The 68,172-nt window shown below is 38.3% G+C and overlaps 12 protein-coding genes, 1 non-coding gene and 3 pseudogenes across 15 annotated transcripts in view; 7 read left to right on the forward strand and 9 right to left on the reverse strand.

Annotated features, from left to right (window-relative positions):
• Positions 1-2,200: 2,200 nt before the first annotated feature.
• Positions 2,201-4,402, forward strand: LOC137736601 (pentatricopeptide repeat-containing protein At2g03380, mitochondrial-like; annotated as a pseudogene).
• On the reverse strand, positions 4,140-7,996 carry LOC137736610 (clp protease adapter protein ClpF, chloroplastic-like; annotated as a pseudogene).
• A 3,790-nt stretch (positions 7,997-11,786) lies between these two features.
• On the reverse strand, positions 11,787-17,070 carry LOC137736602 (uncharacterized). Its single transcript, XM_068475840.1, has 16 exons — positions 16,950-17,070; positions 16,594-16,770; positions 16,005-16,459; positions 15,815-15,892; positions 15,522-15,577; positions 15,294-15,413; positions 15,105-15,175; positions 14,504-14,597; positions 14,163-14,366; positions 13,640-13,891; positions 13,101-13,209; positions 12,924-12,991; positions 12,557-12,626; positions 12,408-12,482; positions 12,219-12,310; positions 11,787-12,082 (listed from the first exon to the last, which is right to left on the reverse strand). The coding sequence occupies exons 3-16, from the start codon at positions 16,326-16,328 to the stop codon at positions 12,007-12,009; spliced, it is 1,689 nt and encodes a 562-aa protein (XP_068331941.1). The 5' UTR covers positions 16,329-16,459; positions 16,594-16,770; positions 16,950-17,070; the 3' UTR covers positions 11,787-12,006.
• Positions 17,071-17,999: 929 nt separating this feature from the next.
• Positions 18,000-19,566, reverse strand: LOC137736608 (uncharacterized). The gene is made up of 4 exons (XM_068475846.1): positions 19,317-19,566; positions 18,745-18,834; positions 18,550-18,646; positions 18,000-18,303 (listed from the first exon to the last, which is right to left on the reverse strand). Exons 1-4 carry the CDS (start codon positions 19,519-19,521, stop codon positions 18,162-18,164), a joined length of 534 nt encoding a protein of 177 aa, XP_068331947.1. The 5' UTR covers positions 19,522-19,566; the 3' UTR covers positions 18,000-18,161.
• A 771-nt stretch (positions 19,567-20,337) lies between these two features.
• Positions 20,338-22,831, reverse strand: LOC137736609 (uncharacterized). The gene is made up of 5 exons (XM_068475848.1): positions 22,602-22,831; positions 22,251-22,383; positions 21,843-21,967; positions 21,542-21,688; positions 20,338-20,674 (listed from the first exon to the last, which is right to left on the reverse strand). The coding sequence occupies exons 1-5, from the start codon at positions 22,788-22,790 to the stop codon at positions 20,540-20,542; spliced, it is 729 nt and encodes a 242-aa protein (XP_068331949.1). The 5' UTR covers positions 22,791-22,831; the 3' UTR covers positions 20,338-20,539.
• Positions 22,832-25,159: 2,328 nt separating this feature from the next.
• Positions 25,160-26,329, forward strand: LOC137736319 (uncharacterized). The gene has a single exon (XM_068475606.1). It carries the CDS (start codon positions 25,160-25,162, stop codon positions 26,327-26,329), a length of 1,170 nt encoding a protein of 389 aa, XP_068331707.1.
• A 610-nt stretch (positions 26,330-26,939) lies between these two features.
• On the forward strand, positions 26,940-27,401 carry LOC137736320 (nodulin-related protein 1-like). Its single transcript, XM_068475607.1, has one exon. It carries the CDS (start codon positions 26,940-26,942, stop codon positions 27,399-27,401), a length of 462 nt encoding a protein of 153 aa, XP_068331708.1.
• Positions 27,402-28,132: 731 nt separating this feature from the next.
• Positions 28,133-30,355, forward strand: LOC137736607 (uncharacterized). The gene is made up of 2 exons (XM_068475845.1): positions 28,133-28,288; positions 29,173-30,355. The coding sequence occupies exon 2, from the start codon at positions 29,286-29,288 to the stop codon at positions 30,072-30,074; it is 789 nt and encodes a 262-aa protein (XP_068331946.1). The 5' UTR covers positions 28,133-28,288; positions 29,173-29,285; the 3' UTR covers positions 30,075-30,355.
• Positions 30,356-30,422: 67 nt separating this feature from the next.
• On the reverse strand, positions 30,423-32,111 carry LOC137736606 (remorin 1.4-like). 2 transcript variants are annotated; one of them, XM_068475844.1, is made up of 6 exons: positions 31,963-32,111; positions 31,796-31,890; positions 31,439-31,705; positions 31,022-31,340; positions 30,851-30,932; positions 30,423-30,775 (listed from the first exon to the last, which is right to left on the reverse strand). In XM_068475844.1, exons 1-6 carry the CDS (start codon positions 31,980-31,982, stop codon positions 30,584-30,586), a joined length of 975 nt encoding a protein of 324 aa, XP_068331945.1. In that variant the 5' UTR covers positions 31,983-32,111; the 3' UTR covers positions 30,423-30,583. The 2 variants fall into 2 exon arrangements, with proteins under 2 accessions (XP_068331945.1, XP_068331944.1); XM_068475843.1 differs by having other exon boundaries at positions 31,022-31,346.
• Positions 32,112-32,804: 693 nt separating this feature from the next.
• TRNAT-AGU (transfer RNA threonine (anticodon AGU)) lies at positions 32,805-32,878 on the reverse strand. The gene has a single exon. It is a non-coding gene; the product is annotated as a tRNA-Thr (tRNA).
• An 84-nt stretch (positions 32,879-32,962) lies between these two features.
• LOC137736603 (pentatricopeptide repeat-containing protein At5g66520-like) lies at positions 32,963-34,626 on the forward strand. The gene has a single exon (XM_068475841.1). The coding sequence runs from the start codon at positions 33,016-33,018 to the stop codon at positions 34,624-34,626; it is 1,611 nt and encodes a 536-aa protein (XP_068331942.1). The 5' UTR covers positions 32,963-33,015.
• Positions 34,627-34,727: 101 nt separating this feature from the next.
• LOC137736604 (probable leucine-rich repeat receptor-like protein kinase At1g35710) lies at positions 34,728-37,324 on the reverse strand. Its single transcript, XM_068475842.1, has 11 exons — positions 37,114-37,324; positions 36,892-37,039; positions 36,712-36,783; positions 36,432-36,503; positions 36,258-36,329; positions 36,002-36,145; positions 35,826-35,906; positions 35,657-35,728; positions 35,386-35,457; positions 35,028-35,099; positions 34,728-34,940 (listed from the first exon to the last, which is right to left on the reverse strand). The coding sequence occupies exons 1-11, from the start codon at positions 37,220-37,222 to the stop codon at positions 34,850-34,852; spliced, it is 1,005 nt and encodes a 334-aa protein (XP_068331943.1). The 5' UTR covers positions 37,223-37,324; the 3' UTR covers positions 34,728-34,849.
• Positions 37,325-40,025: 2,701 nt separating this feature from the next.
• LOC137738373 (probable pre-mRNA-splicing factor ATP-dependent RNA helicase DEAH3) lies at positions 40,026-41,685 on the reverse strand (annotated as a pseudogene).
• Positions 41,686-51,201: 9,516 nt separating this feature from the next.
• Positions 51,202-53,820, forward strand: LOC137737054 (probable inactive purple acid phosphatase 2). Its single transcript, XM_068476405.1, has 2 exons — positions 51,202-51,963; positions 52,215-53,820. The coding sequence occupies exons 1-2, from the start codon at positions 51,265-51,267 to the stop codon at positions 53,487-53,489; spliced, it is 1,974 nt and encodes a 657-aa protein (XP_068332506.1). The 5' UTR covers positions 51,202-51,264; the 3' UTR covers positions 53,490-53,820.
• LOC137737055 (putative SNAP25 homologous protein SNAP30) lies at positions 53,819-55,253 on the reverse strand. The gene is made up of 5 exons (XM_068476406.1): positions 54,640-55,253; positions 54,416-54,509; positions 54,212-54,330; positions 54,040-54,137; positions 53,819-53,951 (listed from the first exon to the last, which is right to left on the reverse strand). Exons 1-5 carry the CDS (start codon positions 55,006-55,008, stop codon positions 53,855-53,857), a joined length of 777 nt encoding a protein of 258 aa, XP_068332507.1. The 5' UTR covers positions 55,009-55,253; the 3' UTR covers positions 53,819-53,854.
• A 12,506-nt stretch (positions 55,254-67,759) lies between these two features.
• LOC137737723 (probable WRKY transcription factor 57) overlaps positions 67,760-68,172 on the forward strand; it is a 6,145-nt gene continuing 5,732 nt past the window's right edge. Inside the window, exon 1 of one of the 2 annotated variants that reach the window (XM_068477272.1) lies at positions 67,760-68,172. This exon is cut by the window's right edge and continues 98 nt beyond it. In XM_068477272.1, the coding sequence (XP_068333373.1) occupies positions 67,855-68,172 (318 nt within the window). In that variant the 5' untranslated portion in view covers positions 67,760-67,854. The other variant, XM_068477273.1, reaches the window with a different exon arrangement.

Genomic DNA, 68,172 nt, shown 5'->3' on the forward strand with positions numbered 1-68,172 from the left:
GAAAACGTAAGAAAAAGAAGCACGCGAAATGAGGCGCGTGGGGAGGACATGTTTCATGGACTGACAGAGAGCGAGCGTGTGAGGAAGGGAGAAGATCTTTCGGGCTGTACGACGCGCTGCAGCAATGAGAGAGAGAGAGAGAGTGAGGTGCAACGTGGGATGAATGATTGAATCATTGAATGGGACTGTCGTCTGTCGGCATCTGAGACTGAGAGTGGATTTGATTCGCTGGTACAGTGACTACTACCTCAATCTCTACACTCTCTTTGTCCCAATCATCCTAGTCAAGATCTTGCGTGTCAACCAAACAAAATCCCACCACCCTCCCTCCATCATGCCCACCCTCGTGATTCAGCTTATAAAACCGGATTTCAACCTGCGTCGTTATACAAAGTCACAATACATTTTTCACCATTATGATAATAAAATAAGTTGATGTCAAACTTGTCATCCTTCTTAAACTTATTATTTAGAAAGTTTAAAAAAATAAAATTGTAATATTAAGTAATATTATTTTCTTTCACTATCTACACCCTTGTTATTTTGGTTTTTTCTCTATAAATTTTATTAAGTTAAAATAGAAATATTTACATCTTAAACAAGCATATTAAAATATAGATATTCTTTCCAACTCCCCACCAATCACATTCCTTCCCTCACTCCCTTCTCTTTTTATTTGAGAATATTTTTGTTCATCACTCTCAAACAATGCTCACTATATTATTTATTATTATTCGATGAGTTTAAATTTTATAATTTGTGAAATGAATAGATATAAATTTCAAAATTTAAATTTTCTAGTAATAATAATGCTAAAGAAACCCACTCGACCCCCCACAAACTCAAAATCACGCTTCAAGAATTCAACCATTCAACAATTGACAATTTGAATTGTTTATATACTCAGCATGGTACATGTTTATATTATTTTATTATCCTTTTATACGACCTAATAAACAATTGAAAATGAAACGGTCATTATGTGAGAATCGTGATTGCTAACCAACTAACGTTTAGTCTGGTCGTAATCTTGTTCACAATATTTAAATATATTTTAGACTCAAATTCTCCCGATTGCGGTCGTTTTATTATTTTTTATCGTTGTGTTCTTTCTATAAAATTGTTCTGGATAACACCTTTTGTTGGCGTACAAGAATATATTCTAAAGTTTCAACTCCTCCGTTATTTTCATTGAATTTCAAAATTTAACATTTTCGTAAACCCACCCAAAAAGTAAAAGGTTTTATGATTAAATTTGACTACCAACAGGTTTGTTTAAGAAAAAAATTGGATAATCATTGGTCTCTTCAAGATACCATGGTCTCATTCAACTGGGTTTTGTTAATTTCTTTTAATATATATTTTTTGTCTTAAATTACTGATTACCTGTCTGTGATTATGAAACGAGGATGTTGGGAAATCATTTTCAGGCAGCAGATATGTTTGAATATGTTTCCAATTATTTTATTCAGAAATGATTAACTTTCCCTTTCTTAAATCTTATTTTGTTTGTTGGTAAATCTTATTAGTATTAATTAAATTTAAAAAGCAACTATTTAGATGAATGACATATAAAATCAATTTTCGATGGAGATCTCAAAAATTCAACACGGACTGTTTTGATAAGTAAAAAGGTGGTTTTTTTAGCTTCAAAGGAGATGCCAAAATTCTACATCAATTGACATTTTACACTTTGCTGCCAAATTTGAAGGCAACGTCAAGTTTTTAATTGTTTTATTTTAATGTTCGGCCCACATATTTCTTTATTTTTCTTCGCTTATTGACTATTTTATTATTAAATTTTAACCTACTTGATTTTATAAAAATAAAAAAACATTTTAATTTGACATCGATGCTGGAATAGGAGAGTTTACAAAATGTTATTTTGTTTCATCAGCTATGAAAATAAAATTTGACAGCTTCATTGGAGACGGTCTAACCCCAAAAAATGACAAAATCCAAACTAATCGCGTTACTATGTCATAATCCCAACTAATTGTTAGTTAAGATTTTATAAAAAGAATATGTTAATCACAACATGATTATTGATGAAATGGAATGGACCTTGAGCTTCAGAACCAGCCCAGAAATTTTGGGCCGACCAATTTCTCAAGGCCCATAATGTAACACAAAAAAAAAGATCAGGGCGCGCCAAAATAAACCGTATGGGTGGTTTAACGGCATCAGCCGCCATGAATCAACGGCTTTTCAAACACTGAACAATTTTCCGAGAATATTAAAACAAAAGGAAATTTGATGAGGACGACGATGAAGAAATTCATCTCCACCTTACATCTGCAAATACAGAAAACGCCCTTACTTCAATGGCGGACTCTGATGCATGCCATCTACCAATCACCACCGTCGGAGCCTCCCGACTTTTCGCAAACCATTGCGTCGACGCTCGCGGTGTTTTCGAACCCATGTTTTAAGCTTCTCGTTTTGTGCAGGAACATCGATTCCCTGAAGAAAGTCCACAGCTTGCTCGTCCTCCACGGCCTCGCCGACGATCTCTTGTGTCGGACAAAATTGATCAAGTTTATATGGGTCATTTGGGTACATCAAGTATGCCCGGTATCTGTTCGATAAAATGCCAAGCCCAGATTTTTTTATTCGTGGAAAGTGATGCTGAGGTGGTACTTTATGCACAATTTGTATGAAGAGGTTATAGGGTTTTATAATCGTGTGAGAATGTGCGCAAGAGAGCATGATAACATTGTTTTCTCGATTGTGTTAAAGGCCTGTAGTGAGTTGCGAGATTTAGATGAAGGGAGGAAGGTGCACTGCCGGATTGTTAAGGTGGCGAGTCCTGATAGTTTCGTGTTGACAGGTTTGGTGGATGCATGTGCGAAGTGTGGACGGATTGAGTGTTCTTGGGCTGTTTTTGATGGGATTGTTGATAGAAATGTGGTTTGTTGGACTTCAATGATAGTTGGGTATGTGCAAAATGATTGTCCAGAAGATGGGTTGGTCTTGTTTAATAGGATGAGAGAGGGGTTGGTCGAAGGAAATCAGTTCACGTTAGGAAGCATACTTACGGCGTGTACAAAGTTAAGATCTTTACATCAGGGAAAGTGGATCATGGACATTTGATTAAGAATGGTATTGGACTTAAGTCTTTTCTGGTGACATCGCTTCTGGACTTGTATGTCAAGTGCGGGGACATTGGAGATGCTCGTTCCTTATTCGATGAGTTTTGTGGGATCGATCTTGTTTCGTGGACAGCAATGATTGTAGGGTACACTCAATGTGGGTATCCCGACTAGGCCTTGGAGTTGTTTATGGATAGGAAATGGGTTGGTCTCTTGCCCAATTCCATAACAACTGCAAGTGTGCTTTCGTCTTGTGCACAGTCGGGTAATTTGAATTTGGGAAGGTCAATCCATGGTCTTGGGATAAAACTTGTGTTGAAGGAATCTACTGTGAGAAATGCTCTGGTGGAGATGTATGCAAAATGCCGTATGATTAGTGATTCTCGTTATATCTTTGAAAGAATCTCCTACTAGAATGTGATTGCTTGGAATTCAATTATATCTGGGTATTCCCAAAACGGGTCTTCATACAAAGCCCTCCAACTGTTTCATCAAATGAGATCAGAATCTTTCTCACATGATGCGTTCACATTGTCAAGTGTCCTCTCAGCTTGTGCTTCTCTTGGTTTTCTTCCAGTTGGTTCATCGCTTCATGCTCACTCGATAAAGGATGGCCTATTAACTGCAAATATCCATGTTGGCACTGCACTTTTAAACTTCTACTCCAAGTGCGGGATGCTGAATCTGCTGGTCTAGTTTTTGATGCAATGGGAGAGAAGAACACCATCAAGTGGAGTGCAATGATTAGCAGTTATGGAATTCAGGGTGACATTACAGGTTCCCTTGCACTTTTCAGTGACATGTTAAAGAAGCATCTAGAGCACAACGAAGTAATCTTCACGACCTTATTATCAGCTTGTAGCCATACAGGAGTGATTGCAGAAGGGTGGAACTATTTCAATTCACTCTGCAAGGACTATAACTTCAAGCCCTCGATGAAGCATTATGCATGCATGGTCGATCTACTGGCTTGTGCTGGCAAACTTGAAGAGGCCTTGGAATTCATTGAGAGAATGCTGATTCAGCCAGATGTTGGTTTGTTTGGGGCTTTTCTCCATGGATGCGGACTCTATTCAAGGTTTGACCTTGGCCAAGTGGCGATAAGAAGAATGCTAGAGTTGCATCCCGATGAAGCTTGCTACTATGTGCTAATGCGTAACCTGTATGCTTCAGATGGCAGATGGAGCCAAGTTAATCAGGTTAGAGAGCTAATGAAGCAGAGAGGATTGAGCAAGTCCCTTGCATATAGCCAAGTAGAGATGGGCATCAGAAATCACATTGCACCTGTTAGGGTGGCATGTGTTGCTTAGGATGTAAAGAGTCGATTTTCGGACGAGGAGATGCAGCAATACCAAGATTCAAATTGCACTGGTGCCCTGCTCTAGATGCTTAAAAGTTTTAACACATCTCTGAGCTGATTACCAGTTCTTGCATAGGAACTGCATCCAAGATCTGGATGAATGGATAAAAATTTCGAATCCCCAAGAGCAAGGCACTTTCTGCGACCTCAATACTGTTCTACTTGATGGAACGTTCACGGGCATGCTTCTTCAAACAAACTAATGAAGAAAAGTGACAGCATGGGATGCTGCACGGCTACCCTGGATGACTTAACAGCATTCGATAAACAGATCATCCATGACGATTGTTGATGCAAGACTTGGAAGGCACAACGCAGAAGAAGGCATGCGGGTCGAGCAAACAGATTTGAACTTGGATGTGAATGGTGGGGCTATATTTGTGGATATACAAATACCGTGCTTTGAAGGGTTTAAGTTAACTTGTAAATGTTAACGTTACTCTGAATACATCTGAAAAAAGCAGCGAAGGACGCTAACCGGAATGCTATTTTTGATTAAGAGTTCGTAACCCTTGTATTTGTGCATATTTCCTCAAAGTTATGACAAAATGCCGTCATTTAAGGCAGAAGAAACGAATATATTGACGGGCTCTATGTAAACCAGTATCTTATACAAGGTCAGTTTCCGGGATTTGTCTAAACATCACTTCCTTGCCCCTCATCCAGTGGATCATAGGGGATTTCGTGTCGTGGCCTATTGTACTTCTCTCGCAATTGCCTGATGGGGATGAAATCGCCAGCTGCGTCCATCCCGTAGAACAAAAATGAAATGTAGGGTTGATCAAATCGATCCTGCACAAGGTTAACAGCAGACCCGATTAATAGGGAAGCTTCTTCTGTTGCTCAAGTGCAGACACCACTCAACAAGCGGAAACCAAACGTTGAGGATGGAAAGAAACAAAAGAAGGGGAGAATTCTACTCACCACATCTGGTTCTTCAGGGGCTAAAAGATTCTCCTCAGAAACTGCAGAAAGAGACGCTGATTGCAGTGCCTAAAAATGCAGCTTTATGGGGTTCCTAAGATGCAGCTTCATGGACAACAAAGCGGGAAAAGAAAACTTAAATCTGATAAGGAATTGGGCCGGAAAGTCGAGTATTACCATATGCCACCAGAAGGTTGGGGTCAGCATGTACATCGATCAAAATCTGAGGAAAGATAATGCAGAGATCATTCAAAATCATATTGCATTGCACGCGATGCTTGATCACCGGCCCAATCAGAAATAGCAGCAATCAAACAGAAGGGCTATAGATAAGGTCTCAAACCTGATAAAATGGCTGATTAGAACCGCGTGTCAGCTTTTCAACCTGTGCAGTTTCCATCCATGAACTTGACTCAGAACACACCGGATCCATTCCACAAACCACGGCTCGATAGCCTGAAAAAGTACATAAGAATTATCAATTATGTAACAGATTCTTTCAGGCTGTACTGGTTAAACAGATTCTTCCAAGTTTTTGTAATGAATTTCACAGAAATTGTTGCAGATTTATAAAATTCAACCACCCAAATATGCACCCAACATGACTACAGAATCGAGAAGCATACATGTTCAGACTACTTGACACCACAACTTACAAAAAAAATAAAAACAAACATTCAGTGGAAGATGAAAATTTTCAGCAAAAGGCATGGATATAACGTACCAAAAATTTTATGGCTCACTCTCTGTCCCAAACGAAATGAATAATTAGCATTTTCATGTGCCAAAGCTTTGGCGGATGCATCCAGTGACACTGCCTCCAGTTTAGAAATCGCATCTCATAGCTTGGCTGCCACGGCATAATTCTCACTCTCAATTGCATTCTGCAGGTCCGCACTGTAAGAAAAGACAGAAAAGCAGGATACTTTAATGTATAGTTGACCCCATATGCCAAAAGAATCTAAGAGTCAAAAGAAAGTAGAAAGAAGCAACACAGAATTTCACCTTTCTTACTGAATTAAACCCTTAACTAGATATGGCAAGGTTTGGGGCATACCGTAGACAAATGATACTTATCGCCTTATCTTGAGCTTCACTCTTTGGAGACGATCCCCTTTTTGCCTCCTGCTGCTTAATAACCTCAGCTTCAACCTTCCAAGAAGAACACTTAATTAGGAAGGCCGCAATTATTTGTTTCTCCACTCACCAGGAAGCTTATGCATATTGATATGGGGCACACCAAAAGATTACATGCCAACGGTCCTTTTCAAAGACGAAAAAATCAGCTACAACCTATCATAGATCTTGGTTACGGCACTTTTTGGTTTTTGTAATGTTATTAAAACTTTAAAAGTAATCCAAAGTTTCGTCGCTGTGGCTCATAGAAAAGCTAGGAACACCAAACCTCCATTAACAATTGCACTGTTTCTCAAGATATTGCTAAGAAACTCGCAATTACGCATCCACTGCAGAAGCCTAAAAGGTCTTCCTTCGTATTCTTTGCCTTTTGTAATTCGACCTCAATTTTTGTCAGATTAAAAGAAATAAAAATTATAATCTGGAAGAGAGATCTAACCTCAGTCAGCTTGTTTCTTAGTTGTTGTGCAACATCATACTGTTCCGTGTTCAAAGCATACTGCAAATGCATCCCCAAAAGGAAAATGCTAGTCAGAATATCAAAACCGAGAGAAACCAATACCACTTCACCTAATACAAAATTTCAACTATCAAATGAGCCCCAACGAACCTGTACTCGAGTTGCCAGGTCTAGCTGGAAAAAGAACATCAAAATATCCTCATTAGCACTCTCGCTCCGCTCCGAGCTTGCATTCAACCCCTGATCACCCCCTTTAAACAGCCACCCAGCTTCCACCCTCACATTCCTTTGTCTTACCACATCGGTGTTACCTCGTACAAATAAGCTTTGACGGCCCACATGCCAGATACCACACCTTTCGACACCAGAACTTATCGGGGTTTTGCTCATTAGTTTGAATTGCTTCCTCCACGAAGGCATCGACCCACATAGCCCACCATAGAAAAACGCAGTCAGAGTGCTCAGTGACAGACCTTGCACCATTTTTTTCTGATCAAACTCGATACCCTTTACAGAATACTACCCTTCCTCAGTTCTTCTTCCACACTTGTGAATTGAAGTATCAGCATCTATACACACAGTAAATCCCATTACATTTCAATTCATGCAGATAAACATCCAATCAAGAAATAAACTACTGATATACTGATATGTACAAAAACAAAGGCAAGAAATCAACTTCCAGGTGTGAAAAAATGGGAAAGTAAAAATAATCACATAAACACAGTTGAAATTCACATAAACCCACTTGAAAACTCCTATCAAAATCTTATCTTTCTAAATTATCACATTAAATACTCCCTATTTGTGTTCTAAATTTTAGCAGAGCAATCCGAAAAGCAAACCAAATCGATTAGCTTGAGTGTTTACTTGCTCACCGGAGAGTGGCCGGAGAAAGCAGAGAAGAAGCAAACTGTAGCTGCCTGGTTTTTCGATTCGTCTTCGTCTTCAAGAGTTTTATGAAAATTAATTTGCAGAAAATGTTGAAAGTAGTGTGTGGAACCGGAAAGGTTTCAAGCTGAGTCACAATCTGTTGGACGTGTGAAGTCATTCAGCCTGGCAAAATGTATTTTTTAACTATCAGAAAATAGTTCGAGAAAAAAAAAATGTACATTAAAAAAAAAAAAAAAAAAAAAAAGGATTAACACTCACGATTTTCAATTTGTTTTGCAAATTCGTAGGTAAATCACTGTTCAATCTATTTATTTTCACTTTCGCCTCATTGTGAAGTTTTGAAAATTAAGGTGAGATTTTCCGTTGAGATTCTTGAGTGTAGAACCTCATTTGATAATGTTCGAGGCTTCATTACCATATCTTCCACTTTTTTTTTTTAGTTTTTGGCTTAAATATTCTGTTAAATATACATTTGTTACTCAATAAACCATAAAACTGCTTCCAAATTCCTTAAAAAGTTTAATCTAATGCTCAGGAAAAATATTTTGCGAAAATAAAATATTCACATTTTTGTCAGAAAACATGGGTGTTAGGCGGGCTCAATGCACATAAAACGAGGTAGACTCAGATCATGCAAAATGAGGCGAACCATGGCACACAAAATTCCGCTCAAGAAAACGGGGCGGTCTTCTAGCATGCAAAATGAGTCGAGCTTCGTGCACAAAAATCGAGGTGAGATACGTCGCACAAATTGAGACCAACCTTGTGCACAAAAAACAAGGCAGGCTCTGTGCACGCCAAAACAACACGGGCTCCATGGACACAAAAAGGTGCGAGCTTCTGGCATGCAAAATGATGCATAAACCTCACATGCAGAACGAGGCGAACCAGGCACACAAGATGTGGTGAGCTTAGTGGACGCAAAACGAGGCGAATTCCCAAGTGCTCAGAAAAAGAGTTAGGCTCCATGCACGAAAAAATATATTTTAAAGAACATGAATATGATAGTTTGTTGTAGTGGTAAGATAAATAAAAGAAAAATTAACAAAAATGATTCAAATTCTTGGGGTGCCTTTCTTTTATTTCTCATACCACTACAACAAACTATTATACCCATGTTCATCAAAATATATTTTTTCGTCCAAAATCTATTATAATTCGTATTTAAACACTTGTAATCAATGATCTAAAATCTAAATCTAAAGATATTTGAACATTTAAAAAAAAAATCTTCTATCTAAATCTAAATTACATATGAATAGAACATTTTTTTCAATCAAAAGAGGGTGAAAGACTAATTAACAAAACAAAATTTTGCTATTTTTTATATAAGCATCACTTACAGGTGATTTTAACATCTCAGATTTAGCAAAAAATATTAAAAGATATGCACCAAATATACATGTGACATCCCACATCGCCCAGGGGAGTGATCCTTAAATGTATATTCCCATCCCCACCTAGCACGAGGCCTTTTGGGAGCTCACTGGCTTCGGGTTCCGTAGGAACTCCGAAGTTAAGCGAGAAGGGGGCTAGAGCAATCCCATGATGGGTGACCCATTGGGAATGTGCTTGTGAGTTCCCAAAAACAAAACCGTGAGGGTGTGGTCGGGGCCCAAAGCGGACAATATCGTGCTACGGTGGTGGAGCGGGCCCGGGAAGTGATCCGCCCCGGGCCGGGATGTGACAAATTGGTATCAGAGCCTAACCCTGGTCGCGTGTGTGCCGACGAGGACGTCGGGCCCCTAAGGGGGGTGGATTGTGACATCCCACATCGCCCAGGGGAGTGATCCTTAAATGTATATTCTCATCCCCACCTAGCACGAGGCCTTTTGGGAGCTCACTGGCTTCGGGTTCCGTAGGAACTCCGAAGTTAAGCGAGAAGGGGGCTAGAGCAATCTCATGATGGGTGACCCATTGGGAAGTTGCTTGTGAGTTCCCAAAAACAAAACCTTGAGGGTGTGGTCGGGGCCCAAAGCGGACAATATCGTGCTACGGTGGTGGAGCGGGCCCGGGAAGTGATCCGCCCCGGGCCGGGATGTGACATACATGTTAACATCTCTATATTTTTCACTTGTTCTTTTTTTTTTTTATATAACTTTTTGGCTTAAATGTACACTTGTTGCTCAATTAATCGTAAATCCACTTCCAAATGCATTATAAAGATTTCCTTAATGCTCAGGAAAAATATTTTGAAAAAATAAAAAGTTTTCATTTTTTACAAAAAAAAAAAAAAAAAAAAAGTGGATTAACACCCACAGGTTTTAGACAGTTTTGCAATTTAATACATAAATCACCGTTCAATCTATTTATTTTCACATTCGCCGCACTATGAAGTTTTGAGTTAAGGTGAGATTTTCCATTGAGATTCTTGAGTGTAGAACCCCATTTGACAATGTTCTAAGCCTCACTACTATACTTTTCACTTATTTTTTTAGTTTTTGACTTAAATATTCTACAAAATATACATTTGTTGCTTAATAAACCGTAACAACGCTTCCAAATTTCTTAAAAAGTTTAACTTAATGCTCAGGAAAAATATTTTACAAAAATAAAATATTTGCATTTTTGTCAAAAAACATGCATGTTAGGCGGGCTCGACACATGCAAAATGAGGCAGACTCAGATCACGCAGAACAAGTCGAACTATGGCATGCAAAACAAAATGAGCTCCATTCACAAAAAATGGTGTGGACTTTTGGCACGCAAAACGAGGTGAGCTCCACACACAAAAATCGAGGAGGGATACATCGCACAAATCAAGGCCATCCCTATGCCCAGAAAACGAGGTTGCCTCCGTGCATGCCAAAACGACGCATATTCCGTTGACACAAAAAGGTTCGGGCTTCAAGCATGCAAAACAATGAAGACACCTCATTTACAAAATGAGATGAACCTAGGCACACAAGACGAGATGGCCTCAACGCGCGTAGAACGAGGCAAACTCCAGGGTTCTCAGAAAATGAATCGTGCTCCACGCACGGAAAAATATATTTCGAAGAACATGAATATGACAGTTTGTTGTAGTGGTAAAAGAAATAAAAGAAAATTTAACAAAAATGGACAAAAATGATTCAAATTCTTGGGGATGCTAGAAAGTCACTCGTGACTTCTGCCACCCCAAGAATTTATCATTTTTTTACAATTTTCTTTTATTACTCTAACCACTACAACAAACTATCATACTCATGTTCATCAAAATAAATTTTTCCGTCCAAAATCTATAATAATTCGTATTTGAACACTTGTAATCAACGATCTAAAACCTAAATATAAAGATATTTGAACCTTTTTTTTTTTTTTTAATTTTCTTCTATCTAAATCTAAACTACATATTACTAAAACCCTCTTTTTCAACCAAGGCGGGCTCAAAGCACGCAGAACAAGGCGAACTCCCGGGTGCTCAGAAAACTAGTTGGGCTTCACGCAAGGAAAAATATATTTTGAAGAACATGAATACGAGAGTTTGTTATGGTGGTAAGAAAAATAAAAGAAAAATTAACAAAAAAATGTACGAAAATGATTCAAACTCTTAGAGGTGCAAGAAAGCCAGACTCACTTTTATTTTTTTGACTTTTTACCGTTGTAATTTTTTTTTTTTAAAGGATCAACTAGTGGCTTTGCCAGCCTTCTCCTAGCACCATCGTGCGATTCATACCATATCGTCCATAAAAATAGACAAAAACAAAAAGTGGATAAACAGAAGATCTGCGTGTATTGAATTTTAAATATATATTTTTAAACCGAATTTTAAATATTAAAGCTGAAAAAGAGTAAAATTAATAAATTAAAAAAGAAAAAGAAAAAAGATATTAGAGTGATTTGGAATGTAGCCAGAACGATGTTCGTTTTGATTGTAAATTTCCTGGTTTATAGCTCTAACTGCCTTGACATTTTATTGATAATTCATCCAAGACAATTCAAGAAAGAATATTTATAATTAATTTCCATGTTTAGTTACAAATAATATTTGCTTGAAAAACAACTTCCCAAGAAAAGAAAGGATATCTTTTTTCTACACAAGTAACCGGCAAATTCAACTCCCATCTACCTATAAGATGTACGAAAAGAAAATAGAATCAAGAAATCACAAGCCATGGACCTCCTTCATTGCCTCATGGAACCGTGTATTCGCAATGCTACGGTCGATGATACACATACTTTGTTCTCGGGTCCACGATGAGACCCTTCCCACCGTTCACTTCCAGATCGTGCCTGCATTGATCACGGTCACAAAATCCATCAGAACCAATCATCTGTTTACCTTGTAATACAATCATTGCATACTAGTGTTTTTAAATGCAGGTTGCTATAGAAATCACGATGGTGGAAAGGAACAAAGAAACTCAACTGGAACACAAAGTCGGGGATGGTCAACTGCTCACGAGGAACATATCGAAAGAGCTGCAGTAATCTATCTACATATACCACTTTCTTCCAGACCTAGAAACAAAAGTTAGAATAACATTCACTTACAGCAGGCTTTTTAAATGATGTGAAGTCTTGATAAACAAGAAATCACAAATAAAATTAGGCATACCACATTGTCCACGAACAGTTGCAGGGCAAATATTGCAGCCTTCAGTCCAAACGTCGGGTGAAGGATGTATATTGCCTATGTAAAGAAGATAAAGATTAGAGACGCAGACACAATTGCTAACATATATGGACAAACGAAGTGATACCTACATGCAGATTACGATGGTGTTTACGACCAAGTATCTGTTGTACCCTTCTCATCCACCCCAAGTCTGGCTGCCTGCAATACATGCACGAAAGGAAACTCAATTATTTAGAGTGACTTGCTATCAATATACGCTATTAAGGTACTGATCATCACTTGTATTCATAGTCAGAAATTAATATTCCACCAAAGAAGTTACGTCAATCTACGTTAATTTGGCAGTCCTTGTGAGAGTTCAAAATTTCTTTTTTCATCTTTCATAGAAACTGAACCGTTACGTGGAGTGTGAGTATAAAATAACATGAAAAACCTTTTGAACCTAGAATTGTTTTCAGTTTTGCATTTTCTGAAACTCAACTGCGAACAACTTACAGCTGTAAAGATGCTGCAGAATGGAAGTATACAATAGTATAAGGCTTTTGTATTAAGGGTTCAAACTCCTGCAAACCAATAAACAAGATTAGATATATAAGTCGCCAACAACATAACTAGCAAAGATGCAGTCTCTACAGCATATGCAAATTAACCCCAACTTTAATGATGTACTACCTTAACAACATAGTGTACAAATCGTTCTAGATCAAGACATCGCAAAAGAAAATGTGCCCCCACAACCACCATTACAGGACGACCCTCACTGTCAACCCCACCTCGGTAACTGAAATAGACAGAAAAATAGACAGATGTTTAAATGTATACATCTCATACAGCCATTCAGATTCAACCATTTTTAGATTCATAACATTCTTAGTTTCAGCCACCACTAGGTACCAACATATCAATATTTGCACTGTTTTAATAACATAATAAAAGCTTATCCTTTTTTCTGTGAAAGAAGATATGAGCCAACCGAAGTGCTACTAATACAACAACAACAACAAAGCCTCTGCCCGCTAAGTGGGGTCGGCTGTATGAATCCTAGAACGCCATTGCGCTCGGTTCTGTGCCACGTCTTCCGTTAGATCTAAGTACTCTAAGTGCTAGAATAAAAAGCACTTTACATATTAACAGCTGTCCAGCTGTGAAAATCAACAAGCTTAAGACTCCACAGCTGCCACTATGTCAATGATGAAAGAGATAAATCTTACACAATTTTCATTTCTGCAATTTCTGAAAGATTAAGAGAATTTGCTTTAGCAAGGTATCTTGAATGAAGTGAGTATTCTTCTGCAGCAGACAATGGAGGTCCACCAAGGTCGCCAAACCCAAGCATTTTAGCACAATTCCATCCACTTTGTGCTTGAGCATTTTTCTCCCATTGTTCCTTGCGTCTCTGATCTGGGTCTTTTATTAAGGACATGAAGGCAGGATCCAAAAACGAATCCAAATATGTTGAGTTCCTATAGAACAACTTCAGCAAGTTAGTTAAGGATTTTAACCAAAAGAGATAATGATAGTGGTATAGCAAAAGGAACAATAAGCTTGATAACCACAAAAACAGAGAACATAAGTGGACAGACATCTATGAAGTATGAAAATTGACATATGAAACATGGAATTCTTCAGAAGCTTTCAGTGGCAAGAATTTCCAAGTATTTCTCTTGATATTAGTCAAAGCCCCAAGTTTTCTCTTTGACATGTTAAAAAATTCTCATTGAGTCATTGACTGACCTTCGTACTAAGCCAACATCACTCACAGGAAGCTCAACTGGAGCCTGGGGAGGCTTTGGAATATTCTTTTTGGGCAAAGGCTTTATTCTGATTTTGCGCTCATCTATAATTGTCTCGCCATTTTCATCACCTACATCTGCAGGAAGCTTCAACACGGCAATCTCCTCTTCGAGTTTATCACGGGGAAAGTAAAGCGGAAGCAATCTAGGTTGGAAAAAAAGTGAAGGGAAATGATTTCTCAATATTTTGTAACAGTAAAACCAAGAGTGGCGTTTATAAGTCATATATATATCATGGTGAAGCAGCATGTGCTCCATAAATAAATAGCTATATTTATCAACCTTTTGTATATCTCTGTATCCATTGATGTGATAGTACAAAACACAACAGCTGCGATTTTGTCTTTCTGCTTTTCCAGAAACCGTCGCACAGTCCCTGAAAACAAGCAGAAAATAAATAAGCTGAAGAGTAAAGAATGAAAGAAATAATTGAATCTTCAGTGAACTTTACCAGCAGCAATTAAAACATGGACGTATGTACATGACTAAAAATTCGAATAATCCAGCACTTATACGAATGGATAAGCAAGTTATATTTATCACAGAATGCAAAAGACGTGCATATATTTTAAAGATGGGGATCTATGTGTACCATAATCTAACTCATCATAAGAGATTGCATCTGCAAGAGATAACAGAGCCATCCACACATTGTTATCCTTTTTTTTTTCCTTTGAACTTTTATTTTGAATATTGGTTGATTGTTATCCTTTCCACACCATACAACATTAATGTTACGATTTTGTATATAATCCAACAAAAGCTAGTATCAGCCTTTCTATGTTCCATGGATGCCCAAATATGCTTAATGTACTTCACGTGCTTCACATAATACATCATTGCAAGGAAACTAATTTCTGAAACATGTACGAAAGTAACTCACTTATAGCAACATGGGCGGCTGGCTCACGGGGGTAGTTCTTAGATTCTGTATATATACAACCCATTGCAATGCTACAATATATTGGCCAAACAAAATAAGCTTCATACTTTATAAAGAACAAAACAAAAGGGAAGAACAATTGAAAAGAATACTAAACACAAAATGGCACAGCAATCATCTGCCAAGCACCTTTGCAGGCCACTGTCAATGAGAAGTTCAAGGCAAGAACGATAACAATGGCTCAGAGCATTTTCTGCAGCAGTATGGTATTTCACTGCATACTTGGGACCGACAGTATGGATAACTCTCCTGGAATGTACAAGGAAAGAAACATCATTCATTAAGTCTAGATACAGAAATGAAAGAGTATTTGTGCACAATGAGCACTCTAAATGAAAACTGCACTGATATACTCACCTAGCTGGAAGGTCGTATGCTTTAGTGACCTTTGCCATCCCTGTTCTACATCCACCCTGCCAACATAAAAAAGGTATATCAAATCAGTTGACTCTTAATAAAAAAAAAACCGATTCTGACAGAACACCACAGGGAGCTTTAAAAAGCCAATGACATTGAAAGTTCTATGTTGTATCCCATTCAACATCTTCAATTTCACCCATAAATCTGTATTCACATTGCATTTCAAATATCAAGAACCGTACGAAGAATGACTGAAGACAAGAACTCTAGTGCAAATAAGTATAGCATACCAGTGCTGCACATTCTTCTGCAAGACCAGGTCCAGCCGCAGCATGCAAACCAGGACTACAATGTGCTTCATCCATGTTCTGTAAATTGTCCAATCAAAAAACTTAGACACTTGTCTCTTTTACCAATGTCACCAGGTTTATACATCAAGGAATCTCTATCAAAGATTCATCGTCACAACCTAGTGCTCACCTCATTTGTAGAATTCACTACTGCATCAACTTCGAGATTCCATGGGTTCCCTCTCCATAGATATGTCTTTGAATTAATTTCATGGTCAACTGGAAATCTTGAGACCATCCCATTGATACTGCTCTCTCCCCCAGATTGGGAAGTTAAAGGATCAGGAAAATACGAATTTGAAAACGAAGGATCTTCATTGTCATATTCCAAGGAAGCACGATACTCTGAATTGCTCCACCGTGGAACTTGATCCAAAGTGACAACACAATCCCCGCTATCAGTTGGAGATCCACCCCGGGTTGCAGTCGTGGCCGTAGCCACAGTCCGGTACATTTTGGTGACTCCGAATTGCAGTCACAATCCCGCAGCGAAAATCACTAGTATACACCAGAACTTTCAAAATTCAAGCATCAACTCCAATGTGAATTCTACAATGCTAACCAAACTAATCACACAGGATTCCCCTGAAACCGAAAGATCGAAGCTATGTGACAATCAAATTTATCACATTTATATACAAATAAGATCATTGATTTCAACAAAGTTACATAATTTAGCTAAAAAAATTGAACTTTACAAAACCAAAGAAACCCTTTACCTAATTTTACCAATTCCAATTCCGCGCGTAATTTCAACCGAAAAAATCACCTTCTCTTCTTCCTCCTTTATTTTTCTTGGCTGAGAAGCCCCAATTCCAATTCAAATTCTGATAGAGCAAAATTTCAAAGCACCAGACAGCTGAATTTGTTACAAATCCCGTTTGGCAGCTGAGAAACTGCAAGAAATGAAATGAATTCAATTGTCCGTTACACAGACCAAGGAGACCGTACATCTAACCGTACGCCGAAATTTGCCGAGAAACTGAGATTGAAGATGAAAATCGAACAAATAAAATAACATAAAAAATTGAAGAAATTGTAAAATTCGTTGGGAAGAGAGAGAGAGAGAGAGTACCAGAGAGAGAGAGCTATGATCGCTGGTCAAGCTATGATTGCTGGGTCAAGCTAATGATGGCTGGGTCGGTGAGCTTGCAATGCCCGTGGGATTTTGGCCATGAATAGTACATACACACAAATATTGTAAAACTAAATTATTAGTTATTTTATATTTCTTTTTTTCCTGCTGGACTTTTTATTTTTTATTTTGTTTCCTTGTCTTTTTGTCTTTGACTGACTAGGAATATCAGAACCAAGACAGATTTATCATTATGGATGCCCAAAACACTTTTAAATAAATGTTTTTAGATTTTAAATCACTTACTTCAATCAGAAGCACGAGATATGTTTCTTGCATAAAGTATTTGTGTGTTTTTATAGGATTTACTTGTATTTAAAAAAAAAATTAATTTTAAAAATATTTTCATAAAAAACGTTTTCTGTTATTTTAAAAGCATTTTCAGACAAGTCATTTCTATACATTATGATGAGTACATAAGAAAATCAACCCACATATTATAATTTGAATATAGTAATAACATCACGTAAACGTGTTTTAAGTTCATCAAAGTTTCTCCGAAACTACCTCTTGTCTAAAATTGTGAGACCATCCATTTTAAAACCAAATTTTTTCTTGTCTGGTTGAATAAATTAGTTTTGGACAAATTTATTCATGAACAATTTATGCGACATGACATGCAGATAATTATATATAAATATAAATTAGATAAAAGCCGCACACTAAGTACGTATATTTTTTATGTTTTTTCATATGTGCGATTTTGATGCAAAGTAGAAAAATCCACATCACTCTCATTATGAAAATGAAATTATAGATTTAAATGTTTGGAACTTTGTAAATTAAGATGGTAAACCTTTACCTACTTTTTAAAATTCAATTTTTTCTTCTTGTCCTACGTCATGCTTGCCATTTTACTAGTCTATCCGTATGCGCTTTTGCGGCGACGTAGACTAAATACTGTATCAATTTACGTATCAATTGGATCGTTATATGCTCGTAGTGGTCGTGATCGTCTACTCATATTACATACGTATCCATGTCTTCAAATATCAATTTACGTATCAATTGGATCGTTATATGCTCGTAGTGGTCGTGATCGTCTACTCATATTACATACGTATCCATGTCTTCAAATGAGAAGCTCCTACAAGTTTGATTTCTACCATTACTTGGAAATTAGGGTTTACACAAAGCATAAGTCGGTGGATATCAATCCTTGACGCCAGCTTTCTCCTTCAACATTGCGATGAACTTGTCTTTCTCATCAGGTGTCATTCCCTCTGCCGAGCAATCTCCAACTCCCCACTCTGCCCCCCGTATGCAGTACTTGTCTTGAATTTCTTTACTATTCCTGCACAGTTTCAGTTTCACACAGAACACGTCTGATTTTGTTTCGACGTTGATATTGTTGCCTCATTCCTTAACAACGCGATTGTTTGACATAAATGGTATCAAAAGCATTGGTCACTCCTTTCAAGCGTCTACTCTCGTTCTACTGTTAGGCCGTTTAGGGTTTATAGCAGTAGCACGAGCCTAGAGCTTTCACACTTCCAATTATGCAAGCAATTAGGAAAGCACGAACCAGGAATCTACTTACTTTTCTTTGTTGAGCTTGGATTTTTCTAGTAGCTCCTTCAGTATTGGACTTGATCCGAATCTTGCATCATTTTCTGCATACTTTTTCTGGTTTTCTTCTGCAATAATATATAATTGAACAACGTTGTGTCACATTTTTCAATCAGCATGTTGAACGTAAATGAATGTAAATATTCAGAGAGAGTTGAAGTCGAACCGTTGAAGCGTTTGAGGAAGTCGATTTGAGGCAACTCAGGACCTGGAACCGATTCAATTCCAGTCGATCCTGATAGAAATCCAGCACTGGCTGCAACACCAAATTCCTCCCACATTCAGCTCCCTAATTTGAAAAATACCCCTATGCTAGAGGACTAATATACTTTCACGTTGGCTCAATAGTAGCAACGGTCCTTGAACTACACCTTAATTTGCATTTTGGTCCGTGAATTCCAAAAATAAGTCTCGCCGTCCTCCAATTTAATATTGAGTTGCACTGTTAGAGAACGGCAGACTTATTACTTGGCTCCTTACGTGTAAAAGTTATTCTGTCTTTGTATAATTACAATACAAAAAATTATTACACACACGTCAAATTTTAATAATGACTTCTTAGTTCTTACGTATTTCCATCTTTTTAGGGACGAAAATGCAACTCAATGTATAGTTGAGGACCATCGCTACAATTAAGCATTTTTTTTTCCATTTGTTATATCATCTGTTATATTCTGCTCAAATCGCAAGGCAAAGATAAAGAATAAATCATCGTATTGGGTCTTTTGAACTGCATACCTGGATTTGAGCCGAGAAGAATGGCAGCTGAAGCAGCCAAAGAAAGAGAGGTTTGGAGAAGAACACGGCGGGGAGACGTCGGCGCCGGAGAAGAACTAGAACAAACTACTACTGTGGTAGGTCTTTTAAAGACATCTAAATTTGTGTGTGAAATATGAAAGGAAGGATGGGAGCGGAAGAGAGCTGAGACTGAAGAGGAAACCATGGTTTGGCTTATACCACAGCCCCAGCCCGAATAAAGAGATAACAAGCAGAGGGATACTTATATTTACGGCTTATATCGACCACAGAAGCATCCAACTGCTTTTGGCGCTTTTCAACGTTTTTTCACTAAACGGCATTGTATTTTTACTCAAGTCGTCGTTTGAGGTGACAAAACAAAAACGACATGTTTTTTTCCCTCTGTTTTTTAGGCTTTTCAAGTCTTTATGATGGAGGCAATGCTAGAAGAGGAGGAAATCCATCTTAGAACTTCGAGTAATGGAGTAAATGCGTTAAATTTTGAAAGTTTTGAACACATGTCATTCATACATACAAAATGCTAGAAAAACACGAGTAGTTTTTTAATATGATTATCACACTGTCACGTAATATTATTAATTCATTCATATTATAACACGTGTATACATTATTTTAACAGGTGATACTTGTTTGTATCCAAAGTCCACTTTGTTGTCCACTTACTTAGTTGTGATATTCAAATGAGAACTAAGAAAACAGACGATTCTAATCGCGATACAACCGTGCAACTAGATGAACAAGGAGATGGCGATGGTGAGCCTCAGTGGGCAGTGGTTTTGGGTTAGCAGTAATGCGGCATGTCGTAGGAGGGGTGTCAAGTGGCCCATGCTGGAGCTCGGGAAAACAATGACATTAGTTTCAGGGGTTTGGAGGAGGCTGCCGGAGTCGGCAGACATCTTTGAAGGGAGGTGGTGGTTATGGTGGTTTCTAAAACAGAGAGATTTGAGTGTGGAGAGGCCACATTGTAAAACTTGCATTAGGTCATAACTGCAAGTAAGAATGCCCAACAACGATACCTTCGACGTCATTTTTTGTGAGAGTAGGCCAACAAGTGGAAGAAATAGTGAAATACTGAAACCGAAATTGACGATAGCCTGCGACAAATCCTTTGGTTAATTACACGAAACTCTCCTATTCTCTCTTTGTTTTTAATGGTCACTCGTGCAGTATGTTTGCACCTAAAACAAAGCCAGTCGAGAAAATCATCCTTCAATCATGGCCTTAGCAGCATCGATCAAAAGTGGTCTAAATTTTTTAGAAGCTCGACCGAGCACTGTGTATCCTTCCTTGTCTTCCACATCCACGTCTGCTCCGTGCCTTATTAGAAGGAGAGAAACCTGTCATCGACCAAAAATGAATGGAGATCTGAGAAAACATTGAATTATGCTTTCTGTTAGACAAAACTAGAAGTTAATACAAAGTTCTTTCTTCCCATGTCAACTTGGTATTAAAATTGATAACATAGAAGTGCACCATTAACATGTACCAAGTGTGAAACAGTAAAAAATTATAACCTAAGGTCTCTGAGTACGAAGAAAAGGTTCAAACCAAGAGGGAAACAATATATGCAGGTCATAATAACTGTTGCAACCTCTGCAGAAGGCAGATAATCGCAGAGCAAAACGGTTAAGTTTATTTCCCATTTACAATGGGCCTATTTGTCTAGCAATAACAAAAACAGAGATTTAAAAGAATGCCAGGAATTCGGAAGAAGAAATGAAACACCACAGGGCTAGAGAGAACAGGTTAAGCACTCATTCAACAGGTTCTAAAAAGCCAGGATCAAGGTCAGTGTTTAAAATCAATTGGAGAAACACCAAAAATCTTCAAGCCCTTCTTACAATAGTTGACATTAGCCAGAAGCATTATATGGTATGAAGCCGCTAAGACAATAAAGTAAGGCGCATATTACAGTCAAGTCCATACTAGTCAAACAAAGACAGAATGAAATACTGTAAATTGCAACCAAGCATGCATTTCCAGATTTCCTAAGACTAATCTCTTTCCCAACTCTTTATTTCATTGCTAAAATCTGAATCAGAAATGCTCAATCCCAACTGGCTTATTAAAACGAGAGCGCGGAAAGTAGGGTCAACAAGAACAATAAAAGTGGCATTCATGATGTACTTCTTGACCAACCAAACAAATATATCCATGTGTGCGGCAAAAATAAGAATCTCTTTCTCAGAGTCACCCAAACCGACCTCTTTGTTATCGCAAATCACCGCACCCATGAGAGGAGTCTGACCAGCTCTATCAACGGCATCAACTTCTGCCCCTTCCTCAATTAAAAGCTCACACAGTTCTGATTTTGCAGTGCTAGCTGCCCGGTGCAATGGGGTGCAACCAACCTGAGCACAATGCATACCATATGATCACAATTCAGCAAATACAAACAAATTAAAAGAAGTTAAACACTCCAGCAGCAACGGTGCTCATTAAACTGGATACATACTTAAAGGTTCTCCTTCACCAGATAAAGCACTATTATGTGAAGTTACAAACCTTGTCCTTCAGATTAACATTTGCCCCATGGGAGATCAAACTCTGAGTAATCTCAAACCATCCCTTACTGGCAGCATAATGAAGGGCAGATCGACCGCCATTGTTCTTTAAATTAACATCAACTCCTGTTAAGAACCATAAAATCAGAACACTGAGATAGCACAATCAGCCATGTTCAAGTAACCACCATTGTTTTCAAATGATATTCTACTTTAAACTCGATTATATTTTAAACCCAATTAAACAACGAGGAGGGGGATTTGAAACTTGAGTGCATAGAGGAGCACATCCGCTCTAGCCAACGTGACTACGCCCACCAAGTCTACTACATTGCCTGGTTAACGGTGCTACAAACAACATGAAGTCATGAAGCATATAGCCATGAAATCTGACAAGTGACAAATTTACCTTTGCTTAGCAACAGCTCAACTATTTCCGAATTCCCAATGCTGGCCGCAGAATGAAGCGGCGCCCATCCGTCTTCATCTGTGCTGTTTATCACACTTGTTGATTCATCAGCAGCAATCAGCAACTTCACCACCTGAGTCCCCAAAAAGCCACAAATTCATCAGCTTCAAAGCAGAGAATATTACAACTTAAAATTACAATTGAAGCTAAATGAGAACAAGCTCAAAGTACTGATTTTCAATTGAAACTGAAATCAAACAGAAAGCAGAGGGCACCCTCAAATTTTCTCTAATTTTCCCTCAGTTTCTCGGGAACCACACAGGAATTTGAGGAATGTGGGAGAAGACGAACCTCGGAGCGGCCCGAGGAGACGGCGACGTGGAGGATGGAGCGGGCGTCCTCGTTCCTGAGAGAGAAAGCTTCGGCGAGCTGTTTCTGTGAGAGAGATTTGAGCGCCGAAGAATCGCCGGTCTCGGCGGCTTTGAAGAGGTCTTCGGCTTTGAGTTTCTGCTCGGACGGCGTTCGATGATCGATCTCCATGTCCACGGCGAACTGTACGGAGCAAGCTGGGAGTTGGGGATTTTGGGGATTTTACAGGGAGTTCTTCCCGGTTTATTTCGTGTTGGACAAGTTGCAACTTGACGGTGTTAAAAAACACTTCCAAATGAAAAGTTCTTTGGGCCGCAACTCGAAGGCTCCATAACTTACAAGTATGTCAGGCAAAGTTGACATGTAAGCCCAATACTGGCCCAACTTGAAGCCCATTGCATACGTGGATCCTTCAAGTTCCATTGCATACGTTACTTTGAAGGAGAAATTTTTAATTGTGACAGAAACACAAGTGGTACATTACGTTTTTTTAATAGAAATTGTGGAAATTTTCATTTTTTAAGTTATTAACTTTTTAGCACACATATCTCACCATTTGTACAGTGACACGTGATGTACCATCCCGTGTATTGGTCACATTGAAAATTCTCTCGCTTTGAAGGGCCAAGGGTTTGCTTTCCCCTAATTGCATGTCTCGTTTGTGTGCGACCACGTCATCCTTGTAACGTTACTTGTAAAAGTATGAAATTTTATGTGTTTATTAGTATTGATTTTATGTTGTTTGTTTTTTTATAAGCTATAGTGTTAGTGCGATAAATCGTTAGTTGTTGTAAAAAAGATAATTGATGGAGATTGAACTCGCATTAAAGTACGTAGATATAAACTACTGTGGTAAAGCGTCATCTACAATAATATATTGGGTTTACTTACGAAAATGATACTAATTGGATGATAATATTGAAAAAAAATTAGTGCATTGCTTCAGAAGGTGTCAAAAAATACACATTAATAAATAACATTGATCAAATATTAATCCAATAATATGTATTAATCAAATGTAACTAAATATTTTTAAATTGACTAAAATCACTTTTAGAGAAAATGTTTTTAGATTTCAAAAGCACTCGAACTGCTTTATGTTAGAAGCACAAGTTATGCGCTTCTTATAGAAATCACTTTTTTCAAAATTTACTTGAAATTTTACCTAAAATTGATTCCAAAAATATTTTAATTCAAATAGCTTTCAACTATTTTAAAGGTAATTTCAATCTAATATATATGTCAACGTGTCTGTAAGAGTGGACCAAAATGTTAAATATGAAACAGGATAAGATACAGCCACAATCACAAAAATCGTGTGGCTAGCAGGGGTTGCTCATGTCCAAAGTCCAGAACCAAAAGTCCAAAAGGGGTTTGTTGTAGGAGTTATTCTTCGAAAAAGGATCCTCGACGAATTTATTTTTTGAAGATTCGGTAATCGTGTCTGTTCGCATCATTTTCTTTATTCTTCACATGATTCACCAAGAATTTTTTACTGTACTATACGTATCCTTGAATAAAAAAATCAACATAAAGCTTAGATGCCTAAAAACACTTGGTAAACCACCATCTAAAAAAAACTTAACACAATAACGAAGTAAGTTTCAACTCAAGGTTAATTTCTAGGTTAGGTAAAAATGATTAGCTTATGTTACGCTCTCTATAAATATGTTGCTAATGCAATTCCATTAAGGATTCATTTGTTTTTATTGGAAGAAATTTTATTACGGTATTGTTTGGATGAGCTATTTTTAAATTCTAAGACATATAGATCAAATAAAGAAGAAATAGATTAGAAAAAATAGGTGGGAATTATTAGAAAATAGAGCTCATGAGCATTATAAAAGTATGTGACACAGATTTGTAAATTATTCATCCCAAATGCTTATATACAAATCTCTTTATCAGGCCGTTTTTATATTCAAGTAATACATTTTTAATCCCTCGTTGCAAGGACAGAGACAACTAAAGTTCATTAGGAGCAACTGGCCCAACTAAAGTTTTGTGTAGAGGAAAAAAATCAACATGCTTACAGGAGATTTATCATATTTAAATATTTTGGTTGAAATTTTCAACAAGTATGATAAGTTATTATTGTGAAAAATATCTACAAGCTGACTGAATAAAATTTGAAAATAAAATAAAACCAATGAAATTATAAAAAAAAAATTTACTTTCAAAGTCCTGAAATTGGCTTCCACTAGAAAAAAAATTAACTCAGTCCTTGCTCATCTGTGATTTTTCATCGCTATGTCATATCTTTATAATTTGAAAATTCGATAAATATTTGTGTAAAGAAAAATGCAATGACTTAAAGGGATTGAAATAAAGAAAATGTTTCCTTTTGGCTTTTGTTCTTTAAGCGAGACGTGGATTTAACATCACCACGTAAAAGGTCCACCGACAATCATAAAATATATCCAAATATCCAACCACCGATAAGCATGTGCAAGTCAATTTATATGTCACCGGATTCAACCCGTTTTATCAAATCCTCCTTACAAAGCAAAGCACTTGTTCCTACTTTTCTTCACTCACTGATGGATCGGCTTTCATCAGCTTTCTCTTCCGGAGGTTACGGGGACAAAGACTACGATGATCAATACGATGGCCAAAGAAAATCCGGGACCGAGGGTCACCACCGGTCCGGAGGTTACGGGGACAAAGACCAAGACGATCAATATGGTGGCGGGAGAAAATCCGCGACTGAGGGTCACCACCGATCTGGAGGTTACGGGGAGAAATACCAGGACGATCAATATGGCGGCGAGAGAAAATCTGTGACCGAGGGTCACCACCGGTCCGGAGGATACGGGGACAAATACCAGGACGATGAATATGGTGGCGAGAGAAAATCCGCGACTGAGGGTCACCACCGGTCCGGAGGATACGGGGACAAATACCAGGACGATGAATATGGTGGCGAGAGAAAATCCGCGACCGAGGGTCATCACCGGTCCGGAGGATACGGGGACAAATACCAGGACGATGAATATGGTGGCGAGAGAAAATCCGCGACCGAGGGTCACCACCGGTCCGGAGGATACGGCGACAAATACCAGGACGATGAATATGGTGGCGAGAGAAAATCCATGACTGAGGGTCACTACCGGTCGGGAGGTTATGGGGACAAAGACCAGGAAGATCAATATGGTGGCGAGAGAAAATCCGCGGCTGAGGGTCACCACGGGAAGCAGGAGGGCCACTACGGGAAACCGGGACATGCTGCACCGACGACGAGCGAGCTGATGTCGAGTGCCAAGATTGTGGCGGAAGCAGCCAAATCTTCGATGAACAAAGGCAGCGGGGAAAAGATCGACAGAGCTAGGGTTTCAGAGGCTGCTAGTAACATCCTAAGTGCTGCCGCGCACTATGGGAAGCTGGACGAGAAAGAAGGACTTGGGAGTTATGTTAAAAGGGCTGAGGATATGCTTCACAAGTACGGCGGCGGCGGCGGCGGAAGCGGCGGAGGAGGAAGCCACTACTCTTCTGAGTCTCATAACTCTGGAGGAGGAGGCCACTACTCTTCCGAGTCTCATAAGTATGGTGAGGGGAAGGAGAGAAGAGACGATGATGAGAACTATCCGGTGAGCGGAGAGCATGAGACTGGGAAGAAACATGGTAAAAAGGATGAGGACGAGGAGGAAGAGGGTGGATCAGGTGGGTTTGGTGATTATCTTAAGATGGCTCAGGGATTCTTGAAGAAGTGATGATCGTCATAATTAATCACTAATTATGTAAGGTTATTATCCTCATGATCCTGCGGCACTCTCACTTATTTGGCTTTATTAGTTGTTAACTTAATTATGATGTTAGTTAAAAGTTTGTTTTACTTTCTGTATTTGGTTTTAGGCCTTCTTGTTGTTCTGTTTCGGACCCATCGTGTTTTCCTGTGTATTATGTGTATGTATTTCTTAAGCAATTGTGTTTGTGTCATGTAGAAGATTTATCTCTCTGGGGGCTCTACTTTTCTTTCAAATAAAACCTCAATGCATATAAGAAATATCGATCGTACATTTAGATGTTGCGCCCTATTGAAGTTTTTCTCTCGATGAATGAGTGGCCGCAAAAATTCTGCTTAAATATTTGGCTTTCTATGATAATTAAAGAATAAAAAAAAGTGAGCCATCAATTAACATCACCCAAAATAAAAGTTGTTTGTGGATAATGCATTAAAAACGGGTACATCACAAAGTGGAGAGAATATATACCCATTGAGAGTGTCGTATATATTCACCAATAAGCTAATCAATTTCTCATCACTCTATGAAAAAAAATACAAAAATATAGAGCACTGCTACATTTTCTTTGAATTAACTAATGGATCGGCATCATGGGGATGAAGAGGATGATCAGGGCGAACATCGTGAGCGGAAAATGGGAGGAGCGAAGGAGAAAGGCGGGAAGCCATCGATGGGGGAGGTGATGTCGAGCGCGAAAATTGTGGCGGGCGCGGCTAAAGGGGAGAAGTACGACAAAGCTGAGGTTTGCAAGGCTGCCAGCACCGTTCTAAGCGCTGCCTCCACATACGGTGGTTTCGACGAGAAGGAAGGCATGGGGAGTTACATCGGCAAGGCCGAAGGTTTGCTCCGCAAGTACGGCGGTGGTGGCACAGAGGGTGAGGGAGGTGGCCACAAAACTTCTCATTCTTCAGCTTCTGAGTCGGAGGAGAGCCGTAAAGGCAAGAAAAAGCACACTAAAAAGGATGACGGTGAGGAGGAGGGTGGGCATGGTAAATTTGGGGGCTATTTAAAGATGGCTCAAGGTTTCATGAAGGACTAATCCAGCAATCGTCGTTAATCATTAATTACGTAAAGTTAATTGAGAAACTTAGACACACAGATATGTCAGGTGACAATGCAAGGCAATCATGCAGTCAACATTATAACGTGATTCAGTATCGTCACAAGATAATATTTTCGTTGCATAAAAGTTTTTTTTAACATAATAAAAGAATATTGTAAATTATATATGTAAGTTCCACATTATATTAAATTTGATTAATGAGAAACAACTAAACTGAAAAAAAATGGTGCCAAATTGGTGTCTCTAAACATAATCTAAACAGATTTAGCTGATACTTTTCTTTTGGAAAATAAATTTAGGTGTAGTTAGACGGATTAATTTTCAATAGTCCGGTCCGGTTTACAAAGTAATCTGACTGTATATCCACTGAATTGACAAAATAAAAATAACATTAAATCGATTCAATCTTGATTGTTTATTTTTCATACTACTAAATAATCTGGACTATCGTAATTAGACACATCAAACCATCTCTATTTATATCAGGTCTGCCTAACAAAACTTTGATTTTTCTCGGTTGGTTTCAAAAAATTGATAAAAATAAATAAAATATTTAATTTGCATCCTATTCTGTTCTCCTATTGGCCACTCTACTTTTGTTTTTCCAACAGAGGACCTAACCAGAATCCTTGTTGACCAAACAAACCAGAATCGTTATGACACGGGTTTGCCACCTGGCACCCACCCTAATTTTTAACACCGTTACATTCTCTACGGCTCCTTTTCTTCGTTCTTTTAACACGCTAGCTGCAGAGGAACAGATGAACCGAGGAACCGAGCTCTGCTCGCTCATTCATCTGCCGCTCTCTCTCCGCCCTCCTTCTACATCCCCCCACTGCAGTTTCTGTCAATCTTGTCAAAAGGTAAAATTTTGACCTCCTAATCGTCCTCTTTTTATCTTAATTTGCTTTAATCGTCGATTCGAATCTACGTAAATATATGCCGCATTGAAATGTTGAATTTTGGGATAATTGTTTGTTCTGTTCCTTGTTAAAAGCTTGTTAATTTCGCCTGTCAATGCTATGATCGTGCAAATTACTAGAACCCCAAATTATATTTTGCTTAATTATTTGTTGGGTAGTTCATATCCTAGCACTTTGGTTTCTCCACCAGAAATCAATTTATGAGTTTTGGTGGGTACTTTAAAATTATGCTCCATTGTGTTAAAACTTAAGGGTTTTTATGTTAACCTTGGAGAATGGTAAAGTATTTCACGTTCTAGAACCTAAATTGTTGTTGGTTATTCTTTGATTTTTCCCAGTATGCTAAGGGATTGTGCAAATTATAAGGTGTCTACTTCAGTGGTGTAATAATGACTTTACTGTGAAATGGGTAATTGAAGTGATTGGGGTGTCTTGATTCAGACATAATTTTCATCGGAAAGGGATCCTCTCCAGATCCCTTCCACCTAATCCACCGAATCCACCAATCTGGGCCCTTGAAATTTGATTCAACGGCTACAAAACAGGGGGCCCCTTTAAAAGTTTTAATAACTTTAGCTGTTAGATCAAATTTCAAGGGCCTGGATTGGTGGATTCGGTGGATTAGGTGGAAGGGATCCGAAGAGGATCCCCTTCCATTTTCATCAAGCAAGTTTGTGTTAAGGATTTTTGGTGCTGGGTTGGTCTATTGTTGCAGGGGTTGCCAATGTGATGCATGTTTTTGTGTATTTGTTGAATAAATTACTTGTTCACGTCAAAAAAGGATATTCAAATTTGTAGGAACTAAACTAGCTTACTGTTGACAGGGTAAAATTGAAGAATTTTTGAAGATTCAAGTTTCATGGTTGAATGGTGTTGCCGTTTCTGCAGTTTTAGTAATTAACCCCTTATTTTGTGTCGCCCTTATTTATTTGTTACGATGTGGGGTTTTGCTTCAAATGCTATCACAAGCGTTGGACTAAAACGAAGCTCATCAGAGCAGAGTCGGGTTTGCTTGGACTCCTCGGACGATGAATTCTGCTCGAATTCAAGCCAAGAGGAAGGGTTAGAATGCCATATATGCCTGGAATCTTTCAACATTGTCGAGAATGTGCCCCATGTCTTATGGTGCGGTCATACCCTGTGTAGAAACTGTGTCTTGGGGCTTCAATGGGCTCTCGTAAAATTATCCTCTCAAAAGTTTAAGATCCCATTTTTCATTTCTTGCCCTTGGTGCCACCTGTTGTCTTTGCGGCTGATTTATAAGGGTAATCTAAAGTTTCCTCGCAAGAATTTCTTCCTTCTATGGATGGTTGAGAGCTTTAATGGTGATAGGTTAAAGTTTATTCCTGCAATCAGTGGGGAAAATCAACTAATTGGTTCTCCAATAGCAAGTTTGGCTATTGGAAATCAAGCTGCCAACGGTAACCTGAGGAGGAACCGTTCTAGTTGTCCTTCACTTTCAAGGCATAACCGTGATGATAGGGGTGGCCCTGTGGAGCGGCATCAATTCTCGCTGCACAAGTCTTTGGATTGCTTCATTCACATTACATCCAAGTTCCCATTAGTCATATTGTTTCTCGTGATTGCATTTTTCGCAATACCTGGCAGTGCTATTATTTTGGCAATCTACTTGTTACTTACAGTTGTTTTTGCAATTCCGTCTGTCTTGTTATTGTACTTTGCATACCCGATTTTGGAAAGGCTGGTAAAGGAGATAAGCTCGTGACACATCAAATTGAGTCTTTGCTATCCAAAGCCTTCTCAGATTCTGTTGCGTGTTTGACAGTGGAAGTTTCAAGAGTGTATGTCGCAAGTTTTCTTGGGTAATTTGTAAGTTCCGACTTCTGTGTCTAAACAATCAGTCACTGATGTAACTATCATTATTGGTTTGAAGTAACTGATTTCCTTTTGCCCAAGCTTGAGTACTCTCAAGATTGTTGCTCATGTTATTTTAGATGAGGTAATGAAAATTATCGTAGTGAATTTACATGCATGCTTATTTGAAATCCGCAGAAAATGAATATATGGCTATGATGTCTAATTTGCTATATGAAATGAGTGCCTATTAGTTAGTTTGTAATTGGGAAATTCCTCTGTGTTTAATTTATACATGTTTTAGATATGGTACGGCTAATAATGCGGTGGAACTCTTATTATGATTACACTTTCTGAGTGAAAATACAGGATCGTGAAAGAAATGTTACACTCTCGAAACTAGGTGAGCAATTGGTCTAATTACACGCAGAAGCATGTTTTAGGAGCTTTCCCTGTTGTTCTCATTGCATTTGCCTTTTCTTTCACCTTCAAGACTTCTTTCCTATGTCTCTCCTCTGCCTTTGCCCTAGCTCCTTCTGCAATCTGTTTGATAGTTTCCATCTCGCTGCCGAACTTTAGTACTGCTTTTGCTCTTTTTCGCTCTACTTCACTCTGCTTTTCCAATAAGTGGAATATTAGTTCATGATCAGATTATTGATTATATATGAAAATAAAATGGAGCAAAACCTCTATTTTATGGAGATGGTTTGTGCTTTTCTTCTTCTTCTTCTTCTCCCATGCAACTATTGTGGCGTTTATTTTCTCATACCTGACAATGATGTGGCTGTCAAAACCTAAATGTAACATGATGTTTCAATTATAAATTATGAAAATGATCGCCGATTTCTGAGTAGCTACCTTTCTTTAAGTCTAGCGATCTCAGTTTCCTCCCAAATATCTGCTTGTGTTTTCGTTGTTCCAGGTCCTGTTGAACTCGGTCTCCTGGTTTCATTCCAAGGGCTTTCAGGTTTCGTAGTTGTGGACAGATTGGGTTTCGGCGCTGCAGTTTCAGGGTTTACACCGCCAGCGCTGTTTGACTGTTTATCAGCAAAAGTTGGAGTTTTCTTGATAGATGGGGCAGGATGGACGGCCTTTTCGGGGTTCTTCCCGGTTGTGGCAATGCTTATTGGTACCTTGCCATGTGGATCTTCTCGTTCTGGAGTCCTTTTCGTCGAACCTGTACCTAATACAGAACATCTTCTTGGTTCTCGTTTGAATGCTGAAAACTCAGTGTTTAGGGTCGTTAACAATGTTATGCGTATAAGATACTTTTACCTGAGAATATTTTGGAAAATCTTCCACTTCCAGACACCGGCTTTGAAATTGTTGTTTCTTCCTTTCGGCTCTTGATCCTCTCGGTAGTTGGTTTACGCTCATAGCCCGTCTTTTTCTTATCAGAGATGGCCGAATCTTCGATTGATTTGATGGCGAATGCAGCAGCTCCCACCGCAGTTGCATGCTTCATTGCATTGCTAGCATCATAATCCTGACTCGTTTGTCCTGAGAGCCGTCTCTGGAACCAGTTCTGGGTCTTCCTTTTCTCTGCAAGAAATAGCTTAAACCACTACCAAAATTTGTTCCCTCACCAAACCATTTTGCATATTATGCAGCAGAGACAGAGCCATATGTTACCTTTGAAAGACTCAGTTTTCTGCGGCGGTATTCTTCGGCCGTAGACGCTGCCTGACTCTTCAGTCTTCTCTTGTCCTACGCCGGAAATTCTCACCCTAACAATAGTGATTAGTAATCATAATTACATAATCAAAGTCGAATATTATAGGAGTTAAGGGCCGAATTACCTCATTTGGTTAACTTCCATTCTTTCAGACGAAACGAACTCGGAATTTTCTTCTCTGTGAATAAGGGTTTGGTGCTCATAGTTTGGTGTTTATTTGAAGGATAAATTAGAGAAGATGAGAGCTTGAAGAAAGCTAGTTAGTAGGCTAGTTTCAGGGCAAAGCTGGCAAGAAAGCTTGAGCTTACTTTGCACGCAAGTTAGGGCTTTTTGGTGAAGGAAAGTATGCTTCTTTTCAATGATTCTTAGCTTTCAGAATTCTAAAAGAAAAAAATTCCATGAAACGTTTATGCAAATCTTTATATTTCGAATAAAGTAATTAATATTCCAAAGAAGATGAATGAGTAAAAGTAGAAGAAACAACAAAATCAGTCGCAATATCTAAATTGGAAATATCGAAAAATGATTTGTTAACTATAAGGAGCTGAAGAATATTTAACAATATTTAACCGAGAAACAGACTAGAAATGCCAGCCTTCCCCGATGGAAAGTCACTCCTTAGATTCTCACTTCAACATTCTCAGCTAAAAATAATGAAATGAAAACATAGAAAGATGCTTTCATTGAGAGTTGAACTCAAGCATAAACTTTATATTTCGAATAAAGTAATTAATATTCCAAAGAAGATGAATGAGTAAAAGTAGAAGAAACAACAAAATCAGTCGCAATATCTAAATTGGAAATATCGAAAAATGACTCGTTAACTATAAGGAGCTGAATAATATTTAACAATATTTAACCGAGAAACAGACTAGAAATGCCAGCCTTCCCCGATGGAAAGTCACTCCTTTGATTCTCACTTCAACATTCTCAGCTAAAAATAATGAAATGAAAAACATAGAAAGATGCTTTCATTGAGAGTTGAACTCAAGACCTCCCGCTTACTAAACGGGTGCTCTAACCAACTGAGCTATGAAAGCATTATTGCTGATACTCTTACCCGAAACTCTTTTATTAAAACTGCTCAAACCAGCACATATGGGCTTTCGGAAACTACACCACACCATTCTTTCCCACTTCCATTACCATCAATTGAACATGAAGGTGTCGGGTGCCCATGGCATCCTACAGCAGCAACAGCACCACCAGCAGATGTCTCCAACTGCTAGAGAAATGCAAGAACATGAAGCACTTGCAGCAAGCTCACGCCCAAGTCTTCACATCTGGGCTCGGCAGCAACAGCTTTGCTTTGAGCAGGCTCTTGGCCTTCTGCTCGGACCCATGCCATGGAAGCCTCTCCCATGCTTGGAAGCTGTTCCAACACATCCCACAGCCCACAGTCTGCATCTACAACACAATGTTGAAATCTTCACTGCTCAGAAATGAACTCATCCTGACCGTCAATGTGTTTACCAAGATGTTGCAGAACGGGCTGTGCCCAGATAATTATACCCTCCCTTATTTGTTAAAGGCTTGTGCGAGGATGCAAAGGTCTTGTCTTGGGGAATTGGTTCATGGGTTCTGTTTGAAATTGGGTTTTGTTTCTGATATCTTTGTGGGTAATTCTCTGGTAATCATGTATTGTGCGTTTGATGATATGAAGGGTGCACGGTACGTGTTCGACGAAATGCCTAGCTTAAGTGTAGTTTCATGGACGGTCATGATTTCTGGGTTTGCAAAGGTGGGCGATCTTGACATGGCGAGATTGTTCTTTGATGAAGCTCCGGTGAGGGACAGCGGAATATGGGGTGCCATGATTTCTGGGTATGTGCAGAATAGTTGTTTCAAGGAAGGTCTCTATTTGTTCCGGTTGATGCAGTTTACTGATATAGAACCTGATGAGGCAATTTTTGTGAGTGTTTTATGTGTGTGTGCTCATTTGGGAGCTCTGGATACTGGGATTTGGATTCACTCGTATTTGAATCGGCTTCGGTTGCGGTTGAGTGTTCGTTTGAGCACGGGTCTTATCGACATGTATGCTAAATGTGGGAGATTGGAGTTGGCTAGAGGACTGTTTGACGAAATGCTGCAACGAGACACGGTTTGCTGGAATGCGATGATTTCGGGAATGGCAATGCATGGAGATGGCGAAGGTGCACTTGAACTGTTTAGAGAGATGGAGGATGCTAGGGTTAGGCCAGATGATGTTACTTTCATTGCTTTGTTTACTGCTTGCAGTTATTCCGGCACGGCAGATGAAGGAATGAAGGCGTTTGATAAAATGCATAGGATATACAACATTGAGCCGAAAAGCGAACACTTTGGATGTATCGTTGACCTTCTAAGCCGCGCTGGGCTCTTCGAAGAAGCAAAGGGGATAATTGAAAGAATACCCACTTCAAGTAAACCCTCCGAAGAAGCAGTGGCTTGGAGAGCATTTCTCAGTGCTTGTTGCAATCATGGACAAGCTCAACTAGCTGAGGTCGCTGCGGAGAAGCTCTTTCAGCTGGAAAGGCACAGTGGGGTCTATGTCTTGCTCTCGAATTTATACGCAGCTTCGGGGAAGCATGGTGATGCCAGAAGAATGAGGAATTTGATGAGAAACAGAGGAGTAGAGAAGGCTCCGGGTTGCAGCTCGGTCGAGATCAATAGGGCAGTTCATGAATTCATTGCGGCGGAGAAAACTCACCCGAAAATGGACGAAATTCAATTAGTTTTGGAGACCATAAAAAAGCACTTGGATTTTTCAGGCAGCGATCAATATTTGTTTCTAGTTGACAAGACTTAAATCAAAGCTTTTAAGTTCGACTTCCCAAGTCCTAACATTACCTGCTACTATTTTCCATATAGGCAACTCCTTGGGGAGGTAGCAACATAGGAACTCACCAGTGACGGCAAAACTTCGTCGATACAGATTTCTATTTCATTGATTCAGCGACTATGTGAACCCTTGTTTGGGCAGTACTAAGCACAATTGGTTAAAACAAATAAATAATAGTTCGATGTCTTGACTAAACGAGAAATTCCGTGTCAGTGAGCTCGAGAACTTTGTGTATGCCTATTGGTTTTACGCCTGGTCGGAATGCATTCCCTTCAATATACCTGTGATGAACATGCAACCAAGATATCAAATAATCTGCTACATAATTTCAGGAATTAAAAGTTTCCGAGTTCCAGACAGAAACTTACATGTCTTTCAAAAATGGGTGTTTGTAGAAGGCATCGGGAATTCTCCCAGAAAATTGATTGTGATCCAAGTACCTAAAATCGATAAAATAAAAAAATAAAAAAAATCTCAATCAGAAATGAAAGAAATTATATATTCATTCCTCAATCTTATGTGAAGGGTAGATCCTTTGTCAAGGTTGTTCAGTTAGCCCAAGGTTTGCTATACTAATGATATTAAGTTCGCTGATATCGCAAGAGTCTAGATTCAAGTTGAATATTGGGATAAAGAAAGAGGAGGCAACTCCTCGATAAGTACCCTTCGACACCAACTAGTATAGCACAAATGCAAAGAGAATAAATATCATAAGAAGAAACTCACAAGTAAGTCAATCTCGGAATATGGGAAAGTCCTAATGGAACAATCCCAGACATCTTGTTGTACGATAGGTACCTGTAAACAAGCAAAAGAATTAACCCAACAAACTTCTTCTCCGGTAAATACATAATAAAATCCATCCTCGATGATGATAGTAACTCAAGAGTTCAGAAGCAAAACTTCAAAGGAGACATACAAGATTTCCAATGAGAAAAAAGAAAGAAAGAAAGAACAAGAGAGAGAGAGAGAGAGAGAGAGAGAGAGAGAGAGATACAAGATTTCCAATTTGGTCAAGTTGGCGAGCTGTGCTGGAATCCCTCCCGTAAGGTAGTTGTTGTTTAGGTAACTGCATATCCCAGTTTCAAAACGATTCACTTAATCTTTCATGTCATTTATACTAGAGGTAAAAGTAATTATGTATTCACCAACTTGGATTAACTTACAGGTTACGCAAAGCTGGAAAGCAGCCCTCAATACGTATGAGTTCCCTAATAGTACCCACCAAATGATTGTTACCAACGTCCCTATGAACAAATAGCATCAACGGCACACGCGTTAGTAACCAGATACAGATGCATTATCATTAACAACATACATGTGAAGAATTATCTAAACATACAAATGCCGAAGATTTTGCAGAGTTCCTAGTTCTGGAGGAATCCTCCCAACAAGGCGATTTTCTTGCAGATAGAGATAACGAAGCTCAGGAAGATTAGCAAGCTCCTTCGGGATTTCCCCCTTAAAACTATTAAAGCTTAGATGTCTGCAAATGATTAGTAGACAAAAACTAGTGAATAAGTAAATCATGGTGAATTAGTAGTCCAAACAAGAAAATTTCAAAGACATTGCGAAAGAAAGAATCAAAATTCACTCACAAATGGGTCAAACTCTTGAGTTCACCAATTTCCGGAGGAATGACATCTTGTAGCTTATTCCATCTCAAGTTACTGAGAAGCAATGATAATTAGTAAAGAACTAGAAATCTAAGCATAGATGTTCAGTAGAAACCAAATTAATCTTAAATAAAAAGAAATAGAAAGGGGATGTACAGCATTTTGAGACGCTTCAAACGTCCGATTTGCGGAGGAATTGGGCCGGTCAACTTGTTGTTATGGAGATCCCTGTGACACAGACAGAGTCACTTACATATATAGCAGATTTTTTAAAACAAAGATCATGAGTGTTGACAAAAACTAAGAAACAACTTATGGGTTATTAATGATGTATTTGCAGCTTACAAATTAAAGATTTTGAAACGTCAGTTTGTATTAATTGTGATAATTGCTAAGAAATTACAGACCAGAAGATTGAAGAGGTGTATGTTCTTACAGCCTAGTGAGATCCAAGAGATTGGTGACGGCAGTAGGAAAAGGCCCAACAATTGAGACTGCATAAACCTCCCTGCAAATTTCCAAACCAAAAACAACACATAAATGCACAATCTTCAGTTAAAACTAAAAACTCTGGGAAATCGAATCGAATGGAATGTGGAAGAAGTGATGTTCTTACAATTCGGTGACGACTCGATAATCCCCTTGAGTGGAGCAAGTGACGCCGGACCACGGCGGAAGGTCGCCGTCTCCGCACGGATCGTCTCCGACCCAGGCGTACACCACTCTCCAACCCAGCGACGCCTTGATCTCGTTCAGTGCTTTCACTGCCCAAAGAAACCACCAATTACCATAACCAAATCACAATCGCAGAGAGGGAGAGAGAGATGGGAGGACTTACTGTCGCGTTTGAGGGTTTTGGCGTCGAGAAGCAGCGGAGGGAAGACGAGGATGAGGAGGAGGAGGACCAGAGAAAACGCGGCAATTGGAAGACGAAGCGCCATTGTCATCTCCAAAAGAGAATTTCGGAGATCTCTGATCTCGGACTTCTTCACTCACACACAGTTTCAACTCGGATTAAGCAGGCGGCATTTAATTATCTGATTAGATATAAAACCACTGTACTTAATTATGATTTGTTAAGTAATTAGCTGAGATATTAGTGATAATCTCTCCAAAGTCTTCAGTCTTCTGCCAAACGCGGAATTGGAACTCCGCTTTCGTCCGTCGGTGACTCTTTTTTCTTAATTTTTTAATTTTATTTAATTTTATTTCTTCATTTCTATTGGTCGGGCCTCCTACGGGTTTGTTTTCTTTGGGCCTCCTCCCGGGTTTTTCTTTTGAGCCCGGTCTAGTTTTTATCTACGGGTGTACACATGGGCCGTTTTTTGGGCCCTTCATTTTTCTCTTTTCAGTATTACTCGAGCGGTATTGAGCAACGGGACTTCGAATTCAAATTTCAAAAAAACATAAATGACTTTAATCAACTGAGTTATAAATTTTATGCATCTTTTGATTCTTCCTTGTATTCTCAAACTTTATTATTCTTAATTTTTCGAAATAACATTCTAATCTTAAGGATAGAGTGTTGTCTTCTGCTAATACATCTATAACAAGAACTCGATTTTATCCTTGGTGTTGTTCAAAAAAGTACACATGTATTAGCCAATTTACTCCACGAACTTGTAAGGTATGGTCTGAATATTTTTGTTTACACCCAATAACGCGTTTCATTATTAAATGCACCTTCATGATATATGCAATTTATATTTCACCTTAGTTTACGAGGAAAGCGAGAGATATATGAAATTTAGGACTTTCTTATATTACGAATATCATGGGAAACACATTCATTAACCAAAGAGCAATTGTGTCACGGGATTCACCTCATCTTATATGGGAATGGGAGATGCTATTCTCTTGGTTGACAAATTTATTCAAGTACGACACCTCAATTGCAATAAATTTTTTAGTGTATCAGAAACGGTCCAGTACATTAAATGTAATAATAAAATTGGTTGATTTTGACACTTGTGCACCGAGCCATATTTCCGCACACTAAAAATTCCCACTGAATTGCAACATGAAACATGTTATATATTCATGGAAAACTTATGAACATAAAGTGAGGGCAAAAAGTCAAAAAGGCAAAAATTGAAAACCCGAAATCTAAATTAAATCCATTCATATATTTCACAGCTACAAAAGCTTCAACTTACTATCTAAATTCGGACCCACATGGTACAAGTCCACTTTGACCTCAGAAAACAAAGCTGTAGATCCAAATGTATTTATGACATTCATGGGCTTCTTTTGAGCTGCATGATCCCGCGAAGAACATCAATTCAAGAAAATTTGAGGACCATTTCCGTGCTCGTTTTTGCTGCTTCCACAAAAACTTGTCTCGTGACTTTAATTACTTACTAATTAAATCGACTTAACTATACTAAACAAATTTAAGGTAGTGATGATATGTTCAAAAACAAGCATGGAAATAGTGTGTGCATGGCGAGAGAACGATCTAGTAGCAAGTAATTAAGAAAATATATAAACTAGTACACTTAATTATAATAAGAGGATGAATTAATTCAAGAACTCGCTAGCTCCTCGATGGTAATGTTACCCCGTGCATGATCGTCGTTCATATCACTTCAGCCGGAAGACGGAAAACCGGCTCGATTTTGGGCGCTCGATCAAGAAACGAGCAGGGCAAGAACGACTTTGGTGATGAGAGATGCCAAGAAACGCTCAAGAACCGATCAAGAACGATAAATATAATATATCCATGGTAAAAAATTCAGAAATTTGTTTTGATGAGGACGTTACTTGGGGTGCAGGGTGACTTGATGAGGTAGTGGACTGGACTTTCAATTGTGAAGAGGGTTGGGACCGGAGGGGACTAATCTCTTCTCTACACCGTATCTTGGATCAATCTCGTGACCATCTTGACGGTCGCCAGGAGCCGGCTGCGAGGGGCCGGATGGGGATACCGGTGACAGCGGTGAGAGGGGAAGGCTGGCGTGGAATATTCTGTGGTGGGTGAGTTGAAGGCACAAAGAACGTAATTGTGCGCTTGACGATTCCGAATCTGAAGTCTGATGATCGCATTCACCGTGGTGATGGGTTTCTTGACTATGGAGGCGGTGGGGGTTTCTTGGTGTAGCATCGGTTGGGTTAGAGATGGGTGTGGCAGCGGATGTGACAAAAAGTAGGGAGACGATGACCGCCGCTGCCGCCATGAGAAGAAGCCGCGGGAGGCCGGAAGTGGAGGAGGGAAACGAAAAAGAAGAGTGAGAGCTCTTGGTCATTTTTTGGAGAGAGCGATGTGAAAGGGTGGTGGTTTTGAGAGGTGGAAGGAATTGCAGTGGTAAAAGGAGTTTAATGCAAGGGAAAGGCGCAAGAGACACATGAAGGACTTAAATTCACTACTCATTGTCCTTTCTATTCCTCATCACCATTCACCAATATATATTGGATACTTTAACTTACTTTTATGTCATATTTTTAGGTCCGGGTTAAATTATTCTGAGTAATATTATTTAGATACGTAAAATTAATATACACGTATTATAAGATGTGTTAGCGATATCAAATGTTTTATTGCTATTATCTTGTCATATGAGTCACGTAAATATGTTATATAGTACCCTTACTCCCATATACTTTTAGGTCTCGTTTGGCAGCTTGGATAATACAAGTGCTACCAAATACTATTTCAAAATACTTAGGAAGTCTGTGACTCTGAAGCCAAGTTCTAACATGATGCATAGCAAGTGATTGTTTTTATTGAAACAAGAAAATAGATGCTAACAAAACAGTCACAACTGAACAAAAAATAAAAGATAAAACACAGAACAAATAACATTCTATAAAACTAAAAAACTTCAGAACCGGCCCAGGTTCTGTACACCAGCAACGAGCCCTTCGCTGGGAATCTGGGTCACTGTGAGGATACACTTCTTGGTTTCCACAACGCAACAGTCATTGAAAATCACCCGCTCTGCCTTGTGACCCAAGCAACTGGAGGGATGCAAGTGTACCTTATCCATGGCTCCTGTCAGGTAGTGCCCGGAACCACTGCCGGATGTGCATTGTAGGTGAGCTACCTGAAACGAATATCCGGCTAACATGGCCCTCTTGATGTTGACAGATTAGTCAGGACCAGTAGTACTAATGCTAAATAACTTGAGATCACAACGAGCCATAATGCTCGCTAACTGCTGCCTAATGTTGTCTGCAGCCTTCAATGCCGCGTGATTGACAAAGTTGAGCTCGCACCAGGATGGATCCTCATTGTTTTCCTTGTAAGCACGATACACATTCAGCAGCGTGAGGTGATCTCCATCGACATGGATAAACCTTGCTTTTCTCAGCAGCGCAGCCGATTTTTGAGCCTCCCCCGAGGCTGAACAAGGGGACTCAACGGTACTGAAAGCATGGCACAAATGGACAAAATCTCATGTGAGCAGTTGAGTGTAGGGCTAACAATAAGCATCTTCGATAGCTGGGGATCTAAGGGGAACTCGCTCATAATCTCCCCCAGCTCGGTCCAGCGGTATTCGTCATCCATTGCTCCCAGACGCTTCAAGATCTCTATCGCTTCCATCATTCGCTCGGGATGAGGAGTCTCCACAAAATCAACTAGCATCAGATCCATGAGAACTATTTTCCTCAAAGTAAGAGCTGCCGAAGCAAATTTGGACCTACAAATTTCTGTCTGTGTGCGTCTTTGAAGATGGTTTCGGAGACTATTCTCAGTGTAAAGTCTGAAACATTTCCCGGGCCGGGTTCCCCCGGCACGTTCATGCCTCAGAGAGGCACTTGGCCTAGAAATTGGAGACACCAGCAAAGATTCAACAGGGGCAGGGGGGCACTGTGGGCTATATACTTTATGTGCAACCAATCCCGTGTCAATAACATAAACAATTCCAGGTACGGTTAGAGAGGTTTCTGCAATGTCTGTTGAGACGACAATCTTCCTCCCAGGAATTTGATCGAACACTTGTTCTTGATCCGATGGCGCAAGACCAAGAGTTTCCGAATACAGAGGCACGATTTTGACAGGTGCAGATACCTGAAACCGAGCAGAAGCAATTGCAATTGCTTGGTTAATTTTGCAGCACACGCTTTCTATCTCGTCCTCTTTGGGGAGGAAAACGAGTATATCTCCGGCAGCTTCAAGATCTCCCATCTGCCATTAGATGTGTTATCCCGCAAACAAGAAATGGACTGCTTAGAATCCGATTCAACAACTACATGGCTCAGAACCAACGATAGACCCAACTCATATCCACGCCGCAGAGCCAAAGCTTCAACAGCAGCAACACACGGTGTAGGGTCAACTTATCCTTCGTACTACAAAATTGGATTGTTTGACCGAAGAGTCCCGAGGGTATATCGAATAGAAGATAAAATTGCCCTTTTTAAAAGCGACATAAGAGAAGGAAGATTCCAAGTGCGGTTCTGTTATTGGCAAGACTTTGGGGCCCGTTGCAAGACTGCTTTACTCTTCCCTAGAGAGTTTCGGAGACAGCACCCGCATGGGATATCGTTCATCAAGATCTAGAGTTTCAAAGACAACACCCATATGGGATATCATTCATCAAGATCTTTGAAGTTGTATGTCCCAAAAAGGCCTTCCCTTTCGCCGCATATCACCAGGTCTGTTAGCCATTTGGCGGGGTCCTTGTAAAAATCCAGTACACAAACCTCAGGTTTCCATTTTCACTAAGTTCTCGAAGTATCTCCATAGCTTCCAGATCTTTGGTAGTCATGACATCGATCGTCATCGTGCAGTCACTTTGAAGATGGGAACCATCTTTAAACCAACACACTTCTAGAAGATTTTGCACATCACCCTATTGAATTAAAATGAAACAGATTAACTACTCCACAACTCTATCACAAATTTCAATTTATTTGAGATAAAAACAGATAAGATAAACAATAATTAAAATTGGTATTCATTAAAAATAGATTAAATTAACCGTAATAACCATAGCTGCTCAATTATCGAGGAAAGGGTCCGGAGATGATCCATTTCCCTCATGAACTTCTTCCCAGCCTTGAATCTGTGATAATCGAGGAGTTGTGGTTATTACTGTTAATTTAATCTGTTTTGAATGAATACCAATTTTAATTATTGTTTATCTTATCTGTTTTTATCTCAAATAAATTGAAATTTGTGATAGAGTTGTGAAGTAGTTAATTTGTTTCATTTTAATTCAATAAGGTGATGTGCAAAATCTTCCAGAAGTGTGTTGGTTTGAAGATGGTTCCCATCTTCAAAGTGACCGCACGATGACGATCGATGTCATGACTACCAAAGATCTGGAAGCTATGGAGATACTTCGAGAACTAAGTGAAAATGTAAACCTGATGTTTGTGGACTGGATTTTTACAAGGACCCCGCCAAATGGCTGACAGACTTGGTGATATGCGGCGAAAGGGAAGGCCTTTCTGGGACATACAACTTCAAAGATCTTGATGAATGATATCCCATGTGAGTGTTGTCTCTGAAACTTTAGATCTTGATGAATGATATCCCATATGGGTACTGTCTCCGAAACTCTAGGGAAGAGTAAAGTAGTCATGTGATGGCCCTAAAGTCTTGCCAATAGCGGAACCGCACTTGAAATCTTCCTTCTCTTGTGTCGCTTTTAAAAAGGGCAAGCTTAATCTTGTATTCGATATATCCTCGGGACTCTTCGGTTAAATGATCCAATTTTGTAGTACGAAGGATAAGTTGACCTTACATCATGTGTTGCTGCTGCGGAAGCTTTGGCTTTGCGGCGTGGATGTGAGTTGGGTCTATTGTTGGGTCTGGCCCATGTATTTGTTCAATCGGATTCTAAGTAGTCCATTTCTTGTTTGCGGGATAACATCTCTAATGGCAGATAGGAGGATTTTCCACTTTTAGCCAGGTGCTTGAAACTTGGACAAGCCTTTCAGGATTGTCATTAGTCTTGGGTTCCAAGATCAGCCAATATGGCAACTAACCTTTTGGCGTCACGTAGTTGTGTCGAGATGTGTGATTTGTCTTGGGTTGATCGACCCCCATTTTCGCTTGTGCATGTCTTGAGCAAAGATGGATTACCTTGCCTGCCTTAATGTGGGTAGTGCAAGGGGCGACGCTCAGAGCTTTGCTTCCAATGTCGGGTCTTCTACCCCTTATACTTCATGTCTGGTTTTTTTGGTTTTTTTCCTTCTGTTGGACATTCATTGTGATTTTGGCATCTTTTACACTGGTTTATACATTTCCAGTTTTCCAAAAAAAAAAAAAAAAAAAAGATAAGTTGACCCTAAGGCCGGTTGTTTTCCTACTTTATAGGTTAGTATTTGGTCTCCCGATTCCTGTTTAATGTCAATGGTCCTATAAAAATACGGAGAAATTATTTAAAATCCCACCAACAATACAAATGCTTATTTTAAAATCCCACTGACAATACAAATGCTTATTTTTTAAAATGTAGGAAATTTACCTGGTTCGATAGAGATCAAACTCTCCCTCCTCCAGAGTTAAACCATCTTTTGGTTTGTTCAAGTCTTTTGGCTCTCCCAAGAAAAGGTATTTTTTCTAGACACGGTTGTCTTGTTCGGGCTCCTAGAGTTTGGTAACTTGTGCGTCTGAAAACCCATTAGATTAAAGATCAAATCTTTATCAGAAAAACAAGGGCAAACCAAAACCCAGAAATCAGACACCAAAATTGTAAATCCCCAATTCATAAAATCAAGAGCGAAAAAGAAAAAAACGAACAGAAAAACCCAGAAATTAGATACCAATATTGTAAATTCCCGATTCATAAAATCAAGAGAAAAGAACAGGAAAAATCCAGAAATTAGACACCAGAATTGTAAATCCCAAATTAATAAAATCAAGAGCAAAGAACAGAAAAAACCAAGAAATTAGACACCACAATTGTAAATCCCCAATTCATAAAATTATGAACGAAGAACAGAAAAACCCAGAAATTAGACATCACAACTGAATTGTAAAAATCCCCAACTCATAAAATCAAGAGCGAAGAAGGAAAAAAACCTTGAAGAACAAAAAATTGCAGAGAAGAAATCAATAGCGGAAGTGATGTGAAAAGAATGGCGATCTTCTTAACACGGCGCTGCTCGGTGCTCGACTCGAATTTCAAAATCTTATTTTTGAAGGGAGTAGTGCGGAAAGAATGGCTATTTTCGGTCATCTGGCCGGATTGGTTGGAGATGGCCTAAGAACCCTCAACTTAAATGTGTGACAGCCCGTCCCGAATGGGTATATTATTTTATCCTCGATAACGTGAAATGACTTTTATACATTAGATGATGTTGTGTGACATGCATTTTGGTTGTGGTCCAATTCATGTTTTCCTTGTTTTTGGTTAGCTGCAACCTGGACCACACACTCATACACAGACATCAACTCGTTGACCCTTTCTCTCTCATTCCCTCTCGGATTTCTTTCCATTTCCGTACAATTGTACGGACAATTTCTCAAACCACTTGATCATTCACGGATCGAGGTTGTGGATGTTGTTTTTGGACTCCTTGCAAGCTTAGGAGTCGATTTATACTCGTAGTTGGACGTGAAGATTTCATTTACTCGAGAACCAGAAAACCCCGATGAGGTGCCCTATTCATCCATCGTGATCGAAGAGGTTTTGTCAAGTTTGGAGGTGTTAAAAAGCCTTAGAACTTCTTCTCCGAGCTTAGGGAAGAATTTTGGAAGGTTTTGGACGTTAGGAAGCTCGTGTTTAACAAGTTGCAGAGGTAGCGGGATTATCGTGATTTTTCCGGCGTGATCCCGTGAGTTTTAGGACCTAAAAGTGGTAATGTTTTGTTCCTTTCATCCTAAGCTTCATTTTGGTTTAAATTTCGTGAAGTTTGGTTGAAAAATGAAGAAGATATGACGATTAGAAGTTTTTCCAGTTTCCAGCGACGCAGACGGTAGCCATCGGCGACTCCGGCGAGGATCACTGGAGAAGATGAAGAATATTCCGTCAACTTTGATGGAATATACTAACGGCGTTAGGTATATTTAACGGTATATTCCATTTTTGGACAAAATATTCCTTAACGCCGTAAGGGTTTCCGTACGTGTGTCAGGCACGTGCCTACACATGGCCGACGCGTAAGGACGCGTGGGTGATCGGAAAATTTTTCTAAATATATGGGAATGTTCGTGGGATTGAGTAGATCACGTTGGTATATTCAAACATCCCATTTGAGCAACGTGTGAGAAGTTATTACCTAATTTTGTTTATGTGCTTTAAAATAAAGTTTATATAGTTGTTTCGCATATAGGTGAGACCTATCTAGAGGACGAGCGTAATCAAGCGAGACTCGGGAGCTATGACCCTTCCACATATCAGTGAGTGGGCTTTTGGTTTTCAGTATATGTGTATATATATATATATATATATATATATATGCTTGGTATTTTTCCCAGAAATTTGATTTAAATGATTCATATGTTTTGAAATGCCATGCCAAATGTCTTATAATTAGAATATGTATTTAGTAGTTGCATATATTGTCGTTAACGCTGCGAACGCTCAGGTAAATACTAGGTGAGTTTATTGATTGTTGATGTGAGTTGCATGATTATGTTGAGATGTATTTTGAACTCATAAACCTGCACCCTGGTGTTAGTGCTCCCGCCCGTGGTTAGGGTACAGTCCTTCACGTGATGTTCACCTCCCGCACCATACGCTTACCTTGGATCCAAGTTAGGTGCAAAGTCATGTCGTACAAACCACTATAGGTGGTTTCGACTTGTAGGTAACCCGCGATTATTCGCACAGTCTTCACGTGATCGTAGAACTTGAGCGTATTTATTTACACCTAGTCTTGTCGTATATACCACTTTAGGTGGTTCTGACTCGTGTGCAAGTATATTTGTTGAGATGTGGATTTGAACCGTACAGGTCACGTTAGGTGACTCCGGCTAGATGGATGAGCTCTAGATTCAGCCGTACAGGTCACGTCAGGTGACTCCGGCTGACATATCATTTTGTATTGATTTATATTACCTGGCTTACATATTTTTATGTTGAGATATTTGACATGACATATTTGTGGATTTTGCTATTCTGAGCATGGTTGTGGTATAGATATGTATTCTATGTTCTGGGAAATTATACAGGTTTTACGGCGATGGGTTACTATCTTTAATGATGAAACAGTTTTGAAAAGCTTTGTTTTTGCCTACTCACACTTTCTGTTTTGCACCCCTCCAGGTTCTAGTTAGGAGTGCTTATTGGTGGTTTGCGAGGAATCCACGACAACTCTGACGGATTATTACCATTGTAGGATCACCTTTGGTATTGTATAATTAGCATTCGTCATGCTGGACTGCACTTAGGCTACTTATGCTTTGATTGTGAATTCACACTTATTTTCGTCTTGCACTTAATTCTTATCTAATGCTCTAGTTGGTTTGGTTTTTGTTTATTCGCATTTCTTATATAAATATTGCTTCCGCACTATGCACATGGCTACGTTAACCTCACGTGACGGCCAGCACGCCTCGATCTAGGTTGGGGTGTGTGTCAAATGGGCTAGGCCTAAATCCTAAACTAACAAGCAAAATCAAAACAAGAAAATACTAATATTTTCCAACACGCTTGTCAAACTCATGGCGGTACACGACCTAAATTACTAATAAAAAATTGTGGATGCAAACTCCATTATGCTGACTTCCGATGCCAATTCCTATACAATAAGACAGTGGAGATGGATCCAGATGAGGAAATGGTGCGGGATGCCGGTCCGGTGTTGGTTCATCAGATAGGTTGCTTGGGTGCAGATAATACACCAGAGTATACGACAAGAACAAATGACAAATGATGAACAATGACACTTTTTTTGGACTACAATGAACAACGATAATTTTCATGATGAATCTAAATTAGAACAATCAAACAAGGAAATATGACAACAAACTGATACGGGACAAGAGCATATTAAATCTTGAATTCAAATCTGATATGATATCAAGTTGAAAATTAGAATACTCATAACGAAACAAACAAACAAAAGATAAACTATGAACATTATTTTATTAAATGGAAAACAAATAAATAAGATTGTCGAGACGGTTACAAATTGAAAATTGCATCTTGACTGACTTATTTATCATACTAAGCTACAAGCTATATCTGTTCAAAAAAAAAAAAAAAAAAAAGGAAAAACTATATGCTATGCTTATAGAGAACAAAACTTAAAAAACTCTCGAAGTCTTAAATGGACTGGGTCCAAATCCTAAGGTAACATGCAAAACCCAATTAATAAAATACTAATATTTTCTAACAAAATCTTGATCAGAAAAACACGTAGCTGATCTTAATTTACAACCAAAAGTAACAATCAAATCTTGACAAAATAGGAGGACTTAAACGTAATTCAACAACAATTCACAATAATAACGGAACCGGCCTTCAACAAAATCAGTAATTTGAACGCAAAACTCAAAGGACTTCCATTATTTTCTAATAAAATGATAGTGGATTCTCTCCCGAGTCGATGAGAGTTTTCTCTCTAACTGAGACTCATTCTCACCTCTTGTGTGAGGTTTCCGTTATTGGTTTTTCTGTTCAGGCGCCGACCCTGGCTATGGCTATAGCTAGGGTTAGTGGTAGTCATTTTCTTTTTCTTTTTGCTCTTCCCTCCCTTCTTTTCTGTTACTGTTTTTCCCCTGCTATCCATCATGATCAGTGCGACCTATGCACTCTTGTTGCCATTATTCCTACTCAATTAATTCCTCATGTCCATCCAATTCATCCCCCCATCTTCATGCCCCTCGTCCATCCCCCATAGGGATGGCAAGGGTTCGGTTTAGAGACGGAAACGCTATATCCATCCCCATAACCACGAAAATTAACCATATCCATAACCGCAAATTAACCATCGGGGATTATCCATAACCATATCCACCGGGTAACGGATTTTCAATTGGTTATCAATTATATACATCTTCATAAAAAAAAATATATATATATATATATATTCATCTAATTAACGCATTATAAATTTTAGTAGATACTAATTCCGTCATTAAATAGCAACATCCAATTACAAAAAACTAACAATATATTTGAAGTTGTTCATGATAACATGCACCAATTTTTTGACAGTGAAACTCTTGAAGAGAGATGAATCTGATAAACTTGTAATATTTGATAATTGATATATAAAATGATTCAATGAATAATTTGGTTGAGTATAACAATAAGAGTATTGAATTGATGAGGTTGTTGGTATGCCCCATGCATGATGTTTGGTGCATAATAAAGATAGTATAGGGTTTGATGCATGCATAACGAATTAGTATAGGGAGGGTTCGGTAAATTGAATAAAATTATATTATGTATCAAATATATATATATATATATATATATATATATATATATATTCGGGTCGGATTCGGGAATGGATACGGATTGGGGACCCCTATAGCCATATCCAAAATCATAACCGAATAAAGTTCATAGTTTTTCCCCATATCCATACCATACCTGAATTTTCATATCCAAATCTAATCCATTCGGGTGGTTATCCACGGTTATTGGGTTTAACAGTTAGAATTACCATCCCTTATCCCCCACAAATCTAATCTTCTTTATTTTCGATTTAGCTTCATCCTTCATCAATTTATACCCAAATTTGGTCTACAGTTACTTTTGGCTGTGATTTGTCACGATACATCGAGAAGGTGTGTTGAGCTCCGGTTTACATATCGGCTCATGTGTCCGCACCACTTTCTTTTTTCGGTCTGCCTGCATTGGCAGTGTTGCTTGTGGGATTCTCACATGCTTCTTTGTTTTCTTCTCCTTGGTGGCTGCCGTTGGAGAAGGTTTCATTGATGGATCACATGGTCTTCCTTCCTCCCATCTCTGAGGTGTTGATTGGTCGGAATTCTGGAGTAAGTCGGTGTACATGGTTCCTGCTGTTCGTGCAGTGTTGTAGAGGCGGTTGTAGCAGAAGGCTAGGGTTCTCTTTCAATGTGTCTTTGTTTTTAGGCTTTAGTTTTTGGGCTTTAGCCTCTGAGGTGTTGATTGGTCGGAATTATGGAGTAAGTTAGGTGTACATGCTTCCTGTTGTTCGTGTGATGATGCACAGGCGGTTGTAGTAGAAGGCTAGGGTTCTCTTTCGGTGTGTCTTTGTTTTTGGGCTTTAGCCTTTGTTTTGGCCCTTTGTGTGTAGTTTGTAAGGTCCATTTTTGTGTTATGTATATGGTTTGGACCTTGGTGTGTAGTTTGTTTGGCCCTTTTTTCTTTGTGTTTTAGTGTGCGCCTTTGTGTTGTAAATTTTTGGTTGGTAATAATTTTACTATTTGTAACCCAAAAAAAAAAAAAAAAAAAAAACTTAAAGAATCAAACTTGATATGGCATCATCAATAGATCTTGTAGAATAGCAGAATTAAATTACAATCATAGACACCAAATTTGTAAATCCCCAATTCACAAAGTCAAGAGAGAAGGAGAACCAAACAAAAATACTATTACACCCTATTGCATTGAGATAAATATTAGAAAAGAAAATTCATGGATATTTAAAGTAATTTTACACAAAAAGAATTTTTTTTTAAATTTTCTCATCCACATATCATCAATGCATGTCTCTATCTATATTTCCCAAAATTTAAAAATTAAACTAAAAAATCTTTCATTGTTGTAAAAATTGTGGAAATGTATACCCACATGTTTTAGCTAATAGTGAGGAAGACTTAAGAATAGTTGTGTTGTTGTTGATATGTGAGATTTTTCAAAAGACAATCATTTCATTTTTTGCAAACCTTCACGGATGTAGCTCTATATAATGAGCATTCCGTATGTGATCACAATACATAGTAAAGAAAAGAAGTGAAAGCAATTATATCAATATCTCCTTCCTCTCTTTACCTACAATCATTTTGTGTTATAGTTACAAAACTAAACAGTGTGATATTTTGCACCCGCGTTCTTGTCCCTAGCAAATGTTATTTCTCTAATTTTTACCTACTTATAACATTCACGATCTATCTACTTCACATTTTTCTCCCAACTTCTTCCTCCCATATATATTTTTCATTTTCATTTTTTTATACACACACTAGGGCTGGCCCTGAGGGTGTGCAAGTGGTGCCACCGCACATGGCCCCCAAATCGAAAGGGCCCTCTATTTTTCTATTTTACATGAATATACATATATAGACCAATATGTGTGAAAAAATTATAAAATCAACTGTTAGCACAAGTGGTACTTATGCTTATCTGTAATCGTTTGAGAATGGGTTCGAGACTTTGTCTCCATCATTTTTTACTTTATTATTATTAAATACGTAAAGTTTCACAAAAATAATATAAAAATTCCACAAAACTAAAATAAAAATTTTAACCTTGGACCTTTAAGTAACTTTATTTTTTAACGAATGATATTATTTACGTTAAGGGGAAGAGGGTGGGTTTAGCCTTACAATAAGCTAACAATAATGTGGTCCAAACTAATATAAAAATTCCACAAAACTAAAATAAAATTTTTAACCCTGGACATTTAAGTAATTTTATTTTTTTTGAACGAACAATGTTATTTACGCTAAGGGGAAAGGGGTGGGCTTAACCTCACAATAAGCTAGCAATAATATGGTTCAAACTCGTATTTGGCGAAAATCAAACCTAAAACCTCTCACTTACAAGTGAAAAAGAATACCATTAGATTGTACTACTAAATGGTTAGACCTCTAAGTAATTCAGGAAAAAATAATAATTCACCTTTTTGTGAATTCATTTGTTTTATTTTTTTTTGCTATTACAATTTATAGAAAGCACAACTAAAATTTTAAAATAAAAAAAATTATATTCGCAATTTTGGAACCTCTAATTCACTTTCGCATGTGGCCGACTCTGACACACACAATGGCAGTATTAATGAATTGATTAAGATTAATTAAGATTAAACAGTGACTAAATAGATTTTGATACCGCACAACCAAAAGGAGTATGCCTGAGTATTAAATAAATGTTATTTTGATAGATATTTACCTATCCAATCCCATTGCTCATCGGTCACCGCATCCGCCATCGCCATGGCCGTTCCTTCAACAACCTTCGTTTCCATCCTCCTCCTCTTCACCTTCTTCCCTCCGACCCACCAAACTGTTTCACTCTCTCTCTCCCCAACCTCCCTCTCCAAATCGGGCGACTCCGTCCTAATCCAATGGTCCGGCATCGACTCGCCCTCCCGACTCGACTGGCTCGGCATCTACTCGCCCCCTTCCTCCCACCACGACAACTTTATAGGATACAAGTTCCTCTCCTCCGCCCCCACATGGAAATCTGGGTCGGGCTCCATTTCCCTCCCTCTGGTCAATCTCCGATTCAACTACTCCTTCCGGATTTTCCGCTGGAACGAGTCCGAGATCGACCCCAACCACCTCGACCAGGACCACAACCCTCTCCCCGGCACCGCCCACCTGCTCGCCACCTCAGATGACGAGCTTAGCTTCGAATCGGGTCGTGTTCCGGATCAGATCCACCTCGCTTACACGGACGGAGATGACGAGATGCGGGTCATGTTCGTGACGCCAGACGGCGGGGAGAGAAAGGTTCGATACGGTCAGAGGGAGGACTCGCTCGATGACGGGGCGGTGGCACGTGTGGGGAGGTATGAAAGGGAGCACATGTGCGATGCACCCGCCAACAACAGTATCGGGTGGAGAGATCCCGGGTTTATCCACGATGCGGTCATGACCCGACTGGGAAAAGGCGTCAGATATTATTACAAGGTAAAATTTACATTTTACTGTTCTAGTTAAATTCTTAACGAGATTGATTACGAATGTTTGGAACTTGGAAGTGCATTAAGAGTAGCTTTTTTAGGAGGCAGTTCCGAAAGCACTTTAATTTCTATCAAAAGTTTCGAACTTTCGATGTACTTTTAATAAAAGTGCTTTTAGTAAAATCACTTATGAACTGAAGAGAAATGCCTTCTAACAAGCATTTCAAGAGGACCTGATAGTAAGTGTTATGTGATCAGGTCGGAAGTGATTCTGAAGGATGGAGCAAAACGCACAGCTTTGTCTCACGAAACGAGGACTCGGATGAAACTACGGCCTTTATGTTTGGTGACATGGGGACTGCAACACCTTATGCAACGTTTCTTCGGACACAAGACGAGAGCATAGCCACTGTGAAATGGATCCTCCGGGATGTTGAGGCTCTTGGTGAAAAGCCGGCTTTTGTTTCCCACATCGGAGACATAAGCTACGCGAGAGGGTACTCGTGGTTGTGGGATCAATTCTTTAGCCAAATTGAACCCCTTGCATCCAAACTTCCATACCATGTTTGTATTGGAAATCACGAGTATGATTGGCCGTTGCAGCCATGGAAACCGGAGTGGGCAACAATGTATGGGACAGATGGTGGGGGAGAATGTGGGGTGCCCTATAGTCTTAAGTTCAACATGCCTGGAAACTCATCTGAACTGACTGGAACAAGTGCCCCAGCTACACGAAATCTTTACTATTCGTTTGATGTTGGGTCAGTACATTTTGTGTACATTTCAACTGAGACCAATTTTGTTGAAGGAAGCAAGCAATTGGAATTTATAAAGCGGGATTTGGAGGCAGTGGATAGGAGGAAGACGCCATTTGTGGTGGTGCAAGGACATAGGCCGATGTACACAACAAGCTACGAGAGAGGTGATGCTCCTTTGAGGGTGAAAATGCTGGAGCATTTGGAGCCTCTGTTTGTGAAGAACAATGTAAATCTTGCACTATGGGGACATGTACACAGATACGAGAGGTTTTGTCAGTTGGTAAACTATACTTGTGGGAGTGTTGGACCTATTCATGTTGTGATTGGGATGGGAGGGCAAGACTGGCAACCGATCTGGGAGCCTAGACCAGATCATCCAACTGACCCAGTGTACCCACAGCCAGAGCGGTCTTTATACCGCGGTGGTGAATTTGGGTACACTAGGTTGGTTGCCACAAGGAAGAAGCTTACACTTACTTATGTTGGAAACCATGATGGGAAGGTGCACGACACAGTGGAGATTCTGGCTTCAGGCCAAGTTCTCGGCGATAGTGGAGCTGGTAGAGGCGGTATCAAGTCTGTTAATATCGGTAGCAGTGGTGATGCTGGGGTTATTAGGAGCAGTGGGGAGTCTACATTCTCTTGGTTTGTGAAGGGAGCAAGTGTGTTGGTGCTTGGGGTTTTTATAGGATACGTTGTGGGTTACATTTCATATTCCAGGAAAAAGGCCGTTCCAGGAAGTAACTGGATTCCTGTGAAGAGTGAGGAAACCTGAGCTCCTACAACAACTGCAGATTGCTGTGTTTGTAAATATTCAAACTTTCTGCACACATTTGGTGTCGGTAGTGACTTTCACTCCCGTTTTCTCTTCCCGCCATCATCCCCTTATTTCTGCCCCGTCCTTGGATCTTATTTGATTTGTTCGATCCAAAAACTGCGAAAAAAAAGGAGTGGAGGAGAAGAAAATAGGAATGCAAAACTATATGGTGTAATCTAGAGCTGTACGGTTTTTGAATCTGAACATAAAGGCTCGTTTTATTGCATGTATATCCCAAATAGGGGGAACCAGTTATATACAATCAAAAGTAATGTGCAAATTTTCTGTAGACTGCTTGCCGGTATTTCCAAGACTGTTGACCTTCACTCGAGCAAACGCCGTGTACGTTGATTGGCACCTTTCACTCGAGAGTTAACCTCATCAATATCGTCAGAGAGATTATCGATGGCTTTGTTTTGCCTGCATTTTTCCAAATTACTTAACAACAATGTAGAGATATAGATGCAAATCACGAAGAAAGTTCACAGCGAAGAACAAAGATATTGACCTGTCGAGTTCATTTCCCATGTCCATAGCCATACCCTTCAAATCCCCCAAAATGTTACTTAGATCTGAAAGTCCATCATCTTGCTTTGCCTTCTCATACTGTTATTCACAAACCAGTCCCAAAATAAGTAAAATCGGGAGGGCACGTAGCCACCGTAATCGCAAACACTTACCTCGACTTTCTGCATGGCACCTGAGCCTTCCGGAGGAGGCGTCGCAGGAGCTGACCGCCCTTTCGGACCTAAACCCAACTTTTCCCTCTGCTGTGGATCAGCTTTTTTGGTTGCAGAAGCTGAGCATGATCACCATATACAAAAAGCTTCATGAGGTTTTGAAGAATCAGGAAATGAAGCAAGCAGATTATAACAGAACCAAACCTAATGACAGATCGGGTCCCGAAATATCCTTGGTCTTCTTCGGCTTCCAAGGCATTGAGAACATGCCTCCAAGATTGTTTAAAATCTTCTCACCCTGTTTTCAGAATGCATCATTAGGTATTACGATAAAAAATGCTGCTCCTCTTCGGGTTTCATAGTTTCTTGTGTCACAAGAAAAACTAAAATCATCTAGTTACAAAACCCTAACAAGAAGGAGAGATTACCCGACTCAAATCCTTATCGATATCAACAGCCGCCATGTGAGTCCTTGTAATTTGCTCACCCTGCTGGTGCAACATGTCAAGGGTCCTTGTAGCATCCCCTCTGATGTCCTCTGCAATCCTGAGGCAATTGTTGACACTCTTTGTTGTCTCCTCGGACTTGTTAACAGCATATTTCTCTAACTCTTGCATACTCTGCTGCTCTAATGATTTTTTTTCGTTACTGAAATCCGGGGTGATAAGCATAGGTTCGGAAGAAGTTCTTCTCGCAGGGTTAAGCGTGTTCTTCCCCGCGTCTGAATCAGCTTGAAAACCTGGGTCTACAGAACCTTGCTTTCCAATCTTTGCAGGCGATTTCTTAAACCCAAACATTTTGCCAAAAAACAATAATTGTCAAAGTGGTCACGCCTGCAAAAGATTACGAATTTAGCAATAGAAGATCAAACTGAAACTTGTCGACCGAAAATTACAACATGGGTTATGATCAAGAACCGCAAATGTACCGAGAAATGTTGATAAAAATCGAAACTTGGCAGTGTTTCTTACACAAACTGCCGCGGTCTTTGGGTTATGGGTTTGATTTGTGCTTGAAACAAGAAGAGGAATTAGTGAAGAAATTGGAGAGAAACAAAGGATTTTCTGTGGAGAAGTATTTATTTTCTGTCTCTGTGGTTGTGAGAAAAATCAGAAAAAGACGTCGCGAAAAAGCAGAAGAATTGGACGGCTCTAACATCCCCCGAGTCCAAGGTCCAACTTTGAGAGACCGTTGGGAAGGATTTTAACTTCTTCCCTCCTCAATTTTTCTCACTCTTTTTTTTTTTTGGGGGTTATTTCTAATCTTATTTTTATGGATAAATAAAAGATTATTGTCAAAACATGTTTGCGCGCCACGTGTTGCCACGTGGGTGAACCAGATGGCCACCGAGTACTGTGGTCCATTGGCAATGGGCAGGCTTTGTTGTTGAGCGAATGAAAATCTAAAATGGTCTTTAATTGGGTCCCTCATTTTGGGTTCAAAGAGAGGAAGTGATTGGGTAGCCCAAACCTTTGTTTCATCCTATAATTTGTTTGTTTTAATCTTTTGTGAGAGTAATTGAAGATTGAGACTTCTTTTATCGTTTGTAGAAGTGAAATATCGTTAGACTACCTGATAGTTAGTTTGTTCTAGAATTGTTAGGGATCAATCTTTTGTGTTGTGACTACTTTTTCAGCGTGATCGTTAAAGTGTCGTCTAATGTTTTTAGCTCTTTTCATGTATAATATGTTTATAAATAATGTACCATAATTTTTACGAAATATTTGTAATGTCGTTGACCCATATATAATAGTAACTTAGTAACACCAAGTGACATAAGACTGTCACACTTAACAAAAATTTCTCGCGAGAAATGGATGAACAACAACGTAATCTTTGAAAAAGGATGATTTGAAAATTGAATTAACGTAAGGGAAAAATCAAATTCTCAGCCAAACAAAAACACCACAAAATCAAAGTGGCTAGTTGCAATTTGAAGGGGCAAGAGTCACCAAAAGAAGGTGGTAGTTGAGTTTCCCAAAAAAAAAACGGAAAAAAACAAGAAAAAAGAAGGTGGTAGTTGCTTGCATGGTAGGGTAACTTGTTAGGATAATGGAAAGGCCCACTTGTCTTGGCTAGAAGTGAGATCAAAATTTTCACATACATTTCAAGAAATTTCAAGGAAACGCAGAACACAATCATCATGCAAATAATTGTGCCAAATTTCCAGTTAAGTGAAAGATGGTTGGTTGAGTTGGTAAATATCGTTTTTTTTATTAGATCAAAGTCTAGGTTCAAGTCTGCTATTGACAATCGTTCTTGATGAGCGATCTGTAAAAATCAAAAGAAGGGCTAAGATCTCCAAGTCCTCAAGGAAACTTGTGAAATGCCCGGACTCTGGAATGGGGTAGCCTCCCCTCCACCTAAACTTTTCAGGATCAAAAGAACATGGAGTAAGAACAAAAAATTTCTTTAGTTGGACTAGCTAATTAATTGAAAAAATATTAATCGTGGGGACGTTGGAAAATGACGAACCAAAACATTGCCCTCGTCGCAAACATGAGGAAGATAAGAAAAGGTAACACACTCTCTCTTTCACTAACTCTCTCCTTACTCTGCTAGTAGCTTTCTCAGAGGGATACTGAGAAAGCAATGGCGGCAATGCCGTCAAAGTTCGTCTCAAGCTTCACAGACTCCAACCACAAAAGGAGAAACTCAAGACTCTTCTTTATAACAACCTCTTGTTCTGGCAGCCGAGCAAGGAGGCAGCTTCGTGTGAAGAACGTGGCGACTGATGGGAAAGATGTCGCTACTCAAACCCAACAAGGTTTGGTTAAATTTGTTTCCTTTTGATATAAAGTTTTGGTTGCAACGTGCATTTTTTTCACAAAGTGAAAAGATTGATGCTTTCATAGCCAAATGCATAAGCACTTTCTACCCATCTTCCCTGGAAAGCACTTCAGCTCAAAAGCGTTTTCTCAGAAGCAAGTTGAAATTCTCTCTTCCATGTATTTTGCTAACCGAGATGCATATTCAACTTTTTCTATGTTGTTAAAGCGCTTTCAATATTCATTCATTTATATAAACTTCATGAAGTTGTTAATTGACGAGAAGCTATGAAATTGTTTCATTTGGTCAAGTGTTTCAGGAAGTTTGGCTACAAATCCTCCGGATTCTTCATCCATTGCATTGAATATCAAATACCATGCCGAATTCACACCCTCTTTCTCTATCGGATAGTTCGCGCTTCGTAAGGCATGATACGCCACTGCTTAAAGTGTTCGTGACATGCTCATTGTTACTAAGAAAATTACCTATGAGTACTATGGCGGACCGAACGTAAGCAGGCATATTATCTCTCAATGGAGTTTCTACAGGTTTGCCATAAGCCTCTGTCTCTTTATCCTGACGCTGAAAATCACCTTTATTTTCGGCGAACCACGCACTTTATGAGGTAGAGCTCTCTTATGAAGAACTAATATGTCATAAAGCAGGCATATTAGCTCTTCATGAGGTAGACAGTATTTCTCCAAACTTTAATTAGCTCATTAAAAAAAAGTATAATGGCCCTATCAAGAGCCGTTTTTGAGGAACCGAATCACTTTTGATCCAACTCAAAGCACAATATTCCGAATCCTGGTTTAGTGTCCTCTCCCTTCAACTAAATGTAAAGGGTATTCCCTCTCTTTCTCATGCTCTTCAAATTGCCTTTATAAAAGAACTCTTTTACCAATAAATTGGTTAATTTTCCCGAGTTAATAATTAGCTTACTATATTCAACTGAAGTTCAAAACTCAAAAGTTAGCATGCCATTTTCTCCATTAACCATATTTTTGTGAAAGTTATTCGGAGGATCCCCATCGAAGTTCTCTGAGATTCCTACAGAGAAATGTGTTCACCATTTAAAGTGGATTTGAATTTGGAACTGGCCGCCTAACATTATGAGAGAATATAATTATAAAAAAATAAAAAAATGCCTCAATTGGAATACGATTCCCTTAACAAAAGTTGTTTTGGAACTCATTCGATCTTTGATTTCTTTGTCCGTTTCACACAATGACAAACTCACCTATCACCTAGAGTTCCTAGACCAGCAACACCACCTTTAAACAGTGAAAAAACTATAGTATTACTCCTGCTTTAATAATGCTATGGTTAATTACTGGCCTACTGCAGTAGTTTGCAGGATTTGAACTTTGAAAGGTCTCAATGTCAAAGTACTAAGTTTGTAGATAGAAACATAGCGTGAAGCGCGCAAACAAATTTCAATTTCTTAATGAAGACATTTCATCGAACATTAAGTGAGCTTGTTGTCGTCATGCGAACCATGTTGCACATAAGTCAACTCGACATTTACCAAAGCAATTTGATGAGTGCTATCAAGAGCATATGTCAAGTGTTGCCTATGCAACTTGTCGAGTGTTGTCGAGATATACCTATCAGATATTACATCAAACACTGGTGGGTACAAAGGAGACCCATATCAAATATTCGGAAGGTTCCTAGATGACCTTCAGGTGCTTGTTTCCCGGTCTCCTAATGATTATGAGAATACCTGGGTCCCAATATACATCCGCCCTTAGTAGTTTGTAAAACCAATATGGTCCATCTCCATTTAAACAAATTTAAAAATTTTACAGTGCTCAAGCGCATGTGGATGCATAGTTTCTTTATTTATTTGGTCAAAGAGTCTAAGGAAACAAACCATAAAACTGTTAATCATATCATGCTCGTATACATAGTTAAAAAAAATACTCCACAAACCGTAAGCATAAATTGTAGATGCATATCGGGAGAAAAACAGACTCGTAGACATGACTTAAAAGCTTAATTGAGCATTATGGTTCTAGTGGGACTTGCATGCCCTAGCTTTATAGTTCACAAATGTGTTTGTTTTGCCCAAGCTAGCTAGCTACATCACGAAGGGTCCGGCTTTTCAAGCCACTGATACAGTTGCAAGCTTCTGTACATCAAGCAGAATGAGAAACAATATCTAGTATATCTGTATACATATTTAAATATATTATATTTTAGGTTTTTTCTATCCAAAATGGTATATGAAATTGGTATAACTCTTCACTTTAATCCCTGAGATTTAAAATCGATAGAAGTGATTTCTGAGTTTGATCATCGTCAATTATTTTAGTCATTCTGTAAAAAATCTCTGTTAAATTAGGATATATTTTATACAAAGTTTTAACAATTTTGTTTTCCGTGTCTGGGTTTCTTAAACTTATGATGTGATTGAAGTGGTTAATCAGGCAGGCTCTTTACTATATATGGTAATGCCAATTGTAACTTGTACATTGGGAGGAAGATAGAAAGGAAAAAGGCCATAGAACTCTAGTGCGTGGTCCATCCCTAATTTCATAGATTACAGCGCAGAAACAAAGTTATTTGCATTTTAAAGCAGCACCACTTAATAAAAAATGATTCTGTACGATATATATAAAGCTAAAGTTAAAGAGGAACACTCGATCTCCTACAATTATTTGTGCATGAAAGCTAGCTAGCAATTTGGTTCATGCATATACATATTATTTGGTATATTTCACTTCCGACATGCATATATTTGTGTGAGCAGTTAAGATTCTGCAGAACTTATATCTTTTGGTCCAAATGGTTGTGTATGTCCCTTTCAGTGCTAGGGTTTTGCTAAGGGAACTGTACAAAATGGTTGCTCAAGCTAGAATCATGGCGTATTTGCCTCCACTATATAGTGAGTGTAATGATTATAATTTACTAACAATGGAAACTTATGATGACATAACACATCTAGGGTTCAATGCTTCTGGTTATTGGGATGATGCCCTGACCTACTTTTTTGTTGTAATATTTATGCTTGTAATAATTTTTCGGTGTTGGCTGTGGATAATTCTTAGCATCTTTTTCTTTTTTATTACAGTAGAGGTTTAGAACAAAAAGAATAGAGGACTAGAAAAATTTGGAAAGAAACTTTAAGAAAAAATTTGGAAAGAGACTTTTACCTAACATAAGACATGATGCAAAATCGAGCGCAGTAGCGTTTTAGAATTCATATAGCCGACAAAAGGCAGATGTACATTAGGACCAAGGTGGTCCTAGAACCACCTAGAATCTGGGAAATATATATGTGAAGGTCTTCTGATGACCTTCCGAATATTTGGTTCGGATCCTTTTTGTTCCCACCAAGTGTTTCATGTAATGTTTACTAGCATATCTCGACAGAGACCTGTTGTGCTGATAGCACTCGACAGATTGTCTCTTACTTATCAGATTGCTTCAGCAAATGTCAATATATGTTGACATGTGCGCGTAACATAGTTTGACTAATGACAACAAGTCCACCAAGTATTCGACAAAATATCTCAGTAAATAAATTGAATTTTTTTGCGCTTTTTCCGCTCTGTTTCTGTCTAAAAATCTTAGAGCTATAATAGCAAGACCACCCAAAATTCAAATCTTTGATCCAGCACTATAGGCTATAGCCGACCCGACTTAATGAGATAAGACTTTGTTGTTGTATTATAACAGAACTAGCCCTAAAATTTACACTTTATACAATTATTTTCCATGTCAATCGATGGAGTTAAATATCATGAAAGTGAATTGGATCTTTTTTTTACGTGCCAACTGCCAACTACATGAAATTGCCTACATTTGATCGATAAAATATATGTATTTATGTACGCATTTATGCGTTCCATTATATTAGGATAGGGGTAACCATAATATACCTCCCCTGTCAATATACATTTCTTGAGAGCGAGGGTAAACCAAAAGTAGAAGAAAAAAAAAACTCAAGGAAAGTGGTCCCTTGCAATATTGATCACAAAAATTTGAGTCTTCATCATATAATTGCTACATAATTAACCAACGATCACCAACATAAACAAAAATAATAAAATTAAAACCAATATGAACAGGACGTGCTTGGCCGAAGTTCCTAAAGTTATATTTCTACTTAGTCGGAACCCAAATCGTTCTTTGTTTGAAAATAATAAAAAAAGAAGAGAAAAACTTGTTCTTTATCGCATTAATTTGGGCAGTTCTAGTGGCTTCTGCAGAGAATACAGATGCAGATCTTTGGAGATTATGAAAATGAGCATATTGGGCCTCATGAATCATGATTTACCACATTAATCCCACAAAGATTTGATTGGTACCTTATACATTTATATTCCATACTATTATAATAAGAAGATTATGCTAGTAATTATGCTAATTATGGTGCACCTATAAATTATCCAATCCATCTGTGTAAATTTTTTAATGTTTAATCTAAACTGTTTAGAACAGTAGAATACATATTATATCATTTATACACGATATACTGGCATGCAGATTAATGTATAATCAAGAAAAGCGCCTTATTGATGTAGGTTTGTCATGAGCTCTGAGTCATGCATGACAATGATTAAACTACATCAAGACAAAGTTCCAAATCCAAGGAACGTGATATATATAATTGCTTGTTTCTATATGCCATGTGATGTTTATATAGATCGAGCTGGATTTTGGTATTTTGTTTGGTGAATTCTGAATTTGTATTGTTACTTTATCTAAAGGCCGGAGGTAAACTTGAACTGTTGAAGAATTCATGTTTTAGGCTTTTAGTGAGTCATTCTCGTTTTTTTTCTTCTTTAAAGTTCAACATAATGCAGCGCAATCAAGTGCACTGTGCAAATGCATTCAAATAGAATAGCTTTCTGGATCATGAGTTAGGAGTAAATCATCGATATGGCAAGTTGGCAATCTTACTGTTTATTGAAGCAGCTTTTACATTGGATGAAAGTTTGCGTAAAATCGGATGAGATCAAAATACATAATAATTCACGTTTTTTTTTTTTTGGAGTTCGTTTGAGAAAGAAGCTTTCTTCACCGGTTGTGCCGGAGATATTGTTAGCTTGGACCCATCCCTAGTATAGACATCATATAGAACCAATAATTCAAAGATTAATTTGCAAGGTATTGATCTCTTATTGTATTTAATTAATACATAAAATAATTAATATTATTTTAGCAAGATAATAATTGATATGAGATTTGTAATAATAATCAAATAAGAGAACCAGTGGATCCAAAACAAGGGACGGGGAGAGGCTCCTCACTGTTCTCAACTGTATGCTGAGGAGGAAACCGCAACCACTCTGATGATGACATTACAAATTTTGGATTCCGAGGTTAGACTTTAATTCAACCATGAAATCATAACGCATATATTCTCTCCAATTTCCATACATTTTGAGGTAACTTTTCAAGTTAAAGTTCACAAAATAACTACAGAGTTATACTGAATATCAAAGGATTTCGAATAAACATACGATAATCAACCTCAATAATTTGTTATCGAACTCGTTATTTAAGAAAATCATATCTAAGAGCAGAAACTTATAAATAGTGTAACACTATATTTTCTCCGACAAGATAAATGCTTAACATTACTACACCAAATATTCATTAATGACAAATTAAACACTTACTAACCGACTCTACCCGGTGGAATGTGTAAAAAACACAATTTTTGAGTCACCCACTTCTAGGAGGGACCCTAATGTTTTTGGGCAGGCGATTATATGGAGTCCTACAATAGTATGATTAAATATACAAAATACAAAATAAGACATTTCTAAATATAATAATGAACATGAAAAAATAAAGGTATGTATGATATTTTATAGTAGTAAGCACGACAAATCGGATTAGTTAGGTACATTTCAAGTGTCATCCAAATTTTTGGAATCAGAAATATTCACTCAGAACGGAAATTTTTTCTTTTTTAAATTGAAATTTCCATTTCAACTTGTATCTTGCAACAATCGATCCAATTACCCCAACGTATCTCTATAAAATCTTGTGACATGACATGTGGGTCCCTGGGGTACCCAGTCTCCACACTCACCCTTCTAACAAAATACATAGTATATTAATTTATATCGTATCTTGACAGAGCAACTTACATAAATTGAACGTCATGCGACAGTAAGTTTATTTTATGTAATTAAGTCATTCTCACACTCATACGTAGGTCTTACAGATCATCGATTGCTTAAAAAATAAAAATATTTTACTGTTCCGAAATATACTATCCACAAAGATTTTCAAAGTTAGCAGTTCTTTATATTTGACCAATTTTTTTTTTTACAATGGTTGCTCTTTAACAAGGATTTCCATCATCACCTGAGCTTAGAAGGCTGAGCTTCCTAGGTAAAACACATGAATCGTTAAATTTTAATTCAACGGTTACAATTATTATAATTTTTAAAAATTTTTATGTTTGTAGTTGTTAGATCAAAATCTAACAGTTCATGTATTTTGCTCAGGAGGCTTAGCCTCCTAAGCCTCAGGAAAGGATCCAAATTCCTTTAACAATACATGGTCTATTATTTTTTATTTTGTAAAAATCGGTTGAAACGACGTGCTTGCTTGCTTGCACGAGGCTCAAATAGTTTTTATATCAATTAAAAAGATTTGGATATTAGTCTCTCCTTCGAACCTGGTTTCTCTGCCATTTTGGTTCTCATATACTTTTATTTTCTCTTATTTGTGCGGTTACGGTTAAATCACGTTAACATTTTATATCATTATTGCCTTTTGTCTTATTATCTCTATAAAAAAAATCAATATAAAATGTTGACGTAGCTTAACCGTGACTGCACAAAATAGGAAGGGATAGGAGTGTATGGAAACTGGGAGGGCAGAGAAGCCAGGTCCCTCTCCTTCTCCTCCCCCGGGGCCTCTCAAAAGCCTTGCCCAATTGAGGGAGTGTAATATTTAATTAGAAAAACTAATGAAAATGATTTGAAAACTTTAAGTTTTAACGATAAATACAAAATAAAAGGTAAAGTAAATAGTACCAAAATTGATTTATTTAGTGTAAAAATATAATTTTTCGTTAAAGTAAAAAGTACTGTGAGCTTTTCGTTAAAGTTCCTTATTTAATTTGGGTAATAATATGATTAATATCCTCCAAAACAAAATAAAATAATATCCTCCAAGATTTTGTTTTTTGGTTTTTTTTGTTTTTGAGGAAAATAATATCCTCCAAGATAAATATATTTGATTTATTATTTGTAAAAAAAAAAAGGACACGACAAAGAAATTAAGGTAAAAAGGGATGATGAACTTCGTTAAGTGTTCATCCCCTTATCACCTGTAGGCAAATATTGTTGGTTTGTTTATTTTTTTATTTTTGGTCAAATGGATACATTGTTTGTTGAAATTTAATTTGACAACTGAACCATACTCGTTTGATTTCAACACCTTCTGATATGATTCATTGACTTTAATTTTAATTAATTACGGTTTATGAAAGTTGATAGCAATACTTCATCGCTCTAATCTAGTCATGTGTATCTAGCATTTACCCGCGTGATGCATAGATTGATTATGACGAACTTTACTAAGGAGAAAAATTACGCTATGAATGTGAGTTAGTTACCGCAAGCAAGTATGGAGAGCATGAGAGAGAAGTTAGGGGTGTTGGATAGAGGAAGGTGGGTAAATCAAATTATATATAAATTGATTTAGAGTAATAATGACATAATAGTTAGTTTATCGTTGTCAAATGGTTGTTTATTTCTCTTTGGTTAACAAAGAGTTATCTTCCTATCTAGATATAGCATTTACATGGCAAACATTGGTGAGATTTGTGAGAAAAGAAAACTTGTTCTCTATGAACAAATATAAAACTAGGAGTGGATCCATGACACCGTTTTTTTGCATAATTTTTTACACACATTTTTGTTGGGCCCATTCCGTAATGTATGTTAATAATACAGACCATCAGCCTTTCACAACATCATTCATAGATCATCATTGCAAAATTAGACAAATCTAGAACAATTATTGCATTCATTTGTAATGAAGAAAATTGGCAAATACGGTTCTACAAAGAAACCCTAAACCCTTAGTCCAATGTTATATGATTTCAGATTTGAGTAATTTTTGGTAGATATAGACTTTGTGGTAGGGGTGGTTCGGTATGGGATCCCATACCGAAACCCTTGTCCCGATTCCCAAACCGAAATTTTTGGGAATCCCAAATTCAATACCAATCCCAAACCAAATTTTCGGGAATCCCAATTTTCGGGAATCCCGAAATAATTTCGGGATTTCGGGACAAATCGGGAATCCCGAAATGTCTTTGGGCTTTTGGACTAAAATTTGACATATTATGTTTTTGGGCTAAAATTTGACATATTATGTTTTTGGGCTAAAATTAAGTTTCAATCTACCCACTACCCATTTGTGCACAAAGTTTTTGGGCTAATGCCATCTCACCCCACATTCCAACTTTGATTCCTCCTCCACATAGTTGTAATTAAATGAAAATTTTGGCGGCGCCCATGTCTGAAAGAACAACTATATTGTGTACTCGAAAACAAAAGAAAAAAATTTGAGCTCAACTAATTGCATGCCCTGTACCCACCTTGTCTGTGTATATATATACAATATATGTATACTGATATGTTCATGCATGCATAATGGTCTTTGCTCCTTTGTTTCCTTGATTTGCCTAGGTATGCAGGAAACTAATATCCACATATTAATCACACTAGTGGCTAGGTATGCAGGAAACTAATATCCAAAGATTAATCACATTAGTTGAGACAACTGGAATATAGAAACAAACAAATTGAACAAACAAACATTAGTTATTTAGTTGAGACAAAGATTAATCACACTAGTGGCTACCAATACCATTAATTAAAAAATAATTCTCTTATAATTAAAAAATAATATATATATATATATATATAATATTTATTTCTATTCGGTATGGGAATACCGAAAAAATGGAGATGTAATCCCGAATCCCATACCGAAAATTTCGGTTTGGTTCGGGATGACATACCGAAATTTTCGGGAATTTTGGTTTGGGATCGGGATTTTTTCGGTTTGGTTTGGGATTTTTGGGATTTTTTTCCAGCCCTACTTTGTGGGAAGACCTAAAAAATACACGATTCAGATCGTTGAAATAAATATTACAAAGAGCCCCATAAAAACGTGTGTAAAAAGAAGTAGTGCAACATATCCATCTCCTAAAATTAATTTCTCTAAGAATTACCTTATAGCCTTGTATCATAGAAAAAGCCCACAAAGAAGAGAACAAAACGAATTCAAACTTAATCGTACCATAGATGGATTTTTTTTTTATACGTTACACGTGTTAATGTTCTCACAATTATTGGTATGAACATGATGTTACAACTCAAGCAACATGGTTAACTAAAGCCATGAATGTTGAGCATTGGAGAATTGTCCAAGTCATTGCAACAGTCGTACATGTAATCAACATCGTTAATTAAACGCATATATTGAAAAAAAATCGAGTTTGGAATTCTACAATAAACTTGAAAATAAAATGATGACTATAATGACGAAAATCCTTCACCACCACATGAATCGGCCACATGATGATATATCTTCAATATATATATATATATATACGCGCGCACACACACATACACACGCATAAAGGGTAGCATTCACAAAGTACCATGTTACTATTCTTCGATTAAGTTACTCAATCAACATCTGACCCATGCAATAATACACAAACACACATGATGCATTAATTCCGTAGCCAAAAGACATTAATATAAAGAAATTGAAGGAAAGTACATCTCACTGTAATTAACATAAGAGTAATACTAGAAAAATCAACTATTTAAATTAAATTTTGTAAATCATATGATGTGTTTATGGTTAGATTGGTACTTAAGTGTTAATTAACATGTTTGTTTTTTACCTATAACACATCACATAGTACACAAATTTGATTTAAAATTTGGTCTACCTAGTACTACTTTTCACGGAAAAATACATCTAATTGTAATTAACATATTTTTATTGGAAAAATCTTGTAGTCAAAACTATTTATTCCTGAATAACTATTTAAAGTTCATATGCCAAATATCAAATGAACCGGCGATTTTTTTTGTCACTCATATGTAGTAATAAGGTTGAAGTATCAAAACCGTTGGATACACAAGGATCGTTAAATAGTTTTTTATTGGTTTTTAGCAAAAGATTATATTTAAATTATTATTAAAAAAATAAATGGTTCTCCTTAATATATTTGTACGATAAAAGTATGTTGCTAACAATTGAGTGGACAATGAAGTGCACCGAATAAGTAGACATGAGCATTAATTGTCTTCATTGTTCAGATACAAGCAATGTTTAGAGAGAAATTCAAACGAATACAAGAATGAAGACTCTTAGCCGGCTGATATGCAAAATAGGCTTCTTTTTTTTTTTTTTGTATAAACGCGTGAGGGGCCATTTGCCCCGGTCTCCCCTTGGCTTTGCTTAATACGAGCCTCCCGTACTATATTTGAAAGGTTGACGGCGATTTTTCTAACTTATCTTTTCTCTCTTCCCTCCCTACCTTCTCTCTTCTCCATTTGATTCCTTTTTTCCAATTCTCTCTCTCCCTCTCTCCCCCTCTCTCCCTCTCTCTCTCTCTCCAAATATTGCCACTGTGCATTGACGAGACTAAGCTTTCCATCCCTTCTTCATAAAGTTCATAAACTACGCGTCCTTTCCAACACTCACTCGCCAAAACCCTAATTTTATCTCTTTTTTTTTTCTTCTCTCTCTCTCTCTCTCTCTCTCTCTCTCTCTCTCTCTCTCCCCCTCGTCCTTCAAATTCATGCTCAATTCTCACGGCCGATTACAATCCACCACTTCACGGCGGATCGTCCTGATCGATTCTCATGGACGACGACAACGAAAAACGACATCCACTAACCACGACCGAGTTCACGACTCAGTCCACCTGGACTCCCGACTCGGACAGCGCCTACTTCTTCAATACCCACGACAGAGACAACAACATACTCAGCGAGTTCGGCTGGATTTTCAACCCGGACGCCTCCAAACCCGATGACTGCTTCCCCTGCCTCGACCCCATCGCCGCCGCCGCCGACACGTCCGATTTGGCGGGAACTACTAGTAGTGGTCCTCTTGTTTTGGAGAACAACAGCAGCAGCAGCAGCGCCGCCTTTGGGAGCCCCGACCCGGCCCCTGTTGTC

This window comes from Pyrus communis, chromosome 6 (genome assembly GCF_963583255.1).
Source record: "Pyrus communis chromosome 6, drPyrComm1.1, whole genome shotgun sequence".
Lineage (NCBI taxonomy): Eukaryota > Viridiplantae > Streptophyta > Magnoliopsida > Rosales > Rosaceae > Pyrus > Pyrus communis.

Excerpts from the sequence above, each read along its gene's own strand:
- LOC137736607 (XM_068475845.1), top strand. The coding sequence starts at position 29,286 with ATGTGGGGTTTTGCTTCAAATGCTATCACAAGCGTTGGACTAAAACGA.
- LOC137736608 (XM_068475846.1), bottom strand. The coding sequence starts at position 19,521 with ATGGTTTCCTCTTCAGTCTCAGCTCTCTTCCGCTCCCATCCTTCCTTT. Across the intron at positions 18,835-19,316 it reads TCTTCTCGGCTCAAATCCAG|CCAGTGCTGGATTTCTATCA; the intron begins GTATGCAGTTCA and ends TTGGTGTTGCAG. Across the intron at positions 18,304-18,549 it reads TCCAAGCTCAACAAAGAAAA|GAATAGTAAAGAAATTCAAG; the intron begins GTAAGTAGATTC and ends GAAACTGTGCAG.
- LOC137736604 (XM_068475842.1), bottom strand. The coding sequence starts at position 37,222 with ATGACAATGGCGCTTCGTCTTCCAATTGCCGCGTTTTCTCTGGTCCTC. Across the intron at positions 36,146-36,257 it reads CTCAAGAGTTTGACCCATTT|ACATCTAAGCTTTAATAGTT; the intron begins GTGAGTGAATTT and ends AATCATTTGCAG. Across the intron at positions 35,907-36,001 it reads CTGCAAAATCTTCGGCATTT|GGACGTTGGTAACAATCATT; the intron begins GTATGTTTAGAT and ends ATTTGTTCATAG.
- LOC137736606 (XM_068475843.1), bottom strand. The coding sequence starts at position 31,982 with ATGGAAGTTAACCAAATGAG. Across the intron at positions 31,891-31,962 it reads ATGGAAGTTAACCAAATGAG|GGTGAGAATTTCCGGCGTAG; the intron begins GTAATTCGGCCC and ends CACTATTGTTAG. Across the intron at positions 31,347-31,438 it reads ATTTTCCAAAATATTCTCAG|GTACAGGTTCGACGAAAAGG; the intron begins GTAAAAGTATCT and ends GTTCTGTATTAG.
- LOC137736602 (XM_068475840.1), bottom strand. The coding sequence starts at position 16,328 with ATGTACCGGACTGTGGCTACGGCCACGACTGCAACCCGGGGTGGATCT. Across the intron at positions 13,892-14,162 it reads GATGTTGGCTTAGTACGAAG|GAACTCAACATATTTGGATT; the intron begins GTCAGTCAATGA and ends GTTGTTCTATAG. Across the intron at positions 12,992-13,100 it reads TTGTACACTATGTTGTTAAG|GAGTTTGAACCCTTAATACA; the intron begins GTAGTACATCAT and ends ATTGGTTTGCAG.
- LOC137736320 (XM_068475607.1), top strand. The coding sequence starts at position 26,940 with ATGGATCGGCATCATGGGGATGAAGAGGATGATCAGGGCGAACATCGT.
- LOC137736609 (XM_068475848.1), bottom strand. The coding sequence starts at position 22,790 with ATGGAGATCGATCATCGAACGCCGTCCGAGCAGAAACTCAAAGCCGAA. Across the intron at positions 21,968-22,250 it reads TGAGCTGTTGCTAAGCAAAG|GAGTTGATGTTAATTTAAAG; the intron begins GTAAATTTGTCA and ends GGTTCTTAACAG. Across the intron at positions 21,689-21,842 it reads ATGTTAATCTGAAGGACAAG|GTTGGTTGCACCCCATTGCA; the intron begins GTTTGTAACTTC and ends CATTGTGCTCAG.
- LOC137736603 (XM_068475841.1), top strand. The coding sequence starts at position 33,016 with ATGGCATCCTACAGCAGCAACAGCACCACCAGCAGATGTCTCCAACTG.
- LOC137737054 (XM_068476405.1), top strand. The coding sequence starts at position 51,265 with ATGGCCGTTCCTTCAACAACCTTCGTTTCCATCCTCCTCCTCTTCACC. Across the intron at positions 51,964-52,214 it reads GCGTCAGATATTATTACAAG|GTCGGAAGTGATTCTGAAGG; the intron begins GTAAAATTTACA and ends TTATGTGATCAG.
- LOC137737055 (XM_068476406.1), bottom strand. The coding sequence starts at position 55,008 with ATGTTTGGGTTTAAGAAATCGCCTGCAAAGATTGGAAAGCAAGGTTCT. Across the intron at positions 54,510-54,639 it reads TCGATAAGGATTTGAGTCGG|GGTGAGAAGATTTTAAACAA; the intron begins GTAATCTCTCCT and ends TTCTGAAAACAG. Across the intron at positions 53,952-54,039 it reads ATGGGAAATGAACTCGACAG|GCAAAACAAAGCCATCGATA; the intron begins GTCAATATCTTT and ends GGAAAAATGCAG.
- LOC137736319 (XM_068475606.1), top strand. The coding sequence starts at position 25,160 with ATGGATCGGCTTTCATCAGCTTTCTCTTCCGGAGGTTACGGGGACAAA.